Here is a 72,089-nt window from a genome sequence, read left to right on the forward strand (position 1 = left end):
GCTTACCATTTTTTTAATGAAACATGAGCAACTTATTCTTCAAGGGCGGCAAACACTGAATTTGTAGATGAAACACTGAAATATAAAGTTGTTTTCTAGAAACAATTTCTTCATTAGTTTCAGATCTCTTTAATGTGGAATTATTCAGATGACTTTTATTTCTGCAGAGATTGTGCATATTGACTAATATCGGTGGATTGTAATGACAGAAGTTTGAGTGGCCTTTTATGGTTGAAATGTTCTGAATTGGGCAGTTTGTCATTACTGGTTCATATGTTTTGTTTCATTGCTTACTGTAAAAATTTTCAAAACTATAAATTTAAAACACTCTAAAAAGTGGTGCTGTATTATACAAGGGATATAATTCAGTTATTATATATTATAATGAATACAATTTATTTTATTTTATTTTATTTATTTTACATTTGTTTACTGGGAAAGTCCGACTGCACACAGCTCCATTTTCAGCAGAGGCCCAGGGAGAAAAGCTCCACATTACAATACATTACATGAGAGTAAAAAGAAGTAGAACATACATCCATATGGCATATATATGCATCAGGACAACATGCTGGTGATTCACAAACATACATATAGCATATGTACACACAGCAGGACATCATGTTAGTGATTACCATTTCTTACAGTAGACAATCTGAGGTACATTTTTTTTTTCTTTTGCAGTTAAAAGTTTTGTAAGGTAAATATATATGGGTTTGGAAGCTTTCAGGGGAGAAACTGTTTATACATAGCTGTACCCTGACAAATTACCTTGGTAAGGATTAGCCTGGTGAGTGGCATGAGCATAGCTAGTTACTTAGATAGTGGGTATTCAGGAGTTTTTTGAATTGACTAAAGGAGGTGTTAGAAGTTATTTGGCTTGGTAATGTGTTCCAGGTTTTGGCAATGGTGCCGGGAAAGAGGGACTTACCAGCTTTTTTTTATGTTTGATGACAGTTATGAGGCTCTGGATACTAGATCATAAGGACCTAGAGGAGATGTGGGGAGGTGAATCAAAGAACTTTTGCGTGGTCCTAAAAATGTATGCAAGGGGCCTATGATTTGAAAACAGCCCAAAGGTAAACTTAACCTACCACTGGCCAGATGCATTTTCTTTGAATGAGGGTTTCAATGTTGTTTCAGTGAATGCGAGTTTCAAAGGCAGAGAAATTTTAATGTAAGTCTGTTTTCATTGTAAGGCTATTGCTTTGCTTAGCAAATGACTATCAGTGTTTGTGCTATAAAATTTGAAATACGTTTGTAAATTAAATTCAAATATCTGTAGTCATTGTAGAAGTAAAGCATAAAACAGTATGCACACTGAGAGTTTTGAACAGTGTTTATGGCAACTGAGGAGATATAGCCAAGTAATGGGACACTGGAATGGCTGTGTGTGTGTGTGTGGGGGGGGGGGGCTGAGTGGAGAGACTCTGGGTTTGCACCCTCTTGCAAAAAATCCTGCGGGTTCCCCCGAATAGGCTCAGATACAGGTGAAGCATTAAACAGAAATGGGATAGATAATGGAAGTCGTGTAACAAGGATGATGACGTACTTATGTAATGCCCATGTGTTTGAAGTTTCAGGGCACAATATGTGTGTGTGTGTGTGTGTGTGTGTGTGTGTGTGTGTGTGTGTGTGTGTGTGTGTGTGTGTGTGTGTGTGTGTGTGTGTGTGTGTGTGTGTGTGTTGTTTTCGACCTCCCATCAGCATTATACCATTTTATGTTTTCCTAGGACTGCTACCACAATTAGTTTGCACAACTTCACATACTGGCTACCTCAACACTGAGATGCTGGATGGTTTGGTCTTGGCCTTATTTCAAAAGTGCTCTGATAGCTGCTTTCAGTACTATGTAGTCAAGCTGAGGTGTCATAGGATCAGATGTTACCTTGAACCTCCACCAGAAAAATTGTAAATAATAAGGTAGAAAGATAGTATGTAAGACCAGTGGGGATACCTTAAAGATGTTATCCAGAAGCTAGAAATGTTTGTGTGAAACACATATGCAAATGAAAAAGAAGGAAGGATGGAAGCTGGTATCTTCATACAGGTTGCTTTGAAGGGGCTGGAAAGCAACAGACATAATTAAATTGAAGAGACTGGGCAGGAAAAGCAGAAGAAGATGTAAGAACCAAGCAAAAAAGGGACTTTTGCATCAGATGAGCTGCAGGTAATTTATCCTTGTGCAAAAGCAGCACATAAGACTGTCAGAATACTCAGATACATAGGTAGAAGCAATAGTGTCAGAAAAGCAATAAGTTATTTTCTCTCCTTATGGAGCCCAGGTTAAGATTCAATACAGATTGTAATAGTAAAAAATGAAAACTCCAAGTGACCACCACAGCTGTAAGCATGCGAAGTTTATTACAGAAAAATAAAACCTGGATAAGTGCTTTCACACAGTGCGTGCGTCATCAGATCTGATGAAGCATGTACTGTGTGAAAGCGCTTATCCAAGTTTTATTTTTCTGCAATAAACTTTGCATGTTTATAGCTGTGGTGGTCGCTTGGAGTTTTCATTTTTTGCTATTACAATTTACTCAACAAAGCGACTTTTGTCTGCTGTTGGTAATTTTCTTTGCATTCAGTACAGATTGCTGAGTGTTGCTTTGCAGAACTAATTTTGAAAAAAAGTATCCACTGCCCTGGCAATTTTTGCAGCTGTCCAATATACACAAGTATAATCTGTCTAAAGCTTCCAGGAAAGGACACAATGTTGCAAATGTGGTGGTAGAGTTACCGTTTACAATATTATTATTAAATCAGCATGAGACAATTTTAAGCCGTTAGCTACGTTCTCAGGCACCTTGTTGGCCAGAAAGTTACATACCATTCACATATCCTTTTTGTACTCCCATATCATGTCTTATCTTTATTATCTCCAGTGAAGTTCATAAACATAAAGGGTTGTTGTCACTAATTTGACCCTTTCCTCATCTTCCTGCATGACCACTGTTATAGACCTGGAGATGCCTGTAAACAGACTGATTTCTGCATTTTAAGTCCAGCAGTTTATCCATCACAAATACTCCAAACAGGGATTATCCTTTTACCACACTTTTTGGAACTCTACCCATTGGCATTTATGCACCCAGTTCTCCCATCTATAACTGATATAAAAACAGAGAACACATACTGACATAATCAGAGTTGCCCACTGACTTCATCTACATCTAGCATTTAAAAAGATAGTCAGGCATGATATAGGTGCTCAAGATCATGTCTGTGAGATACAAAGGGTCATCTTAAATAGGAAGGACAGAGCAGGCGGGAGGACCACAGACAACAGATTGTCCTGATGAACTACACACTGGATCCATGAAAGTAGCTTTTCAAAGCGAGAGTTGTGGATCAGAGTGATGGACTATCAGAATGCGTGACGGTAAAGGAAACCAGAGGTGCATTTAATAGGATATAACAGATTAAATGCACTTAAAGGACAGAGTAGGTAGGGATATTGTCTTTTTTTGCCAAGTAGCTCAATATAATTTTATACAATTAACCTAAAAACAGAAGAGGCATGCATAATTTTGTCCATTATGCATGATTTCCAAGAGGTAGACAGCTTAGAATATATATATATATATATATATATATATATATATATATATATATATATATATATATATATATATATATATACATATATATATATATATATATATATATATATATATATATATATATATATATAAGTTCACTAATGTTGAATATGAGGGATAATGTTAGAGAGCATTATTTGCTAAAAAAGATGTTGTAACCTTGGTTTACCCTTATGGCTGCATGCATTTTTTATTAGGGAAAATGTCCGCAAAAATGAAAGATATAAGAGAGCCATCACTACAAAAACAGGTACAAAATCTGCTGACTTCATGCTTACTGAACTAGTCTATTTACACTTGTCAGCAAATGCTTGATTTGTAAATAACAGCAATGGGCACAATTTGAATGCACCAGTGTGGAAAAACATGAATATTCAGCATGTATAGACCTTCTTTTCCATTTATGTGTCAGCTAAATCACATAAGGTATGCAAAAGAGTTTACTGAGCACATGTCTGCACCACATAAAACACATGCTCACTTGTAAATTGGAGGACTGAAGACATTTACTGTACCAATACGCACTTGGAATAATAGTGATCCAAAAGACTAGAGAGATTTGTACTAACTGGTGCAGTACGGTGATACTGGTTGCATGAGGCGAGGATTTTCCTTGCTCAGGTATAGTTGACTGTTGGCATTTTCATTATCAACCTTTTGTGGTCGATGTACTTGCTGGTGACTTTGTGGTATATTAATGTAATTAAGTAATCCCATATCTATACATATATTATATGTATATGTGTGTGTATACACACACACACAAACACACACACACACACACACACACACACACACACACACACACACACACACACACACACACACACACACACACATGCACACATACAGCATACAGTTATTTTACCTCACAAATGATGCTTTAGTACAAATATAATGCACAAGTCCTCCTTAAGTCCTTAAGAAAAGCAAAGAATTAAGCTGCTGTATTCCACCTGCCAATTCAGGAAGAATATGGCATTTTACTGCAGAAGGCTGTCTAGCCTGCTACTCTCTTCTCTATGAGAACTAAAAAAAATGCCTTTGCAACTTGCCATCATACATCTCTGCTGTCTACATTTTTGCAAAATGTTCACATTCTTCCATATTTGGTCTACTCCTCATAAGGCTTGTGTTTTTGGCAAATTATTGAGGACTGACGTTCACTAAGTAATTCACTAAATAATGACAGACATTTGAGTTTCAGACTTGATGCCATGCAAAGCCTGTTATTCTATCAACTGTCTGCATTAATGAGAACACTATTTAAAACTGTCCCTATTTTTAGGCCTTTGTCCCCCCCATTATTTTTGTCTTTGTCTAAAATTCTTGCTGTAAGAGGTTGAGAGATATGCCTACCACGTAGCAGATTAATATGGTAACTATTATTTCTACTTGGAGAGTGCTGAACTAAGACTCGTATTCAGAATGATCACATGTGACGTAAACAACTATGTGCCACTGTACAGCATTCACTACCCAGGTGTACTGCAAATCAAATATGGAGCGCTGAATGTCCTCCCCTAGGATGGAATGTACCTGTGTCTGGTACCACAGTGACAGTGCTGTGGAGACTTTGATGGCACAAGGTGCGTCATCCCTGGAGAATGCATATTTCATAAAAGATAGCTTACCTAATCTTAAATGGTACTGAACACTCCAACAAAGTGTAACCTGATGACTTGTAAGCGGTCAAATCACACCTCAATGATGTTGCTACTTCCTGATTGTGCTTTCCTAGTCTGAATAGGAGAAGTCTTGTCACCCAAAGCTGGTGTGTGACTCTGGAGTTAACATATATAAGTACATGGGGCTGAAGTTTACTACAATGGTGGTGCTAGCTGTAACAAACATTGGTTGTATGTTTTTGAGGTAATCTGTGTAGTTGTTTAGCTGGAAACAGTTAGTGACCATGCTGGAGAGCTGGGATTTGGTGGTTAGCAGGGGATCCATTGAGAATATATGTTTCTGCTAAATATAGCTTACCTAGTTGTTTAAAGCTTGCATCCATAAATAAAATATGTGGAGTCTGACAATACTCATCAGCTAGTATTCTTTGTCTAATGTATAAGTTTATATTTTATTAACAATCGAGGGCCCCTGTCTCATTTGGCCTTTTTTCAGAGATGCCCAAGGTAGTATTCATTGCTCTCAGTGGTAATTTACCCCAGAGCAATCATGTACTACTCACTGAACAACAACAAAGGGATACTATTCAACTGAATAGACAAACTGAGCCTACAGCTGTGCATATCATTTAAAGGATAGTACATAAGGAGAGAAACACTTCTTATTTCTGTGACACTGGAGCATTTTATCTTACACTGAAAGTGTTGCAAGTGTGTAGGAATTTATGATGTAGTCTGTCTGAACCAGGAAGTCCGTGAGGTTTAATACTTTTGGGCCCACTAGACTGGGAGGCAGTGGAAGTTGATTTTAGCATTATATTTTCTTTTTGACTAAGTATCACTGTCTAGCTAAATTCAGAGCTGTCTTCTGTGCTTGAAATGTTCATGCATTGCTAGAAGTATTCCTTCCAGAGAAGATTACATCTGTTTTTCAGTAATTCTAATCTTGATTTGGTGTATGCTTTTTTTCTGCTTTTTTTATTAGTTTTTGCAGGACTTTTTAAGAATGTGGTAAAGCGATAATGTTCTTAACACTGACAGTCATTATTTCATTTCTAGGTGTATAGGTTCATAGGTTGGTACTGGGCTATTGGCCCTAGGGCCTATACGAGCCTAGCCATAACAATTCCCTGGCTATTTCTTCCCACAGTATTTACTTCCCTGGACCCCTGTCTAGCAGGGCGACTGACGTGATCCCCGGGGTGAATTTCCTATCTCCCATGGATGATCCAATCATCAAGGTTCCTTTTTAAGAGGGCCAAAGAGGTGTTCTGCTTGACAAGTATGGGCAGCCTATTCCAGAGTCAGGGGAGTCTCTGGGTCAGGAACCTATCCCTCCAGCATGTTTTGTTCATTGTGATGACAAAGTTTAGATCCCTGGAGCGTGTGGCTCTGAGGGATTGGAATTTCTTTAAGTAGAGCATGTCCAACAGCTCTGGATTTGCCATGGCCTTGTATGTTAAGCAGAAATTGCCTCTGAGTAGATGATATGCAACAGAGTATAGGTGGAGTTTTTTTAGATGGTCAGCATAGGGCATCTGCTTTAGGTCTGTGATTCTTTTAGTGAGGTATTTCTGCGGCCTTTCCAGTTGTTGCAGATGTCTTGAGAGGTACATACCAAATGGGGCACTGTATTCTATAATGGGTCTAATGAGGGATGAGTACAGTAGGACAATGACCTCCTTTTTTCTGGATGAAAAGCCCTTAGTAATGAGGTGTGCCACACAGAAGGATTTCCGGACTGTTGTGGCAATGTGGTTATCGAAGGTGAGACCAATGTCCACCTGTGTCCCTAAGTCTCTTATCACACTTTCGGTGTTTAGTGTACTGCCACCTATGTGGTAATTCACGGGAACATGTTTTTTACCAAAGGGGATAACTATGCATTTCTTGGCATTGAGCTTGAGCCCATGGCTCTGGCACCAAGCATCTGTTTCTGTAAGGCCCTTTTGTGGACTATCCATATTATTTGGGGATTCAATAATGGCTCCCAGTTTGCAATCATCTGCAAACTTTGTTAGCTAGAGTCCCTTAGTGTTGGCCTGTACTTCAGAGAAGAAGATGCCAAACAAGAGCAGTCCCAGGAGTGAACCCTGAGGTACTCCACTTGTCACTTGTCTGGAGCTGGAGTTGGAGTCGGCTACTTTTACAGTGTGGGTTCTGTCAGTAAGCCAGTTGGCAACCCATCGAGTGATGTAGGGATTAATGCCCAGCTTAGTAAGTTTATCTATGATTCCAGAGTGGGGGATGTTGTCAAAGGCTTTGGCTAGGTCCATATAGGCTGCGTGGACCACCTTTCCCTTGTCCATGGCTCTGGAGACTGATTCAAAGAAGTCAATCAGGTTCAGGAGACAAGATCGGCCCTTCACGAACTCAAACTGCGTGGAGTCCAGTTTTGAAGGTTGCCAATGTCTTTGTTTATAATTTCCATGATAATACGTTCCATGGCCTTGCAGATCAGGCTCATCAGACTGATGGGGCGGTAGTTCCCGGGATCCAAGGTGGATCCCTCCTTGTGGAGTGGGATAACTGTAGCTGTGCGCCACTCAGTGGGCATGAAGCATGAGGTGAGGCTATGATTAAACATGACACTTAGCTGAGGTGCCAGTTCATTTTGTAGATCATGTAGTACACAGCCTAGGATGTCATCTGGTCCCATGGCTGCTGCATTCTTAGCTTTGGAGAGTGCATTTTTTACCTGTGTGGCTGTTATTACCGGAATTTGCTAATCTTTCGATATTGAGATGTGCCCTTTAGGGGGTGAGAGGGGGGTGAAGTTTGCACTGAATCGATCTGCCAGGATATTGGCAATATCCTTGGGATCAGTATATTTAATGCCATTCTGCTGTAGCTCAGAGCAGATCTGAGCATTGCCATTTAGATTCTTGACATAGCTGTGGAATGCCTTGTGGTTGTCTTTGGAATATTTGGCAATTTTATTTTTGTAACTAGATTTGGAGGATTTTTATGAGGGATCTCAGCTTCTTACTGAGGCTGGTAAGGGAGTTTTTTGCATTCTGGGATTTTCCTCTTTTCTGCAACAGTTTCTTCCTTTTGTTGTAAAGTTTGTTTATGGCAAGGGACCACCAGATTGGCTTCCTTTTTTTGGAGGAGAGCATCTTGGTTCTATTGGGGATGGCACGATTCATTTACGAGTGGATGTGCTCATACAGTGCCTTAGTGTAGGATTCAGCAGTCGAACTTTCAGTTCCCGTCTGCATGGTTGTCACGAAGTTTGTCACTTCTGAATAAATATAAACTGGTGTTTCTTTTTTCTGAACTCTTGTTTTAATTATGATGTGAGCCAAGAGCCAGAGAATGTTTTGGTTCATTCTTATAGTGAAATACTATCTTGCAGTTATAGAAGGATGTTTAGTGAGTGCTGATTGGCAGTGTTTCATTTTTTTTAACCTGATTGCTGATGACCAGTCTATGTTAGCCAGTTTATTAGCTGTTTGGTAATGGGTCTATGTAAGGATCAGAAGGTTGTTAATTTGGTAGTGGGATTGTGAATAGTTGTGAATAGAAAGTTAGTATTGTATTATGATCACTTGAGTAGTTGGCTAATTTGGGCATGGAATACCTTGGATGGGGTGTTGGTTAATAATCAATATATTGTGACTGGTTGCTAGTGACATGATTTAGGCATGTAGGAGAGCCTATGGATTGTGAGGCATTGACTCATGCACTGAGGTATCCTGGTGTAACTTATAGTGTCTTGGAATGTTGTAGTGGTTATTGTGTTCATGAAAGAGGATTTAGGATAAAAAATGCATTGACATTTTGGTAGTAAGTAAGAAGAGTTTAGGTGACTGATAAGTTTTAGACAAATGTTGATAGAGCAAGTGCAAATGATGTGCAGTTGTAGTGCAATTAGGATTGTGCAGTATAAGGTTATGGGAGGATATCCGTAGATGGAAAGGAATGGTATACCTTTTAAGTAGGAGGAATGTGCTGCTTGGGCATTTCAAGGATAAGAAGCTAGAATTTATATAGTGTGGGATGATAATGGATGGTCTGAATGAGGATTCTGTAATGGCTATTAATTATGTCTACTTGTAAAGTATTTATCCATGGTCAGGTAGGAGGATTTGTTATTTAGGCTTCTGCAAGCTATTTGCCATCCTTGTCTGTAAGGGAAGTGGATTGTAGGAGGGTCAGGGTTAGTCTAGAACTCACCTGATAAACAGGAGGAGTGTGTGAGGCAGAGTAAGTGAGAGGGATGGTAAAATATTGTGCCTAGGTATTTGGTTAGAGATATTAGGCTGGAGTTATGTTTTTGGGGCACATAAGAATATAGGGCAAGGATTTTGCCAATCAAGTTTGGATAGCAGTACTGTGAAGATTTTCTGTGGTATTTATATAGACAGTTGGTTGGAGGAACTACATGAAAAACTTATGAACATCGACGGATTTATTTATTACAGAGTGGCTGTGTTAGGTATAAAATGCAGATTGCTAGCAGTAGTAACTTGTATGACTGAATGATGAAGCTATGTAAAGCAGATTGGTATTCAATGCAGAAAAGTTTAAGTGTAGTAAGCTGTGATATAGTGGAAAATGTACCACTAAAAGTGGTATATAGTTGAGAGTACACCTCTCAGCTGTGGCACATTTTGTGGTACATGTTCCAATTAATTTTCCAATTTCCAGCCAAGAGAGTTTTTCATTTTTTTTTTTCATTTAGCATCATGAGCCCTGTTGAGAGATTTGATTGGAAGAGCAGTCTCAGGATGATCAGATGACAGAGAAAGTGGGCATGAGGGAAACTTAGAGGAATTTGTCAGTGGTTGTTGCTTCATTCTGAGAGAGAGAGAGAATATAGCTCCTTCCCTTTAGAATTAATATGGACTTCAGTGTTTGTAAAACATTAGTTGTTCATCTTGTTCTTATAAGTGCATCTTCTCCAGCTGGGAAGTCCCACCAACTCACCAAACAAGACAATGCAGCAACTACTATTGACAGAATCTTAGGTTAAAAACAAACCAAAAAAAATATAAACCTAAAATTGAAGTGTTGTAGAGTAGGTTAACCTTGAACAAGCTGTTAGCAGCATGCAGCTCAAAACAAAACAACAAATGGATGTGAAGTTCTGTAGTAGTGGAAACCTTTTGGTTCAAGAAAAATGCTTATTACATGTAAGGTAATGTGATGGCAGGCACTGTTGTGGAACCTGATCTCCAGTCTTGATCTTTTCCCAGGCCTGGCTCTGATCTGTATGGGTTATAGCACCTCATCTTTCTGTATATATGGCTTCAAGCACGAGTTTTCCTGTAAACAGTTCTAAGGCAAACATTTTTAATCCTACAGAAGTATAGGCTTGGTTTTGACCCTGTTTGTGGTCATTCAACATTGGCTGACAGAATGGAGAAAGTCGCCTGCATTCACCTACGTTAGGAGGTATGGAAGCGCAGACAGGTGGCCAGGACATACTGTCTTAAGGACTAGAGACAAACAAGGAAGACAGCATCAATTTGAACAGAATAGAGAAAAGAACAAGTTGTACCTAAATATAATAGTTATTTAAAATGCTACACCTTCCAGTGCACAGACAGCACAGCAGGAAATTCCAGATTAAACAGCGCTACTTCCGTGTGTTTGGTAACAAAGTTAAGTGGATACTGCTAGATGGATGTTTCAGTCATTTGATAATGACACTATAAACTCTACATGGATTTAGAGTATCTTCTGAAATCTCACTGTACCTGTAAATTAAATTTCATCACTCACATAACAGGTCTGTTTGATATCAAAGAGGATGAATATAGAAAACATGCTCTTTCATCCGCCTATGATTAATAACCTAACCTTAACTGGTGTAAGCAATTATTTGAATAGACAGAAACCCACACATTATGACACATTTGCCATACCAGGTTCATGCTTTTAATGACAACTATTCATAATATTTTAGAGAGTATAGGTCACATGAACTTCAGGAAACTACATGTGTACAAGTAGCTTGACTTGAATATTTTCCAGGTACATTGTGTTTCATTTGTTTGAACATTATCTATCACATATTGCTATTATAACAATTCTTTGAAATAACATTGCTTAAGTTTAGGGATCTTGTATGGTAAAGCAATAAACATTTTAAAGATATGTTGTAAAATCTGATGTGTAACCTCAGGGGTGGTATATAGACATAAGGGTATAATGCACAAAGCTCTCCATATTGCATTGCAAGGACTTTAAAGATAATTATTTCAGACCTGTTTTATTTTTCAGGTGGATTTTTATGATGAATGTTACTTGTGAGTAGTCATGTGTGACTGACTGAAATGTGATATAGTCAGATGTGATATAATTATGTATACCTTGTTAGGTTTGGAGTGTATTGCAGTGCATGCCAACACCAAACATAAAGATATATCATACCCAGTAACTGTAAACTATATCCACTTCATCATCTCTTGATGTTCTGTGTGGTCCATTTAATGTTCATACTGGCACTGATCATTGTAAGTAGTTTCTTTTTCAGTGGATTCTGCCTATGATTTTCTGGTACTGCTGAATTAGGGAGGTTGCCCTTCATTAATATTCACAACTGAATCTGTATGTAAGGCATTCAGTCTACTGGTTAAATGCAACCTTAGCGGTAAAGAACACCTCTGACTGCTGTCTGAACCACAGGAACAGAACACAAAAACCCAAAAAGCTGCCTTCCTCCTAAGAATGTGTAGCAAAAAACTACCTTTAAGTTAGTGCACAGGATATCTAAATATCTCCACTCTTGGCAAAGAAAAAAACGCCACAATCTGCTGCCCAAGTCGCAAGCGTTACAAAAGTGTTTGATATAACTGTGTCAACGGATATCTGAAAAATAGTGCCCCACAGCTGTGGTGTGTAATTTAAAATCATTTATTAATAAAACAACCAAATATATGTTAAGCGCTTTCACTCACGCAAATGTGAGCTTCCTCAGAACAATACGATCAGCTGATTCAAGGTTTTTTAAATAGTTAATTTGGCGCCAAACTCCTTAAAGTGGCAACGCATTAGTTACAAAATATCTAACAAAACTGTTCGTAATAATTGTGAACAAGTTATAATGGGAATGAATCACTACTAACCTAATCTATACATACATAGAAAATATATAATGAATATAACACATATACAATTTAATGTGTAAATGTCATTAAAAAAATCATTAAAAATAAGATAAAAACTCTATTTAAACTTCCTATATACACATAACCAACTAGTGAAAACTGTACAGAAATATAAAGGACTAATATAAAATCAACTATCTGATACAAAGAAGAGGTTTTATAGATATATGATCATTAAGACCTGGTGATGTCACTGCATCAGTAAATAATTGCCACCAGACTTCTTTGTATGCAAGTATGCATTTAAGATCACCACCCCTAGGATCCATGGCTATATTTTCTAAAATAGCAAATCTAAAATTGTGTTCTAAACCATATTTTCCACGTGTCTGTAAAGTGCATTATTTACATCCTTTGTCCTTATACTATAAAGATGTGCATATATCCGTTTCTTTAAATGTCTCTGTTTTTCCTATATAATATCCTGGACAGGCATTACATTTTGCCAAATATATAACATACTTCAAATTACAATTCCTCTGTTTGAACCTCAATCTTGTTCATAGGTTCATAGGTTCATACTAGGCTATCTGCCCTAGGGCATTTATAAGCCTAGCCAGAGTGTGTATGGCTTTCGCCACCCATATTAAATTAATTTTGCTATGCCCTTTTTCAAGGTTAGTATACTGTGCCTCTGTCTAACAGTGACACAGAAGTGATACCCGGGGTAAACCTACGATCTCCCATCCACTCATCAAGATTCCTCTTGAAGAGAGTCAATGAGGGACACTGCCTAACCTGGACTGGGATTTTATTCCAGAGTGAAGGGAGCCTCTGGGTTATGAATCTGTCCCTCCAGCATGTCCTATTTATTTCAGTGCTGAGGTTCAAGTCCCTCGAGCATGTAGCTCGATGGGATTTGGATTTTCTGAGGTGCAGCATGTCCATTAATTCCGAGTTGGACATGGCTTTATACGTCAGGCACAGATCGCCTCTGAGCAGGTGGTATGCCACTGAGTAGAGTTGGAGTTTCTTTAACCGGGCAGCATACGGCATCTGTTTGAGCCCCTTGATCCTCTTGGTGAGGTACTTTTGGGGTTTTTCCAGTTGCTGCAGGTGTCTGGTAAGGTACATCCCAAAAGGGGCATTGTACTCAATTATGGGCCTGATGAGGGATGAGTAAAGAGGCACGATGACCTCCCCTGATCTAGATGTGAATCTCTTCATGATTAGGTGGGCTATATAAAATGTTTTTCTAACCACTTTGGCCACGTGGTTGTCAAATGAGAGACTGCTATCAACTTGGGTCCCCAGGTCCCTAATTACTTCTTCTGCACTTAATGGATTACCACCTATGTGGTAATTTGTGGGCACTTTGTTTTTGCCAAAGGGGATGACTATACACTTTTTGGCATTTAGCTTGAGGCCATGGCTCTGGCACCAGTTGTCTGTTTCTATGAGGCCCTTTTGGAGGATGCTTGTGTCGGCTGGAGAGTCTATTATGGCACCCAGTTTGCAGTCATCTGTGAACTTGGTCAGCCACAGTCCTTCCATGTTGGTCTGTACCTCCGAGAAATATATACCGAACAAGAGAGGTCCCAGGACTGAGCCTTGTGGGACGCCACTTGTAACTGGTTTGGAGTCTGACATGGCTCCAGCTATTCTAACCATGTGGGTTCTGTCCTTGAGACAGTTTGCAACCCATCTAGTGACATAGGGGTTTATATTTAAGCTGGTGAGCTTATCTATAATGCCCGAGTGGGGTATTGTATCAAAGGCTTTGCGAGGTCCAGGTAGGCTGTGTGGACCACCTTCCTCTTGTCAATGGCCTTGGTGACTGTTTCAAAGAAATCGACCAGGTTCAAGAGGCAGGATCTGCCCTTAACAAAGCCGAACTGGGTAGGATCCAGTGTCTTCAGGTCCCCAATATCTTTATTTATAAGGTCCATGATGATCCTTTCCATAGCTTTGCAGACCAAGCTAGTGAGACTTATGGGGCGATAGTTTCCAGGATCCATTGAGGCACCACCTTTGTGGAGAGGGACCACTGTTGCTGTACGCCACTCTTTGGGTACATATCCTGTAGTAAGGCTGAGATTGAACAGTAGTTTTAGGTTTGGGTTTAGCTCTTCTTGGAGTTCATGTAGGACGCAGCCCGGGACACCGTCTGGTCCCATTGATGCTGTGTTTCTTGCTTTGGAGAGGGAAGCTCTTACCTGAGCATCTGAGATGTCAGGGGGGCAGCACTCTGCTGGGATAGATATTAGCCCTTTTGGTGGGGAGGGGGGGGGGGAGTTTGCGCTGAACCCGTCAGCTAGGATGTTGGCAATGTCTGTGGGTTCGGTGTATTTTTTGTCATTTTGGACTAATTCTGAGCATATCTGGGAATTCCCACCCAGGTTCCTAACATAACTAAAGAACGTCTTGTGATTATCCTTAGTGTCCTGTGCAATTTTTCTCTCGAAGCTGGCCTTAGACGATTTTATGAGTGCCCGTAGTTTTTTGCTAATACTGATCAGAGATGCCTTCCCTTTTTGGGATTTTGCTCTATCATGTAGTAGCTTCCTCCTTCTATTGTATAGTTTGTTTATGGCTGGGGTCCACCAGACAGGACATCTGCCTTTGGAGGATTGGGTCTTGGTTTTATTTGGGATTGCATGATCCATGCATTCCTGAAGGTGTTCATAGAATGCGTTTATAAAGGATTTTGCGGTCTGGGCAGATTATCCACAGGCCCGAGGGCTTTGAAGGATTCCACCTTGGTTTTGAGGAGTGTGAAATTTGCTTTAGAGAAGTTTTTCACTGTGGTTTTCTGGGCATGGGGTGGGGTCGGGATGTGAATATCCAGTGAGATTAGTTTATGGTCTGATCTTACCAGTGAGGGATACACTTCTGGTCTGGAGCATAGAGTCCCCATGTTGGTGATGATCAGATCCAGTATGTTTTCCCCTCTTGTGGGAGTGGTAACAAGTTGTTCCATAGCATTTGAGTTTATAAATTCTAGGAACCTTTGGGCTAGGGTGTTGGAGCTAGAGTAATGCTCCCAGTCTATGGTTGGGTAGTTGAAGTCGCCCAATATAATGGTGTTTGGAGAGACCTTCATATTTTCCAGTGCTCTCAGGAAGGCCGAGTGGGGTTCCTGGGTTTGGGAGGGTGGTCTGTAGCAGGCTATAAACTGGAAGGCAGTTTTACCCACTGTTAGTTGCACATGGATAGTCTCTGATGCTTCGTGCTGTGCCTCCAACCTGGAGGTGTGGGTATCTTTGACGAATATTGATACTCCCCCTTGTTTTGTGGTTCGGTCCAAGTTTTGGGGCCGAAAAGCATGGTATGAGGTATAACCTGGTAGTGCTGGGGTGCTCTCGGGAGCCTTGAACAAGGTTTCTGTTACTGTACAGATATTGATGTTCTCCATGCTAAGGAGAGTTTTGAGTGTGTGCATCTTGAGGTTTAGACTTCTGGCGATGAGTAGCATTACTCTTAGTTTCTTATCCCTTGTGATACCTATGGAGCTGGGTTTGTCTTTTGAGCCTTGCCTAAAAAAGGCAGTATGGGGGTATCAAGAGCCTTTGCCAATATCCGAAAGCCCAGGGGTGACAGGTGCAAGCCGTCCCTAGCGAAGCATCGTGGCTTGTCGAGCATGTCATCCCAGGCTGACAGGCATTGGATCCCCTTTGAATGACACCAATACTTAAGCCAATTGTTGAAATTGATCATCTTGTCTTCATATTGTGGCATCATTCTTGGTGAGGGTAAGATACTACTCAAGGTCAGAGTCATACCAGCCTGGGCTACATGCTCAGAGAGCTCCTCTATGTCTCTTTTCATGTAGTCCAGGGAGGTACGTCTCAGGTCATTCACACCAGCATGGACAATGATGGAGTCATATTTGTACTTGCCTTGGAGTGACCTGAGTGCGTGTGTTATGTGGCGGATCCTAGCGCCCGACAGGCAGCTCACCGTGACCTTCTCCTTGTTCAGCCTGGTGAGCGGGACGTCAGTGTGCCTGATGATAGAGTCACCTATTACAAGTGTATCAGGTGTGTTGTTTAGCCTTAAGGGCTGTGACTGTTTGGCACACTGGCTTTGTGAGCTATGTGTTGCACGTGTTTTGTATTGGAGTAGCGGTTGCTTGGGTGTCTGCTTTGGAGGTCTCTGCTGCTTAGGCAGATTTTTATTTAGAGCCTCCGAGCATGTTTTTGTGTGTTTATGTGTTTGGTTTGCTGTCATGGTAGGTCTATGTGAGACTGGAATTGTAGTGAGTGCGGTTTCCTTCTCCTCCTGACTGGTTACGCCAGTAGTGAGTTGAGGGAGCTTAGCCTCCAGTTTGGCTATATGTTTGCATCTCTCACATGTGTTGGAATTTGTTGGGAGGAGGAGAGGGTTGTCTGTGTACATGAGGCAATTGTAACATTGCCTCAAGATTCCCAGATTCACCAGCTGGACCGGAGAGGAGATTGACAACTGACCTTTGGACATGCTAGAATAGTTATGGGAATTCCTTTATAATTGAAAAAAAGGGCCAATGGGGAACAAGGTACTCAAGGGGAGTTTGTGAGGGTGTAGTGTTTTTAATTTGTTAGTGCTGACTTAGTGAGCAAGTGCCAGGTAACTTAAATGCAATATGTTACAGGTAACTTAAATGCAAAAACGACAAACAGTAACTTTCTTTCAAGTGAAACAAGGAAATAAGTACAGTAAGCAATGCAGATATCACTAGGGATCTACAGACGCACTGAAAAGCCGGGTTTTAGGTGGAATTAGCATTTCAGGGAAATAACAAGCAAACAAACAACAAGCATACAAACAAAGCTAGATTCAGCAGGCCTGGATCTAGTCTATGCTACAGCAAACAAGGTGTACAAATTTCAGTAAGAAACTGTTCAAATATGCAGGCACTATAAGCCTTTAACCAGAAATTCCCAGCTCAGAAGGGCAGAGTCCCGCCTCTCCTCCCACAAGAGTGCAGACCACAAACCTTCTTAATGTAAAATAACTGGCCTGAAGCCCAAGTGCTTAAACCGGAACTAATACACTTTTAGAATAACAGACACTGAGCCCTCAATCAGCAGTTCCCAACTTAGAAGGATGTAAGCTACCTGGCCTGCCACCACAGTGCAGGCCAGAAACTTTCCTAATGTAAAACAACTGGTCTGAAGCCCAAGTGCTTAATCCAAAAGACGTAGAATGATAGCTACACTTTAATCAAGTTACTACCAAGCAATAATAAATACAATTGAATACTTTAAAGAATGCCTGGATTAGTGCTCAAGTTATGCAAACAAAGCTAGATTTAGCAGGCCTGGATCTAGTCTATACTACAGCAAACAAGGTGTACCAATTTCAGTAAGAAGCAGTTCAAATATGCAGGCACTATAAGCCTTTAACCAGAAATTCCAAGCTCAGAAGTGCAGTGTCCAGCCTCTCCTCCCACAAGAGTGCAGGCCACGAACCCTCTTAATGTAAAATAACTGACCTGAAGCCCAAGTGCTTAAACCAGAATTAATACACTTTTAGAATAACATACACTGTGCCCTCAATCAGCAGTTCCCAACTTAGAAGGATGTAAGCTACCTGTTCTGCCACTACAGTGCAGACCACAAACCTTCTTAATGTAAAACAACTGGTCTGAAGCCCAAGTGCTTAAACTAAAAGGCTTAGAATGAGTTACACCAAGCAGTAATAAATACAACTGAGTACTTTTAAGATGATGCAAAAGCAAAATAATGTAGGAAGAAAGACAAATACAGTAAAAGCAGATAAAAGTAAAATATACTGTGTCCGATATATCTGCTGTGTTACTAATCTATCATAAATTTGAATTTTTGGGTTCATGGGGGGGAACATATGTACTCTTTTTCTTAAGGATACCTGTGCTAAATGTAGTTTGATCAATATTGTCCTTAAATAACAAAGCTAAATTCAATGTAATGATAAATTCACTAAGACAGACTACTAGTCTAAAGTTAGGTGTAGGGATGTATTTCATTCTTTTTGATAGTAAACTGAAATGTGATTTCTCCAACAGAGTATGTGTATAATTATAAATCTTAAATTGATTGAAACGTGTTACTCCATCTTTCACAATGTCTTGGTCAACTTTAGCCTTTCCTATACTGCAATTCCTAGTGTCTATAACCATTTCCTCCCTTTTTCCTCTTCCTGATGGTAAAAGTTCCTTTTCCTCCATTTTCCTCCCCTTTTCCAATCCATCTGTTTCCCATTTTTCCACCCTTGGTGAAAATTCGAATGGTCCTTATTATCGTTGTGAGTGTACTGCTCTCCATAATCATTATTTATGTCATAGACACAATTACCTTTACGGAATTGGTTCATGTGGGACTGATGAAGGTTATCATCTGGTCTATCTGGATAGTGTACCCCTCCCAATAGATAGGCCTGACCCCTCTTGTACTGTTCAATGTCTCTTTTCATTTTGTTGCTTTTCCTTTCGTATGCTTTTATAGTTTTCAAATCAGCAGATTCAAACTGTTTCATATATAATTTTTCCCACTGTACAAACATTAAATCTTTCAAAATAATGTTATTCAACTGCTGTACCTCATTAATGCATTTGCATAGTTTTTCATTGTTGCATTTGATCAACATTTTCATAAATTGCATGCCAAAAGAATCAAATAATTTGTTAAATTCATTCATATTAGTGCTAGACAATTCAATCCCCATAGGAGTTTTAAAAAAAATGTAAACCCATGGGTACTATGTTAGTGTCAATACATTTAGATAAATAAGCATTATCCAATTTAATGGAATTAATGCTGTTTAATTTTTTCCCCAACAAGTAAATTAGATCCTTTAAAGTTCCCTTTAACTTGTAGGGATCAAAATGCTCATTAGTATTGTCAACAGAAGTGTAGTCAAAGTCACAATGGTTGTCAAAAAAGTTTTTTAAATGAATTTCCTTATTGCCCTGCATCGTTTTTGCCTTCCCCACACATTCATTATTGGTAGAATATACAGTACCTTAATCATCTCCACCCTTGGAATTGATGTTGTGATAGGTGCGCATGTGTTGTGTTCTTTTTGGCTTTGTTCCAATCCTTCTGGCCTCTTCCGTCAGATTGGCAAAGAAAAATCAAATGTAAAATCTGTAGGTGCAAGCTTGCTGTTGCTGGGTTCTGTTTGATTATGTAGAATAGGTAAGTCTTTTTCTGCAAAACTAGTTGGTTCATTCCTTTGTCCATTACGAATTTCAGGAGAAGAGGCGACCAGTATCGAACTATCTCTGAATGTCTTTCCACCATCCACATGCTCCATACCGACTGTACGGCCCAAGTCTATAACCTTAAAATGAGAACTATGACCACTGCTGGTATTCTTAGTGGTCATAACATTACTGACGCCATTACGATCAGTAGTATCTCCTGTAATAGTTCCATAAGATGACAGCAAAGATAACAGCTTACTCACATCGCCCCTAAGTAAAGAAACCTCCGATTGAAGTTTCTTAAATGCTTCCTTTTGAATGGGCGAGGACGCTTGAGAGTTATTGAGTTCGGACTCCGTGAACAACAACAACTGAATCTGTATGTAAGGCATTCAGTCTACTGGTTAAATGCAACCTTAGTGGTAAAGAACACCTCCGACCATTGTCCGAACCACAGCAACAGAACACAAAAACCCAAAAAGCTGCCTTCCTCCTAAGAATGCGTAGCAAAAAACTACCTTTAAGTTAGTGCACAGGATATCCAAATATCTTCACTCTTGGCAAAGAAAAAACGCCACAATCTGCTGGCCAAGTCGCAAGCGTTACAAAAGTGTTCGATATAACTGTGCCAAAGGATATCCAAAAAATAGTGCCCCACAGTTGTGTATAATTTAAAATCATTTATTAATAAAACAATCAAATATATGTTAAGCGCTTTCACTCACGCAAATGTGAGCTTCCTCAGAACAATATGAACAGCTGATTCAAGATGTTTAAATAGTTAATTTGGCGCCATACTCCTTAAAGTGGCAACACATTAGTTACAAAATATCTAACAAAACTGTTCGTAATAATTGTGAACAAGTTGTAATTGGAATGAATCACTACTAACCTAATCTATACATACATAGAAAATATATAATGAATACAACACATATACAATTTAATGTGTAAATATCATAAAAAAATCATTAAAAAATAAGATAAAAAATCTATTTAAACTTCCTACATACACATAACCAACTAGTGAAAACTGTACAGAAATATAAAGGACTAATATAAAATCAACTATCTGATACAAAGAAGAGGTTTTATAGATATATGATCATTAAGACCTGGTGATGTCACTGCATCAGTAAATAATTGCCACCAGACTTCTTTGTATGCAAGTATGCATTTAAGATCACCACCCCTAGGATCCATGGTTACATTTTCTAAAATAGCAAATCTAAAATTGCGCTCTAAACCATATTTTCCACGTGTCTGTAAAGTGCATTATTTACATCCTTTGTCCTTATACTATAAAGATGTGCATATATCCTTTTTTTTAAATGTCTCTCTGTTTTTCCTATATAATATCCTGGACAGGCATCACATTTTGCCAAATATATAACATACTTCAAATTACAATTCCCCTGTTTGAACCTCAATCTTGTCTTATTAATGTTATTCAAAGTAATACCTTCATCTTCGTTAATGGCAAAACATTGATTGCAAGAGCCACATTTGGAAGTGTGTTTAGTGCTTTGGTCTACCCCTACAAGTTTGGAACCATTTTCTGAAAAACTTTTTAAATTTTTCCCCATCTTATAAACAGAAACTGGTCTTGGGCCAAAAATGTCTATTAAATCCTAGTCCCCCAACAAGACACTCCAATAATATTTTTAATTTTATTGGAGTATGGTCCGTATTCTAAGACACAAGCTCTACTATAAGCTTTTGAGGTCTCCCTACAGTTTGAGACATTAGCCACATCTGCATGTCTTCTATTAAATCCTAATAATGGTACGTATTTCTTTCTCCATTCACTTTTGACATATTAATTTACCTCCCTCATCATATTATAGTCATAACCTCTTTCCTGAAATAATTCTGTAATATGTCTGAGTTCATTTTCCATGTCTGTGTATGATGAAGTCATCCTTACAGTCCTAATGCATCGTTCCTTGTAAATATCATACATCATTTTTTTAGGATGCTTGCTAGTGAACTCTAAGTAAGAATTACTAAAAGTCTCTTTTCTATGTATTCTAGACTTAAAGCCTTCCTCGGTATTAGAAACAAATGTGTCCAAATAGGCAACACCTTCATTACTGCTAATAGAGGTAAATTTTAAGAATTCACTGCTAATGTTCAAAAATTCTATGAATTTATTAAATGTATCTTGATCTCCATCCCACAAAATGTATATATCGTCTAAAAAGCGTGAATAGTATTTGATATTATTTCTGAAATATATGCTGTTAAATATGGTGTTCTCCTCCCAATCCAGCATTACCAAATTTGCAAATATGGGGGCACATGCCGCCCCCATAGCAACACCTTTAGTTTGTCTGAATAGTTCGCCCTCAAAATAAATGTAATTATGGTCTAGAACTATAGACATTAGTTCAAGTACCAAACATATTTTGTCCCATTCGAGATGACTGTGTTTCCTTAAACTATTTGTGAAAGCTTCCATTCCTTCATCTTTTGGTATGCAGGAAAATAAGTCTACTACATCAAAAGACACAAATAAATAATCCTTTTTCCAAATGTCCACTGGATAATTTTTTAAAAATTCCCAGGAATCTTTATCCATGTGCATTGCTTCACCATACAAATGTTTAAGCATGGTATCAACCAGTACACCTAATGGGAATGTTTTGGACTTACTTCCTGCTATTATAGGTCTAAAAGGTGGGGTCTTAATATTTTTATGAATTTTTGGTATGCCCACCATTGTAGCCATTTTAGGAAATTCAACTTTAAGAAAATTATACGTATCCTCTGTTATTCGTCTGTCCAATAAAAATTCTTCTATAGGCAAGTCAATTCACCTATAGGCTATATTTATTTCATTTAGGGAGACTATCTCATAATTCCATGATGCATGGAGAATATCGTGCATCCTAAAATTATATTCCATACTATCAAATATAACCACACCCCCTCCCTTATTGGGTTTCATAACCCTTAAATTATTATTGGTCCTTAGCTCTTTTAATATATTTTGTTCATCTCGAGAAAGTTTACTTCTTATCTTGTTCTTAATAATCTGATTTTGTGTCCGATATATCTGCTGTGTTACCAATCTATCATAAATTTTAATTTTAGGGTTTATGGGGGGAACATATGTACTCTTTTTCTTAAGGATACCTGTCCTAAATGTAGATTGATCAATATTGTCCTTAAATAACAAAGCTAAATTCAATTTCCTGATGTAAAGCTTAAATTCACTAAGACAGTCTACTAGTCTAAAGTTAGGTGTAGGGATGTATGTCATTCCTTTTGATAGTAAACTGAAATGTGATTTCTCCAACGGAGTATATGTATAATTATAAATCTTAAATTGATTGAAACAATGTGTTACTCCATCTATCACAATGTCTTGGTCAACTTTAGCCTTTCTCATACTGCAATTCCTAGTGTCTATAACCATTTCCTCCCTTTTTCCTCTTCTTGATGGTAAAAGTTACTTTTCCTCCATTTTCCTCCCCTTTTCCAATCCATCTGTTTCCCATTTTTCCACCCTTGGTGAAAATTCGAATGATCCTTATTATCGTTGTGAGTGTAATGCTCTCCATAATCATTATTTATGTCATAGACATGATTACCTTTACAGAACTGGTTCATGTGGGACTGATGAAGGTTATCATCTGGTCTATCTGGATAGTGTACACCTCCCCATAGATAGGCCTGACCCCTCTTGTACTATTCAATGTCTCTTTTCATTTTTTTGATTTCCTTTAATATGCTTTTTTAGTTTTCAAATCAGCAGATTCAAACTGTTTCATATATATTTTTCCCACTGTACAAACATTAAATCTTTCAAAATAATGTCATTCAACTGCTCTACCTCATTAATGCATTTGCATAGTTTTTCATCGTTGCATTTGATACACATTTTCATAAATTGCATGCCAAAAGAATCAAATAATTTGTTAAATTCATTCATATTAGTGCTAGACAATTCAATCCCCATAGGAGTTTTAAAAAACGTAAACCCATGGGTACTATGTTAGTTTCAATACATTTAGATAAATAAGCATTATCCAATTAAATGGAATTAATGGTGTTTAATTTTTTTCCTCAAAAAGTAAATTAGATCCTTTAAAGTTCCCTTTAACTTGTGGGGATCAAAATGCTCATTAGTATTGTCAACAGAAGTGTAGTCAAAGTCACAATGGTTGTCAAAAAAGTTTTTTAAACTAATTTCCTTATTGCCGTGCATCATTTTTGCCTTCCCCACACATTCATTATTGGTAGAATATACTGTACCTTTATCATCTCCACTCTTGGAATTGGAGTTGTGATAGATGCGCATGTATTGTGTTCTTTTTGGCTTTGTTCCAATCCTTCTGGCCTATTCCGTTAGATTGCCAAAAGAAAAATCAAATGTAAAATCTGTAGGTGCAAGCTTGCTGTTGCTGGGTTCTGTTTGATTATGTAGAATAGGTAAGTCTTTTTCTCCAAAACTAGTTGGTTCATTCCTTTGTCCATTAGGAATTTCAGGAGAAGAGGTGACCAGTATCGAACTATCTCTCAATGTCTTTCCACCATCCACATGCTCCATACCGACTGTACGGCCCAAGTCCATAGCCTTAAAATGAGAACTATGACCACGGCTGGTATTTTTAGCAGTCATAACATTACTGACGCCATTACGATCAGTAGTATCGCCTGTAATAGTTCCATAAGATGACAGCAAAGACAACAGCTTACTCACATCGCCCCTAAGTAAAGAAACCTCTGATTGAAGTTTCTTAAATGCTTCCTTTTGAATGGGCGAGGACGCTTGAGAGTTATTGAGTTCAGACTCCGTGAACAACAACAACTGAATCTGTATGTAAGGCTTTCAGTCTACTGGTTAAATGCAACTTTAGCGGTAAAGAACACCTCCGACCACTGTCCGAACCACAGCAACAGAACCCAAAAACCCAAAAAGCTGCCTTCCACCTAAGAATGCGTAGCAAAAAACTACCTTTAAGTTAGTGCACAGGATATCCAAATATCTCCACTCTTGGCAAAGAAAAAATGCAACAATCTGCTGGCCAAGTCGCAAGCGTTACAAAAGTGTTCGATATAACTGTGCCAAAGGATAACCGAAAAATAGTGCCCCACAGTTGTGGTGTGTAATTTAAAATCATTTATTAATAAAACAACCAAATATATGTTAAGCACTTTCACTCATGCAAATGTGAGCTTCCTCAGAACAATACGAACAGCTGATTCAAGATGTTTAAAATAGTTAATTTGGCGCCAAACTCCTTAAAGTGGCAACACATTAGTTACAAAATATCTAACGAAACTGTTCGTAATAATTGTGAATAAGTTGTAATGGGAATGAATCACTACTAACCTAATCTATACATACATAGAAAATATATAACGAATATAACACATATACAATTTAATGTGTAAATGTCATTAAATAATCATTAAAAAATAAGATAAAAAATCTATTTAAACTTCCTAAATACACATAACCAACTAGTGAAAACTGTACGGAAATATAAAGGACTAATACAAAATCAACTATCTGATACAAAGAAGAGGTTTTATAGATATATGATCATTAAGACCTGGTGATGTCACTGCATCAGTAAATAATTGCCACCAGACTTCTTTGTATGCAAGTATGCCTTCAAGATCACCACCCCTAGGATCCATGGCTACATTTTCTAAAATAGCAAATCTAAAATTGTGCTCTAAACCATATTTTTCCACGTGTCTGTAAAGTGCATTATTTACATCCTTTGTCCTTATACTATAAAGATGTGCATATATCCGTTTCTTTAAATGTCTCTCTGTTTTTCGTATATAATATCCTGGACAGGCATCACATTTTGCCAAATATATAACATACTTCGAATTATAATTCCCTTGTTTGAACCTCAATCTTGTCTTATTAATGTTATTCAAAGTAATACCTTCATTTTCGTTAATGGCAAAACATTGATTGCAAGAGCCACATTTGGAAGTGTGTTTAGTGCTTTGGTCTACCCCTACAAGTTTGGAACCATTTTCTAAAAAACTTTTAAAATTTTTCCCCCTCTTATAAACAAAAACTGGTCTTGGGCCTAAAATGTCTATTAAATCCTGGTCCCCCAACAAGACACTCAAATAATCTGTTAGCATATCGTTACTTTTATTGGAGTATGGTCCGTATTCTAAGACACAAGCTCTACTATAAGTTTTTGAGGTCTCTCTATAGTTTGAGACATTAGCCACATCTGCAGTGTTTTCTATTAAATCCTAATAATGGTACATATTTCTTTCCCCATTCACTTTTGACATATTAATTTACCTCCCTCATCATATTATAACCTCTTTCCTGAAATAATTCTGTAATATGTCTGAGTTCATTTTCCATGTCTGTGTATGTTGAAGTAATCCTTACGGTCCTAATGCATTGTCCCTTGTAAATATTATACATCATTTTTTTAGGATGGTTGCTAGTGAACTCTAAGTAAGAATTACTAAAAGTCTCTTTTCTATGTATTCTAGACTTAAAGCCTTCCTCATTATTAGAAACAAATGTGTCTCAATAGGCAACACCTTCATTACTGGTAATAGAGGTAAATTTTAAGAATTCACTGCTAATGTTCAAAAAGTCTATGAATTTATTAAGTGTATCTTGATCTCCATCCCACAAAATGTATATATCGTCTAAAAACGTGAATAGTATTTGATATTATTTCTGTAATATATGCTGCTAAATATGGTGTTCTCCTCCCAATCCAGCATTACCAAATTTGCAAATATGGGGGCGCATGCCGCCCCCATAGCAACACCTTTAGTTTGTCTGAATAGTTCGCCCTCAAAATAAATGTAATTATGGTCTAGAACTATAGACATTAGTTCAAGTACCAAACATATTTTGTCCCATTCGAGATGACTGTGTTTCCTTAAACTATTTGTGAAAGCTTCCATTCCTTCATCTTTTGGTATGCAGGAAAATAAGTCTACTATATCAAAAGACACAAATAAATAATCCTTTTTCCAAATGTCCACTGGATATTTTTTTAAAAATTCCCAGGAATCTTTAACCATGTGTATTGCTTTACCATACAAATGTTTAAGCATGGTATCAACCAGTACACCTAACTGGAAAATTTTGGACTTACTGCCTGCTATTATAGCTCTAAAAGGTGGGTTCTTAATATTTTTATGAATTTTTGGTATGCCCACCATTGTAGCCATTTTAGTAAATTCAACGTTAAGAAAATTATACGTATACGTAGTACCCATGGGTTTACGTTTTTTAAATCTCTTTTGGGGATTGAATTGTCTAGCACTAATATTAATGAATTTAACAAATTATTTGATTCTTTTGGCATGCAATTTATGAAAATGTTGATCAAATGCAATGAAGAAAAACTATGCAAATGCATTAATGAGGTAGAGCAGTTGAATGACATTATTTTGAAAGATTTAATGTTTGCACAGTGGGAAAAATTATATATGAAACCATTTGAATCTGCTGATTTGAAAACTAAAAAAGCATACGAAAGGAAAAGCAAAAAAATGAAAAGAGACATTGAACAGTACAAGAGGGGTCAGGCCTATCTATGGGGAGGGGTACACTATCCAGATAGACCAGATGATAACCTTCATCAGTCCCATACAAACCAATTCCGTAAAGGTAATCATGTCTATGACATAAATAATGATTATGGAGAGCATTACACTCACAACGATAAAAAGGATCATTCGAATTTTCACCAAGGGTGGAAAAATGGGAAACAGATGGATTGGAAAAGGGGAGGAAAATGGAGGAAAAAGAACTTTTACCATCAAGAAGAGGAAAAAGGGAGGAAATGGTTATAGACACTAGGAATTGCAGTATGGGAAAGGCTAAAGTTGACCAAGACATTGTGATAGATGGAGTAACACATTGTTTCAGTCAATTTAAGATTTATAATTATACACATACTCCTTTGGAGAAATCACATTTCAGTTTACTATCAAAAGGAATGAAATACATCCCTACACCTAACTTTAGACTAGTAGACTGTCTTAGTGAATTTAAGCTTTACATCAGGAAATTGAATTTAGCTTTGTTATTTAAGGACAATATTGATCAATCTACATTTAGGACAGGTATCCTTAAGAAAAAGAGTACATATGTTTTCCCCATGTACCCTAACATTCAAATTTATGATAGATTGGTAACACAGCAGATATATCGGACACAAAATCAGATTATTAAGAACAAGATAAGAAGTAACCTTTCTCGAGATGAACAAAATATATTAAAAGAGCTAAGGACCAATAATAATTTAAGGGTTATGAAACCCGATAAGGGAGGGGGAGTGGTTATATTTGATAGTATGGAATATACTTCTAGGATGCATGATATTCTGCATGCATCAGGGAATTATGAGATAGTCTCCCTAAATGAAATAAATATAGCCTATAGGTGAATTGACTTGCATATAGAAGAATTTTTATTGGACAGATGAATAACAGAGGATACGTATAATTTCCTTAAAGTTGAATTTCCTAAAATGGGTACAATGGTGGGCATACCAAAAACTCATAAAAATATTAAGACCCCACCTTTTAGACCTATATTAGCAGGTAGTAAGTCCAAAACATTCCCATTAGGTGTACTGGTTGATACCATGCTTAAACATTTGTATGGTGAAGCAATACACATGGTTAAAGATTCCTGGGAATTTTTAAAAAATTATCCAGTGGACATTTGGAAAAAGGATTATTTATTTGCGTCTACTGATGTAGTAGACTTATTTTCCTGCATACCAAAAGATGAAGGAATGGAAGCTTTCACAAATAGGAAACACAGTCATCTCGAATGGAACAAAATATGTTTGGTACTTGAACTAATGTCTATAGTTCTAGACCATAATTACATTTATTTTGAGGGCGAACTATTCAGACAAACTAAAGGTGTTGCTATGGGTGTGGCATGCACCCCCATATTTGTAAATTTGGTAATGCTGGATTGGGAGGAGAACACCATATTTAACAGCATATATTACAGAAATAATATCAAATAATATTAACGTTTTTTAGACGATATATACATTTTGTGGGATGGAGATCAAGATACATTTAATAAATTCATAGAATTTTTGAACATTAGCAGTGAATTCTTAAAATTTACCTCTATTAGCAGTAATGAAGGTGTTGCCTATTTGGACACATTTGTTTCTAATACTGAGGAAGGCTTTAAGTCTAGAATACATAGAAAAGAGACTTTTAGTAATTCTTACTTAGAGTTCACTAGCAACCATCCTAAAAAAAATGATGTATAATAATTACAAGGGACAATGCATCAGGACTGTAAGGATAACTTCAACATACACAGATATGGAAAATGAACTCAGACATATTACAGAATTATTTCAGGAAAGAGGTTATGACTATAATATGATGAGGGAGGTAAATGAATATGTCAAAAGTGAATGGGGAAAGAAATACGTACCATTATTAGGATTTAATAGAAAACATGCAGATGTGGCTAATGTCTCAAACTGTAGGGAGACCTCAAAAGCTTATAGTAGAGCTTGTGTCTTAGAATACGGACCATACTCCAATAAAATTAAAAATATACTAACAGATTATTGGAGTGTCTTGTTGGGGGACCAGGATTTAATAGACATTTTAGGCCCAAGACCAATTTTTGTTCATAAGATGGGGGAAAATTTAAAAAGTTTTTTTAGAAAATGGTTCCAAACTTGTAGGGGTAGACCAAAGCACTAAACACACTTCCAAATGTGGCTCTGGCAATCAGTGTTTTGCCATTAATGAAAATGAAGGTATTACTTTGAATAACATTAATAAGACAATATTGAGGTTCAAACAGGGGAATTGTTATTCGAAGTATGTTATATATTTGGCAAAATGTGATGCCTGTCCAGGATATTATATAGGAAAAACAGAGAGACATTAAAAAAAAGGGATATATGCACATCTTTATAGTATAAGGACAAAGGATGTAAATAATGCACTTTACAGACACGTGGAAAAATATGGTTTAGAGCATAATTTTAGATTTGCTATTTTAGAAAATGTAGCCATGGATCCTAGGGGTGGTGATCTTAAATGCATACTTGCATACAAAGAAGTCTGGTGGCAATTCTTTACTGATAGTTGATTTTATATTAGTCCTTTATATTTCTGTACAGTTTTCACTAGTTGGTTATGTGTATTTAGGAAGTTTAAATAGATTTTTTTATCTTATTTTTAATGATTTTTTAATGACATTTACACATTAAATTGTATATGTGTTATATTCATTATATATTTTCTATGTATGTATAGATTAGGTTAGTAGTGATTCATTCCCATTAAAACTTGTTCACAGTTATTACGAACAGTTTCGTTAGATATTTTGTAACTAATGTGTTGCCACTTTAAGGAGTTTGGCACCAAATTAACTATTTAAACATCTTGAATCAGCTGTTCATATTGTTCTGAGGAAGCTCACATTTGCGTGAGTGAAAGTGATTAACATATATTTGGTTGTTTTATTAATAAATGATTTTAAATTATACACCACAACTGTGGGGCACTATTTTTCGGATATCCTTTGGCACAGTTATATCGAACACTTTTGTAACGCTTGCGACTTGGGCAGCAGATTGTGGCATTTTTTCTTTGCCAAGAGTGGAGATATTTGGATATCCTGTGCACTAACTTAAAGGTAGTTTTTTGCTATACATTCTTAGGAGGAAGGCAGCTTTTTGGGTTTTTGGGTTCTGTTGCTGTGGTTCAGACAGAGGTCGGAGGTGTTCTTTACCACTAAGGCTTCATTAATATTCAGATACCTCTGAGTTGGTTATCACACACAGGAGGGTGCAGGAGTCACAACTCCATGTTTTTGGCATACAGTACAGTTGTCTCGAACAGATAACACTTGAGTCATATTCATTTCTATGTTTCAGTGAATACTATTTTGCATAATTTAGTGTGTCAAAATAACTTTCACTGAAACTTGTTTTGATTATATGGCCAAGTTCCTTCTAATTGTTCAGTACTTTTTCTAACTTATTATACCTCAGAATGCCCTGCAGAAATTACCATATTAATTCAATTTTGTTTTCTAGCCAATGCATCTTTATCTCATAGTGTATTCTCTGCCCAATGAGATTTTTTCAGAAAATCAAAAATTCTGTGGTCCTTTCTCTTCATTTACAGTGGGAGTTCTGATATGTATTTTGTCTTTGAGTCTGTCTGCCAGATGGGAGAAATTAACTTTTTCAATAAGTCACTTTGATTGCTGTTTATGGATTGCTTCTAAACAGCACTAAGGTGCTTTTAAATGTGAAAACTGAAATATTTGCTAATATAGATGCTTTTGTTTACACAGATTTGTAGCTACGGTCCACATTTTTGACTGATGTGTGAAACTGGTTATTTGTGTTTTAAAGTACACTTGAAAAAAGATTGATTCAAAGTTTCTATGACTAGATTATTGCAGCTAGAAACAGGAACCTGGTGACTTCATTTTTATTAAGGTAGTAAATGCCTTATATGCAGATATCATCATCATCATCATCATTAGCCCCCTTTTCCCCATTTTTCCTACATGGGGTCGGGGTATTGTGTTAATTGTCGCCAACTGCCTTGATTCAGTGCCGCTCTCCTGCCTTCTTCAACACTCATGCCTGACTGTCGCAGATCTTGTTTCACACAATCCATCCACCTCTTTGCTGGATGCCCTCGCTTCCTCTTACCTTCTTCCAGTCTGTCCCAAATCTCCCTCACCAGATTGCCTTCTGCTTTTCTACAAATGTCCAAACCACCATAATCTTTTTTGATCTTTTTTGCAATTGGAGCTACTTTGGCTTCTGCTTTTATATCCTCATTTCTTTGTCTGTCCCACAGTGTGCATTCTAACACCCTTCTCTGGCACTTTATTTCCATTACCTCTAGGTGATTTACCTTACAGACACAAGGTGCAGAATTTGATTCTCACTTGGGGTAATTGGCTAGGCTTTAAATGGTTCACAAAGACAGTTAGCCTAGTACTAATCTATGTATATATATATATATATATATATATATATATATATATATATATATATATAGAACCACTACTAAATCCCCAAAACCCAAACTATCGATGCCCAAAATCCCGAGACCAAATACCAAAACACTAAAATACCGAAACATCAAAACCACGAAATTCAAACTACCGAAAACTACACTCAGCATACACCACACACATACACATACCTTCCCCAAAACACAAACACAAAAACCTAAACTACAGACAGGCAGGGGGACAAGCCCCCCTGCAACCTCCATGTGGGGGCTGCACCCCCCACACCTCCTACTTAAATATTCTAACTCCAAGGTCGCACTACATACACAAACACACAAAACACCACCACACAGCTACATTCTCCTCGCACACACACATCACAGTCACAACACACACTTACACACTAAACCCCTGACCAATACATTTAAACATAGATACTTATCTGACCTTCCACCATACCGCAACACCAGAAGTGCGAATGGCAAACTCCTGATGATCGGGTTTTTTGAAATTCATGCTTCTGGTCTTTCGGTTATTAGGGGTTTTGGCTATATAGTCTTGAAAGTTTGAAATTCAGTATTTCAAACTTTTGAGATTATGTAGTGATCCAATATATATATATATATATATATATATATATATATATATATATATATACACACACACTCTCACAAGGACTGTGACTTGACATAGGTAAGAAAATATCTCTCCCAGTTATTCCTTGAAACAAATGACACTGCCTTCAAATTTGCTGCATACTTAACAGGAATGCCCTACTTCCACTAAATCATATGCAGCGTAAGGATGTGCAGCTGAATGTACATTGTCTTTTTATACCTGCTGTCTTCTTTCCACATCCCTTTACCCTAATTGGTCTGTTTTCCACAACTTCCCTATTGAACTACTTTTCACACTGTCAAGCGTCTGTTATAAAGGTGTTGACTAGATGGAGCATGCCAAGTGGAGGGAGGAGAGGGCATGTGAGAGGAAGAAATCATTTTAGAAAGTGATATCTGGGAGGGTGGGAATGGTGATGGATGGAATATCAGGGCCATGCATAGGCTTTTGTTTGAGTATGAAAAACATTGTTTTTATAATTCTTGCTCGTTTTACTCAGTATGATAGGTGAAGACAGACTTAATTGCATTATTGCTTACCGAGTATTATGTGCTAGTGTCAATGGGTCTCTTCACTCTTGTTGTCTCTCATCTTTTATGAATGTATTTCCTGCTGAATGTCCAATAGTTGCAGTTTTTCTTATGGTAATTAATAGGCATTTTATTCATCTTTCCAATGTATCGTTTCATAACAGAGCTGGCAGTTAAATGAAATCTTACAGTGAATGCAATTTTGGGAATATAATCTTGAGTTTAATTTTTGATCAGTAATAAATTAATAATATAAGAGAAGCTGCGGTGGTGCAGCAGTAGCGTTGTCGCCTCACAGCAAGAGGTTCTCCCGTTCAATTCTCGTCTGGAACGCCTTCTGTGTGGAGTCTGCATGTCCTCCCCATGGTCGAGTGGCGTTCGAAAGAAATGCATGAATGGGTGTGCCTTCATTGAAGGTTGGGTGTCGGGCTAGCACCTCGGCACCATAAAATCAACTGCCAATCATTAGCGGATTGGAGTTCTGCTGTGGCGACCCCTAACCGGGAAAAGCCGAAAGAAACAACAATAAATTAATAATATAAACAAAAAAATGTGTGTGTCCTTTTAGTAAGTAAACTTGCAATTGCTTTCCCTTATCTTTAAATTCAGCAGGATTATTGGAGGTCACAAAATTAGTTACCAACCCCTTTCTCTCAGTTTCTCTGCTCAGTATTTATTATACTGAAATGCTCCCATGGAACCTGACAGATAAATCATAATCTTGTGTAGAACAGGATCAAATATCAGCAACCCTTTGAAAAAGTGAATTTCTCTTATTTCATAATGAATTTGAGGTATTTAATAAGAACCTTCCTGCTGTATCATTTTACCATTAATGCAAGTAAGGTATGGCATAGAAACTGAAGTCTTTTAGCTCAACTTGAATATAATCTTAGTATTATTTCCTCTGCTAAAAACAAATATTTTCTCATCAAGTTATCTCCAACAAAACATGTAAGCTGTAACTGAATTTACATTGTCTTTTCACACCTGCTGTTTTCTTTCCACAGCTCTTTGCCCCCAACTGGTCTGTTTCCTACAACCTCCTCACTGATCTACTTTTCAGGCTAAGGGTCTGTTATAAAAATGTTGATTGGAGGAAGCATGCTATGTGGAGGGGTATTTTCTCACTTATGTCAAGTCACAATCCCCTTCCACAGAGGCACAGCTTATATATATATATTATAATAACCTAGGAAATAGTCCCACTGAAGATGACATGACTACAGCAAGTTCCACTAAAGATGATATGGACCACAGCAAGTCTCACTGAAGATGTGCAAACATTGTACCTCAGTTAATTGAAATCAATGCCTTTTACTATGGATAAATGCTTGGCACCAGACTTTCACCACTAACAAATACCTGATATCTTTATGTCTTCCAAATGAAAACACAACTGTGTTACACTTCTAAAAGTTTGGTGAGTTTAGACTAATCAACGTACAGAACTCTTACTTGGATATTTAAATCTGGAAACCTTCCCAACCTTTATGACTTAACTAATTATGAGAATCTCTACCTCTAATTCCAGCCCACACAACTCCATATCTCCAACTTTATAAACTCTTCAAACCAAGTGTGTTAATCATAGCTTCTTAATCTTTCAACCAAAGCTACTGGAATCTACCTCTGACACTGAAATATTTTAGCCACATTCAGATCTAATCTTAAATGTCATTTTCAGAGAAACCAAATGTAAATGCTTTACAACATAATGCCTCATATCACTTATATCACTTACTTCCTTTTTCTGTAATCACTTCTCATTCACGCTGCCTTCCTTCTAACAAGTGGTTGGCAACTTGGTCAGAGTATGACATTCTGAAATTATTATAAGTACAGTTTTGTAAATATTGTGAATAATGTTGTATACATCATTATCTAAGAGTGCACATCTGTGTTTAATGTTTATTTCTACAAATTTTTCCTGTATATCACTTAATTCTCTGATTTCTTTGTACCCCAATGTGCTAAGTCTGAAATATGTCCTAATGAATCAGTGTCACACTAAACAAATTTAATAAACAAACATACATGTAAGTTAATTAATACATAAATGCTTTATGTAGACCTGTTCTTCTCATTTTGTAGTTGATTTTCTGTAGTGATATTTTGTCAGCAGGTTTAAAACTGTAACTATTTCATCTGTATATAAGTATGGACTGCACTACATTTTAATGGAAGCTATCTCACTGAGGTGACAACTCACAGAATGTTTTTCAGCACACAGTTTGGACATTAAATTAAACCGTGAGTAGGAGGTTGGGACATGTGAGAGGCAGAGGACAAACTGGCATCTCAGTATAACTTTATCTGTGTCGTAGCACCTTGGAAAAGCTTTATATATATATATATATATATATATATATTAGATGGTTTCTTCTGTTATACATTTGTCATAAATCTGTAGGAATCACTACTTTACCACTGGTATAGATAGCTACTGGCTTGCATTCTGTTAGGTGAAGCTGCAAGGATGATCTATTCATGCCTGCTCTGACAAATGCAATATATTTCCTACGTGTGTGGATACTAGACTAAGCCAGGATGTCTTGCTGTATGAGACTGCATCCATATGCAGATTTATATATCTAACCTGCATGGGCATTTGACAGCTACACTTACTGAAGAAAATCTACCTGATTCTGTTGCACCAATAATCATATATAAATCATTTTCCTCTTGCATATGTGAAATTCAGATTTGCATTGAGATAAGAGGACACGTGCTACTGAAAACCATTAGTAAGTGTAATCACTTATTTGCTCAAAAGTGAAAATTTTATTATGTACTTATCTTTAATAATGTGTGAAGTCTTCCTGAATACACATACACAGTTCCAAAAACACAAGTCTTTCATCAACTGTATCAGAACCTAGGCCCTACTATTCAACCCCATACCCCAAAGACATCAGCATATATTTAAATTCTAGGTACGTGATCTTTCTAGATCATTCTAGGTAAAGCAAACTGCTCAGTGAATGGATTTACAGTTATCTCTTAATGTACATAATGATGTAATAGTTATGATAGTAAGGGCATACTGCTGCATTATATGGGATAATGTACATGAAACTTTCTTGGAACAACAACTGTAGTTTTTCTCAGTACAAACTCCATCAGCATGGCTGTGCAGCTGACTGGAGCTTGCATTATTCCAGTCTTGAGCTCAATGACCCTGTGCTCAAAGGAGCAGTTCCTTTCCTGACATTACATACCAATGTTTGTTGGTTTTATCACTTTTTCATCTCACTGTAACATTCATTTCAGTCATGAGTCAGTATAATGGGAAGCTGACATCTGGTTAGACACTAGTGCAATAACTCCCTGCTTTTTTACAGCTGCATCAGTATTTACTTGCTTAACTTAGCTGTATGTTGCAGTATGTTATTTTGCCATATAAGTATCCAATATACCTTTCACATTTTTATTCTAATTGTATAGTTTTTCTTCCTGACTCAAGACACTTACCTGTTCTTTTCAAGGATATGTTTCCAGTCACCCTAGTGGACATGCTACTTAGGAATTTACTTATGTGATAACTCACTTATTATGGTGAAGCATATTACAGATTTTATATGTGCTGTTACCATACTGTCCAGTTTGTACGTTATTCTTCAGTAGAGCCTGTGCACAATTAGACGTATCACCTTGGAAAAAAACATACTTTATAAGTGTCTCCCTTCTCTCTTCCCACCCAACGTCCCTGCATGTAGCCACTGCTGAAGACAGTAGCAAAATAAATTTGAGAATGTGCCGTAATGGTTATTTTATTCTAGGACCAGTAGAATTTTGCTTAGGCACCACTATTTCAACAATAAGCAGAAATGGAAAATAATGCTGTATATAAAGCTAAGTATTAGGTATAATTTCATAAAACTGATCTACGACTATAGTTCAGGGCTTTCCCACTCCCCAGTAATAGCTACTACAATCTACCCAACTGTATCTGAACAGATACTCTCATCTCCATCTGTCTGGATGTCAGCTGCTGAATTACAGTTTATTCGCATAGTAGTTACAACAAAACTGACAAGCTTGAGGTATTCTCTGATCACTGTCAACCTGAATTCATAAATAGGTAGTGTTTACTGGGGCAGGACCATACACACAAGAGACCAGGCTAGCAATCTATAATAAAGTATTTAGCACGTATGTGCTCAATTATCACCCCTTGAGCATAGTGATTCACTTGTGCTGAATCTGCATATAAGCAACCATAAACACCTATTAAATAATGGAACATTCCACCAAAGCACTGTAGGTAATTAACTGATTACACTCTAGAATGGATAGATAGGTGACAGTTATGCAGAAGACATAGTTAGGCATGATTAAAATTGTGAATGGTTTATGGTCTGCAGACATCCCTGCCTGTGACCTGATAAATTTGCATGTTTATTTTGTTTGTTGACCGGGTAGGTGAACTGGTCCAAAGATCCTTTTAAGTCATGACATTGGTCCTCAAAGGGAGGTTTACAGAGATAACATACTATAAAATATGTATAAGTATTTAATACAACTAAGATTAAGATCAGCTGATTATATCACAGCAACAGCAAAGTCAAAGGAAAGCATCACAAAGCAATAGTAACACAATTAACAAAGTACCAGGCAATTGTAGGCAGAGACAGCAGGTAATAACACATCTAGAATGTTGACAAATCCAGGATAGATACACACAGTAAACCTAAACTATTCAAGATAATTTACATTGACATGTACAACCAGAAGGTATGTTTTGCTAAATTATATACTATATTCAATAATATACAATGTCAAGTTTCATTTCTGGGTATGTTACAGGTGGCAGTTTTGCTTTTATATGTATAGGTCTGGGTATCACTCAGCTTAATTTATAACTACAGCTCTGGGTATAGCACAACTGATTTATTAATCTATTAATACCTTCTCTTGGACATCACAACACAGTATCACTTCAAATTCTGCCTCTGCAGAAACATAACACGTTGCTGAAATGCATTCTGACATTTTTATTCCATCTGTAACTTCTGAGCTACAAGAATCTTCACAAACAGTTCTGGTATTTCCCAGCCTTGAAGATATCCCTACCTTACCAGAGGATAAAACGGTGAGTAAAAAGGTCACACAGAAAAACCCATTAGTAATAACCAAAAGAAAAATCTAACAAGGTTAGACTTTCCACTGTGCGATTCCTTAAACATCTTGGATGAGAGGCAATGTGGGATATATGCAAATGACACTTTAAGGGGGTCTATATTATATGAACAAAAGTTCATATAAGCAAACGCTCAATGAGCGAAAATCTTGGACATCGAAAACAAAATTGTGGGGGGCTGCACCCCCCCCCCCCGCTAAATATATATATTCCAACTATGAGATTGTACTTCCACGAGGAAAGGGCAAAAACTCTAATCTTCACTGTATTGTGATCCCACAACATGCACCACCATGTCCGGGAGTTTCGCTCATTAGAGTGTTCGCTTATATGAACTTTTGTTCATATAATATAGACCCCTTTAAAGACATCAGGTGTTTCAGCTATATGGCAATTCTGAATGTCTTTGACTTTTTTCTTTTTACGTCTATTAATGGGATAAATTCAGGCCAATAAAACCAACCTCCACTAGCTATGGGCATGCATGTTTCAGCCTTCTTACGGCATCATCAGCACAGCATATGTGGAATGATTGGCTAGCCTTTAGAAACACAGGGTTGTCATACCCAGCTGATATCCATAATCATTAGGGTGTCTGCAAAATATCCCAACTAACAAACTAAAACAATGAGCAAAAAGGTCACACAGAAAAAAAAGTCAGTAAAAACCAATAAAAGTCCCAAAGACAAACTGAAAACTGAAATAAAATGGAAAGGATGTCACAGAAGCTGGAACCACAAAAATCTGAACTTTATTAAGCACTTTCATCTCCTGATACATGAGACTTCAAACCAAAAGAAAAATCTAGCAAGGCTAGACTTTCCACTGTATGATTCCTTAAAACCAGTCAGTAAAAACCAAAAGAAAAATTTTGCATGGCTAGAAAAAAGTCATGGACATTCCAAATTTCTATATAGCTGAAACACCTGATGTCCTTGAAGAGTTATTTGCATATATCACATGTTGCCTCTAATACAAGAGGTTTAAGGAATCACAGAGTGGAAAGTCTAGCCTTGCTAGATTTTTCTTTTGTTTTGTACCTTACCAGAGGATGTAAATTTTCATGTATGACGACAATGTCCAACAAGTCAGGGCAGGAACCAAAAACACCAACAGAGGAGGAGACAAGCATGGCATTTCTTGGTGCCTCAAGTGACTACATGCGACATGAACAAGAATAACAAGAAATCTAAGTTTTTAACATTTCTTCTTTTGCTTTATCAGAAGTCCAAAGTAAGGTGTTAAATAAAGGTTCAGCATTTATACCAACAGTGAATGCTGAGATCAGTGACTATTTAACTTTAACTCTTAAAATTATGTCTAAAAGCACTAGGTTTCAAGCTCCATTTAAGAAACCTAGTTCATTTGTTCCAGTGAATTTTTCACTTTTTGAAGCCTTTATTAAGAGAAATGAATCTGATTTATAGGAAAAATATTTATTTGAATGCATTTTTATATAAGAAAGGTTTTTGTAATGTAACCACTTCTTCTTTCGGCTTTTTCCCGGTTAGGGGTCACCACAGTGGATCATCTGTCCACTCATGACTGGCAGTGGAGTTTTACGGTGTTGAGTTGCCAGCCCGGCACCCAACCTTCCACAGAAGACACACACACTCACACCTAAGGCCAATTTAGAGTGTCCAATTCACCTACTGCATGTCTTTGGGATGTGGGAGGAAACCGGAGCACCCGGAGGAAACCCACATGACCACAGGGAGGACATGCAGACTCCGCACAAAAGATACCTCAGCCGAGGATCGAACTGGAGAACCTCTTGCTGTGAGGCAGCAATGCTAACCGCTGCACCACCGTGGCCACCCTTTTGTAATTTAACCACTACTGAGAATGAAACTTTACGAGAGCTTAAGTCAAATAATTTAATTGAAATTAAATCTGCTGATAAAGCTGTCCATAACTGCGATACCTCCAACTTTAAGTATTTAGAGAAAATGAGAAGTTTACTTATGGATTACTCTACTTACAAATATAATGCTAAAGATAAAATAAATGAGATCATTTCTAAAGTCAAAGTTAATATTTATATGATTTGTTCACTACTAAGCAGATAATTCAATATTTAATTGAGTATTTTATGTTTCCTGTCCAAAAATGTCCATTATTTATGTGTTACCTGACATTCATAAATCTTTATTTGATCCACCTTTATATACTGCAGTGTCTGGGACAGGTTGGATAACTGAACCTATTTTGCTATATGTGGAGAAACAACTACATCCACTATTTAATGAGGCTTCTACACTACTTAGAGATACCAAACACTTTTTACTAGTCTTGTATAACTGGAATAAGACAAATACTGATCACAATGTCCTATTTGTCATCACTGATATTAAATCACTTCTTACTGCCATACCTAATACTTATGCTGTAGAGAATGTTCATAATTTTCTTTTACAACATAGTCAGTATTCTAATGTACATATTAAATTGGTATCTTTGTTGTTAGAAGCTATTTTAGAGAATAATGTTATGTTGATTGAGAATGACTTTTTTCTTCAAACAGTTGGAGTTGCTATGGTCGAATGGGAAAGTAATTTTCTACATAAAGGACATGGATATGTTAAGTTGATTCATTGCTATTGTAAATTCATGGATGATGTAGTTTTTATGTGGAAAGGTGATGAAGTGGAGTTTATTGAATATTTGCATACTACAGATATTTTTTTAGACTTTTAATATATTTATTCTGAATCTAATAATAATTTTTAGATATGGCTATAGTTCAGAATCAATTTTGTACTCTTGACATTGTAGTTTACATTAAGAATTGTAAGAACATTACTCTTTTGTATAGAATTAGTATGATGCCCCAACACTGGCCCAGTAATCAAGGAGCCTTAATCCTCACCACTGGCAAAAGTGGGGGATGTACACACTGGAAGGATGACAAGCACACACACACAGTAGAGTGCAATTTCCCTTAAGAGCACACAGAGATCACAGTCAGTTTGGGAATGGATTCTCCCTCTTCCCTCAGTTCCCCATTAAGGCTCCCCACTAGCACAGCTAGACAGTTGAGATCTCAGTTGAGTAGCCAAGCTAAGACCTCCAGCACCCTCTCTATCTAACCAGTGCTTCATGTCCCTGTCTAAATATTTATTTATTTATTTATTTTATTTTACATTTGTTGACCGGGCTAGTCTGGCTGGATACATGTCCATTTTCAGCAGAGGCCCGAGGAGAAAAGCTCCACTATATACTAGAAGGTAACATAAAAATAGTACAACGGGATGAAAAATTATAAGCATGATACGAAAATTAGTCCAATGTAGCATAGTAAAGGTACTAAAGCAATTTGACAATAACTATAATTAGCAAAACTTAAACAAAACTATAATTAGCAAACTTAACAAAGCTATAGCTATAACATAGAGAGATGATTTATGTTTGCAAATTCTTTGCTGTAGTAGGAATAGTACAGCCATAAAAGAAAGTAGTACATTACATAAGAGTCTATAGGTATTGACAGTATTCACAATTGTTATAATTGTTTTGTGCCAGGGCAATAGATTAAGAGGCTGATGCACACACACACACACACACACACACCTGGGAAAGTCTGGCACAGGTTTACTAGCTATGCCCCCTTCTGTCCAGACCATAAGGTAGATTTCACTGCCACCATCCAGCTCCTTATCAGCGACTTGAAGGCCCTTTGCAAAGAGTGTCTAATCTTACTGTGTAATGTTGTTATTAATCCAGGTGGTAGTTTGACCAAGAGACAAGGCTATTAGGAGTTGCCCACAGTGTCACCAAATAGATATGCAAGTACTCTAAGAGCTTAAATATCTCTCACAAATATCAGCCACAATGATAGGTTTAAATATATTTAATAATAAATAGAAGAACAAGACAATACTCAGTAAGTAATCAGTTACATCAGAGTTCAAAATCACAGGAAATATTTAAAACAACATTGCAGGACAGTTTCAAATAAAAAAGAAAACATCTAAGCTATACTTTACTATATTCCTATCTGAATCTAAAATAGTTACTATGCCCTAAAAACTTACTTACAGAACAGCAAGTAGGCAGAAGTGGTGAGTGGATGTTTCCCAGTCAAAGACAAAACATAAAATACCCTCTCTCTCTCTCTGTCTCTCAGAGAGTTCTTAAATTAATATCTCAAATATTGCTGCTGGGATACTTGCAGGATGACATTACTTTTGTTGTCTGGCTATCCCAGGTGAAACCCCCATTGCTACAAACTGCCAGTATTTTAGCATCTCCCTATGAACAATACATATCTCTCAGATCTTTGCAACTGCTGGAAGAAATAAAACAATAAAACACTTATAAAACAATGAGGAAGACACCCTAGTTCTAGACATCCAGTCTCCTTGCTGCATTGAAACTAACTTTTATAGCACAATCATAAAACAATTTAATTTCAACAATTTTCTTGAAGTTTTGCAAGTTAACCCTGTATGTTCTAGTTCCCACTGTTAAAACATATACATTTACACAATTACAATAGTTTATATACATTTCTGTTCTAATCTAGCAGGGTGCACTGTGGTCACACCTCTAAGCTCAGTACTGTACAAACCATTTTCATACACACTTATGTGCAAGCAGTTTGATATATGCATAACATACAGTTCTAATATAGTGGTAACATAAGCAATTGCATCATGCTGCCATTCACAAATGACATATAACTATTTACAAAATTGCAGATAGCTGGGCTGGCAGTATCTCCTTCTGTCACACTTCTATATAAATCATATTAATATTTTCAAGTGACATAGAATTATTTACAAAATTCCAGATAGCTGGGCTGGCAGTATCTCCTTCTGTTACATTTATTAATATTCACAAATTACATGTAATTATTTAAAAATTCCAGCTAGCTGGGCTGGCAGTATTTCCATTTTTCACACTTCTTCTGCCCCAAAAGTCAAGCTAGTTTTTCAAGTGACCCTTGAGAAACATTGTTTGAGAGGGTGAGCATATTTGGGAATACCTTACTCCATTCCCTGTCTTGAGATTCCAGCCGCTTTGGCATTGCTGACCCCAGTACAGTGCTGCACCTTCCCATCACATGCCTGCAACCCTAGGCTCCACCATAGTAATTTAGGATTTGACTGGCTGGCTCGGTGTAGCCATAAATCCCCCTTAGACTCATCCTGCTTTGTACTGCAAATATTTAGCACAAGGGCCTCCCTATCATGGTAAAGTTTCATTATGTTAACATGGTACAGTTTGTTCTCCTGCCTCCTGTCTAGCAGTTCTACCATGTAGTTAACATCACTGACCTTCCTTACCACCTTGAAGGGTCCCTCCCAAGCTGCCTGCAGCTTGTTGTGTCTGACAGGAATGAGAACCATTACCTGCTTCCCTACAGCATACTCTCTAGCTCAAGCATTCCTGTCATTCCAGATATTTTTCTGCTGTTGGGCTTCTGCCAGGTTCTCCTGGGCCAAGCCCATGAGCTCCCTGAGCCTTGTCCTGAGGTTTAGGCTATATGCTACAGCAGACTCCCTGTGGGATTTACATTCACCCTCCCACTCATCTCGAATCATATGTAGAGGTCCCCCCTCACCCTATGCCCATACAGCAACTCAAAGGGTGAAAAACATGTGGATTCCTGGGGCACCTCCCTGTAAGTAAACAACAGATGGGGCAAATATTTGTCCCACTCCCTCTTAAACTGGCCTGCAGATGCCTGCCGCATGGTCCTGAGTGTAGAGTTTAACCTCTCAACCAGACCATTAGTCTGGGGATGGTAGGGGGTGGTCTTCAGGTGCTTCATGCCACAGTACTTCCACAGACAAGCCAGCAGGTCTGACATGAAATTGACACCTCTGTCAGTATTTCTTTTGGGAAACCTACCCTGCTGAAAATCTCTAACAAGGAATTTGGCACATTTTCTGTCTCAGTGGAGGATATTGCCACTGCCTCAGGGTATCTAGTAGCATAATCTACTACCACTAGGATATACGGCTTCAAAAAATCTATAGCTACCCTCAGAAATGGCTTCTCAATCACAGACAAAGGCATTAAAGAGCTTTCACCTTGTCTCCTGCCTTGCCTACCTTTTGGCACTGCTTCCAGGTCCTGAAGTACTCTGTTACATCTCTGGAAATCCCAGGCCAATAAAAGTTCTGCATAATACATCTCTTTGTATGCTTTATGCCCATATGACCTACAAAGGGAATATCATGGGCTATGGCTAGAAGTGCCAGATGGTTGGCTCTAGGCACTACCAACTGTTGTATTCTCTCACCCTCTGGCTCTCCCTCAGGGGTCCACTCTCTATATACAGTAACTCCCTTTTCCTTGAGAATCAGGTGCCTCACTGGCTAACTCCCTCAGGCCTTGTAATGTAGGGTCTGAGAGCTGAGCCTGTCTTAACTCTGTCTTTGTAACCCTTCCCAGCTCCCCTGCCACAGGAAGTCTGGTATTCTCTGACAGTAGTGCCTCACTGTCAGCCTGGGTAATACTACTCACCTCTGCCCTTGAAGTCACTATGTCCAAGGGAACATCAGTACCCACAAGCAGCTGTGGCTCACCTTCAGTCTCAATGCTGCAGGGTAGCTCCCCTCCTGAGGTAATCACCTTACTATTCCTGGCTGCAAGTGTGGTGTCTGTCTGGGTCTCTCCCAGGCTACCAGACCCACATGCTTGTCTCCAAGCCTGACTGCGTGTAACTGCATAAACACAAGGTACTGCATTATCAAAATTATTTCCTATCAGGACATCTACAGGGATATCCTCAAACACACCTACTTACTTGGTTCCTTTTCCACCCTCCCAGTCAAGATGAACCCTAGCCAAAGATATTTAGAATGAGATCCCTCCTAAAGGTCTGACTGGAGTTGACTGCCTAAGTAACTAGTGCTCCTCTTTAACCATTGCAGGCTTCATGGTGGTTAGGTCAGAGGCTGTGTGTCTCTTAGCAATGGCTTCTTTCCCATCCACTAAGATAGGATATAACCTCTTGTGGTAGTTTGGTACCCTTGTTGTCTGCAAACAACTTACATCTGGCATTCTGGCATTCTCCCTTACTGGCTCTTCCACCTTTTGTTATCCACCTTGCCTCCATGGACACCTATATGCTACATGGCCCCAATGGTTGCATTTGAAACATTTAACCCTTGGTCCTGGATGTGTACCTGGACTAGTGGCGTCCCCTGCTACTGGTGGACTCTGTTGGGGTGGTCTAGGCTGCCAACCATGGGCTCCCTTAGACCCATGAGCAGCACTGGATATCCCTTTCCTGTGCAGTGATGTCCTGCTTGCTAGGTATAGGTCTCCCTTTACCCTCAACTCATCTGCTGTATTACATTCTCTGTCTGCTAACCAGAGTCTCATGCCTCATGGCTTGTTCCCTCACCAAAAGGTCTGCCAGCCCTTCAAAAGTGGTGACCTGATATCCACTCACCCACCTATGAAAATAAGTGCTTAGTTCAGCAATATATTCACACACACTTTCATCTGCCTTGCGTCTATGCTCACGAAACCTCTTCCTATAAGCTTCAGGTATTTTTGACTGTATTATAATTTAAGCAATCGGTATCAGACAATTTAGAAATAGCAGTTACAGCTTTACCACGGAGTAAGGGGGTCATGAACTGTACCCAGAGCCCTTGATCAACATTATACTGTTTACATACCCTTTCAAACATACGAATGGAACTATCAAAATTATCAACTAATTTACAGACCTTTGTGGCTCCTGGGGTTCAGTTATCCTCTTCCCCATTACCTCCATGACCCTGGCAAAGAGTCAGCATCTCCTTTTCATATTGCCTCTGCCTCTCATTGTCCTCAGCTTCCAGACATCAGTCTCTCTGCTGCTTCTGTTTCCAAATGTTTGGTCTCCAGTTCAAGTCTCTTTAACTCCAAATGGATTTTTAAGTCCTCTGTGAAAAGGTTGAACTGTCCATTTTCTTTGAGAGTTGTACATCTCCAAGGTCAGCCTGGTTGTCCTGCTGATTGCTGGTCTATGATGCAGCTGTGTCTAAGGCTGTAATCATTTCTGCTTTAGTCAGGTTAGCATACATCAGTCCTTTAGCCTGGCACATCTCAGCCAACTGGCTCCTTGTCAGCTTGTCATACTCCTCTGCTGACATGCTTGCCTACTCTCCCTGACTAACTAAGCTAACAAAAAATAATAATAATAAAACAATTGTGATATAAAACTCTGAATGTTCACTGTGTGTCTGATTGAGTGTACAAGCACCTTCCTTAGTCACCACTGTTTACAGGCTACAGGAATTCAATATCCACACCATTGAATCCTAATATGTGGATATCCCAACACTGCCCACCAATTGATATGTGATGTGGGTACTCTACCACTGCCCACCAATTAATATGTGATGCCCCAACATTGGTCCAGTAATCAAGGAGCCTCAATCCTCACCACTGGCAACAGTGGGGGGCATACACACTGGGAGGATGACAAGTACGTACACAGTAATGTGCAATTTCCCTTAAGAGCACATAGAGATCACAGTCAGTCTGGGGCTGGTTTCTCCATCTTTCTCCAGATCTCCAATAAGCCTCCCCACTGGCACAGCTAGAGAGTTGAGATCTCAGCTGAGTGGCCAAGCTAAGACCTCCAGCACCCTCTCTGTCCAACCAGTGCTTTGTGGTACTGCCCAAGTAGATGACACACACACTTTGAGATTTCATTTATATAAACACACACCTGAGAAAGGCTGGCACAGGTTTACTAGCTATGCCCTCTTTTGCCCAGACTATAAGGTAGTTCTCACTGCCACCAAACAGCTCCTTATCAGCTCATTTAAGGCCCTTAGCATAGGGTGTCCAGTCTTACTGTGTAATGTTACTATTAATCCAGATGGTAGCTTGACCAAGAGACAAGGCGCTATTAGGAGTAGCCCACAGTGTCACCAAATAGATATGTAAGTACTCTAAGAGCTTAAATATGTCTCACAAATAGCCACAATGATCGGTTTAAATATATTTAATAATAAATAATAAAAGAACAAGACAATACTCAGTAAGTAATCAGTTACATTAGAGTTCAAAATCACAGGAAATGTTTAAAACAACATTGCAGGCCAGTCTCAAATAAATAAAGAAAACATCTAAGCTATACTTTACTATATTCTTATGAATCTAAAAGAGTTACTATGCCCTAAAAACTTACTTACAGAACAATGAGCAGGCAGGAGTGGTGAGTAGATGTTTCCCGGTCAAAGACAAAATACAAAATGCCCACTCTCTCTCTCAGAGAGTTCTTAAGTTAATATCTCAGATACTGCTGCTGGGATACTTGCAGGATGACATCACTTTTGTCATCTGAGTATCCCAGGTGAAAACCTCCATTGCTAGAAACTGCCAGCATTTTAGCATCTCCCTGTGAATAATACATATCTCTCAGATCTTTGCAACTGCTGGAAAACATAAAACAATAAAACACTTACAAAAGAATGCAGAAGGCACCCTAGTTCTAGACATCCTGTCTCCTTGCTACATTGCCACTAACCTTTATAGCACAATCATAAAACAATTTAATTTCAACAATTTTCTTGAAGTTTTGCAAGTTAACCCTGTATGTTCTAGTTCCCACTGTTAAATCATATACATTTCTGTTCTAATACAGCAGGGTGCACTGTGCTTACACCTCTAAGCCTAGCACTGTACAAACCCTTTTCACATACACTTCTGTGCCAGCAGTTTGATATAAACATAACATACAGTTCTAATATAGTCGTAACACAAGCAAGTGCATCATGCTGATATTCACAAATGACATACAACTATTTACAAAATTCCAGATAGCTGGGCTGGCAGTATCTCCTTCTGTCACACTTCTGTATAAATCATATTAATATTCTCAAGTGACATATAATTATTTACAAAATTCCAGATAGCCGAGCTGGCAGTATCTTCTTCTATTACATTTCTATATAAATCATATTAATAGTCACAAATGACATATAATTGTTTACAAAATTCCAGCTAGCTGGGCTGGAAGTATTTCCCTTTGTCCCAACTAGTATGTGTCCTAAATTCATATATAAAAACCTTATTAAAGGTCAGATGATACATACATATGATGCATAGCTGCATGAAGCACTTTGTACTCTGAAAATGGATTTTTATGTAGAGGTTGAAAGAAACTGATGTTGATATGGTTTTAAGAGATGTTATAAATAGTAGACATGCTGAAAGTGCAGCATAGTTTAGTGATAATTGCACTTCTTCTACCTCTGTAAATGGTCCAACCAATGACATTAAAACCACTATTCTAAATCTGTCTTTTACATATGCTAAAAACATCAGTATTGTTTGTGATATTATTAGGAAAAATTTGCTTTTTCATAGGTTCATAGGTTCATAGGTAGGTACTAGGCTATCGGCCCAAGGGCCTATATAAGCCTAGCCAACAAGGTTCCCTGGCTTACGCCACCCAAGAAAGTTATTTTCCTGTGCCACTGTCGAGCAGAAACACAGAAGTGATCCCCGGTGTGTATTTCCTATTTCCCATCCACTCATCAAGATTTTTCTTGAAGAGTGCTAATGAAGAACTTTGCTTGACATAGATGTGTAGCCTGTTACAGAGTATGGGAAGTCTCTGGGACAGGAATCTATCCCTCCAGCATGTCCTGTTTATTGTGGTGACAAGGTTTAGGTCCCTAGAGCATGTAGCTCGGAGGGATTGGGATTTCTTTAGGTGTAGCATGTCCAACAGCTCTGGGTTTGACATAGCTGTATAAGTTAGGCAGAGATCACCTCTGAGTAGGTGATATGCTACAGAGTAAAACTGGAGTTTTTTGAGGCGGCCAGTGTAGGGCATTTGTTTGAGGCCAGTAATCCTCTTTGTGAGGTACTTCTGTGGCCTTTCCAGATGCTGCAGATGTCTTGTGAGGTACATTCCAAAAGGGGCGTTGTACTCTATAATGGGTCTAATGAGTGTCGAGTAGAGGGGGAACAATGACCTCTTTTTTCCTGGATGAGAACCCTTTTATGATGAGGTGTGCCACATAGAAGGACTTCCTGACTACTGTGGTGCTGTGACTATCAAAGGAGAGACTACTGTCCACCTGGGTCCCAAGGTTTCTTATCACACATTCGGTGTTAAGTAGATTGCTGCCTATGTGGTAGTTCATAGGTACAGAGTTTTTACCAAAGGGGATGACACTGCACTTTTTGGCATTGAGCTTGAGGCCATGGCTCTGACACCAGGCATCTGTCTCAGCGAGGCTCTTCTGTAGGATGTGACTTCATTTGGGGACTTGACTATGGCTTCTAGTTTGCAGTCATCTGTGAACTTCATTAGCCAGAGGCCTTCTGTGTTAGCCTGTACTTCAGAGAAGTAGATATCAAACAGGAGAGGTCCCAGGACGGAACCCTATGGTACTCACTTGTCACTGCTTTGAGGTCAGACTTCGAGTCTGCAACTTTTACAGTGTGGGTTCTGTCAGTAAGCCAGTTGGCAACCCATCTTGTGATGTAGGGATTTATACCTAGTTTAGTGAGTTTAGCTATAATTCCAGAATGGGGGATGGTGTCGAAATCATTGACGAGGTCTAGATAGGCTGTGTGAACCACCTTACCCTCATCTACGGCTTTGGTGACTGCCTTAAAGAAGTTGATCAGGTTCAGAAGGCATGATCTACCTTTCACAAACCCAAACTGGGTGGGATCCAGAGTTTGGAGGTTACCAATGTCTTTGTTTATGAATTCCATGATGATATGTTCCATGGCCTTGCAGACCAGGCTCGTCAGACTAATAGGTCGATAGTTCCCGGGATCAGTGGTGGCTCCCCCTTTGTGGAGTGGTATAACTGTTGCAGTGCACCATTCAGTGGGCACAAAGCCTGATGCGAGCCTATTATTGAACATGGTGCTTAAGTTGGGAGCCAGTTTGTTCTGAAGTTTGTGTAAAATGCAGCCTGGGATGTTGTCCGGTCCCATGGATGCTGTGTTTTTGGCTTTAGAGACTGCAGCTTTTACCTGCATAGTTGTGATTACAGGGACTCTGTATTCTTCGTTTATAGATGTGGGCCCTTTAGGGGGTGAGGGGGTAAAGTTAGCACTGAACCTATCTGCCAGGATGTTGGCAATATCAGTTGATTCTGTAATTTTCATGCCTTTGTGCTGTAACTCAGAGCAGATCTGGGTGTTGCCATCGAGATTCTTGACATAGCTATAGAACGCTTTGTGGTTGTCCTTAGAATTAGTGGCGATTTTGTTTTCATAGCTAGCTTTGGTGGATCTTATAAGGGATCTCAGCTTCTTACTGAGGCTGACCAGGGAGCTCCTCCACTCATGGGATTTTACTCTCTTTTGCAACAGTTTCTTCCTTCTGTTGTACAGTTTGTTTATGGCAGGGGACCACCAGATTGGCTTCCTTTTTTGGAGGATAGCATCTTGGTTCTGTTTGGGATAGAATGATCCATGCACTCGTGTAAGTGCTTATAGAGTGCATTTGTGTAGGATTCAGCAGTTGTAACTGTATTGTCCATCTGCATGGTTGTCGTGAAGTTCACCACTTCTGTCTTAAGAAGCATGAAGTTGGCTTTGGAGAAATTTTTTACCGTGGTTTCCTTCATTGGGGTGATGGTGGAGGCAGGATGTGGATATCAAGGATGATTAGCTTATGGTCGGATCGGACCAATGAGGAGATGACTTCAGGTGTGGAACACCGGTCACTCATGTTGGTAATGACTAGGTCTAGGATATTGTTGCCCTTGGTGGGGGTGTGGATAAGTTGATCCAGGGCACTGGAGTTTATGAATTCCAGAAAGCGTTGAGCTAAGGAGTTGGTACACGAGTAGTTTTCCCAGTTATTGGTGGGGTAGTTGAAGTCACCCATTATTAGGGTGTTTGTTTGAACCTTAATATTTTTCAGTACATCAAGAAAAGATGTGTGGGAATCCTGGGCCATGTTGGGGGATCTGTAGCAAGCTACAGTTTAGATTGCAGTTTTGCCCAGAGTTAGTTGCACTTGGATAACCTCGGATGCATTATGCTGAGCAACTAGCCTGGAGGTGTGGATATCCTTAATGAATATGAACACACCTCCGCCTTTGGTGTTTCGGTCCAGGTTATATGGCCGAAAAGTGTTGTATGAGTTATAGCCTGGTAGTGCAGGGGTGCTCTCTGGATCCTTGAATCAGGTCTCAGTCACTGCACAGATATCAATGTTCTCCATTTTAAGGATTGCCTCGAGTGAGTGCATTTTGAGATTTAGACTTCTAGCGTTGAGTAGCATTACCCTCAGTTTTTGCTAGCCTGTTCCTGTTACGGTGGTGAATTTGTTATTTGAACCTTGCCTAAAAAGGCACTATAGGGGCAGCAAGAGCCTTAGCCAGTATCCGGAATCCCAGGGGCAACAGGTGCAGGCCATCTGTGGCAAAGCATCGTGGTCTGTCGACCATGTCATCCCAAGCAGACAGATACTGGATCCCCTTAGAATGACACCAGAAGCTTAGCCAATTGTTGAAGTCAATCATTTTGTCCTTGTACTGCGGTATCATTCAGGGCGATGGCAGAATGCTACTCAGGGCTAGGGTCATACCTGCCTGGGCTACAAGATCGGAGAGCTCTTCCATGTCTCTTTTCATGTAGTCCAGGGAGGTACATCTCTGGTCATTCACACCAACATGGACAATGACAGAGTCATATTTGTACTTGTTGTGGAATGACCTGACCATGGGTTATGTGGCGGATCCTGGCACCCGACAGGCAGCTGACAGTAACCTTCTCCTTGTTTAGCCTGGTGAGTGGGACATCAGTGTGCCTGACTATAGAGTCACCTATGACTAGTGTGTTGGGTACGTTGTTTTGCCTTATTGGCTGTGGTTGAGTGGCACACTGAGTCTGTGGGCTATGTGTCATTTGGGTTGTGTTGGGGATGGAGGTTGTTTGTGTTTCTGCTTTGGAGGTCTCTGTAGTTTAGACAGATTATTATTGAGAGCCTCCGTGAATGTTTTTGTGTAATTATGTATGGATTTTGGTGGTGTAGATTTAATGAGACTGTGATGAGTGTGGTGTGGTGCAAGTGCTTACCTTCTCCTCTTGACTGTCAAGTTCAGTCTTGATTGGAGAGAGCTTTACCTCCAGATTGGCTAGATAAGTGCATCTCTCACAGGTTGTAGTGTTGGGTAGTAGGAGGAGAGGGTTGTCTGTGTACATGGGGCAATTTCTACATTGCCTCAAGATGCCCAGATTCATCAGATAGACAGGAGAGAACACTGGGAGCTGACCCTTGGACATGCCTGAATAAAAAAAAACTATTTTCCTCTAGATAAATGAGGAAAGTGAGTACAATAGCTGTTTTTCTCTAAGCAAGTGAGAAAAGTAAGTACAAAAACTGTTTTCCTCTAGGTAATGAGGAAGATTGAGTGCTATAGTAATTAGTAGCTTATTTAGTGTTTACAAGTTCTGAACAAGTGCTGAGCATGAATAAGCAAATTTAAGTGCTAAAACTAAGAATCTGTATCTGCATTAGACGAGTTACAGGACAGAAACAAGTGCAAATGCAGGCTTTCATATCAGAAAGTTGAGAGAGATGGAAGAGATTGCCCAAACGGCCAATAACTAAAATTTCTGGGCCAGAACCACTCCTTATGTGGTAGACAGATTACCTAGTGCTTACCACTCCCACTGATAAGCTAGAAGGCTTCCTTCCAACACAGAAAGGCTTGGGGGGCTCAGAAGCTTACATACAGTCCTGGATACAGCAAATCTGTATCTGGAACACTAGTTACAGGAAAGGTAGGAAAGGAAACAGGCTTACAGTTTTTTTTTTCTACAGAAAAATAGCAAAAACATTAGTAAAAACAATTCACATGCAGTGCAAGCTAGCACACTTGAGTATGTAGCAATATTAGACCAAACACAGTTTAAAAAAATGCAATTAAATTAAAAATGACTAAAAGCAAGTGCAGAAAGAGTTTATTAGGTAGAATGTGGTAAAGAGATGGGACTGGGGGAGTGTCCCAGATCAAATCTACAGTGGGGCGGGCAAGTGCAAAAGCCACCAAATTTAAACTACAAGCCAAAAATAGGGAGGGTGAGTGGAACAAAACAGTTTCAAAAGAGATCTAAGCAACAATTAACAAACTCTATAACCCAAAAATATATACTCAGCTCTGTATATTTGAAGATAGTCTGGAAGGCAGTCTCTCAGAACACAGGTTCCAGCAATTAAATGCAGGCTGTTACTAACAGATCAATTTTTATGCAAGTGATCCTTGAGTTAGATAACACACAAGCTGTTAACTAATAGTGGTAAAGTCCATATAGTAGGCGATAGCCTGTCCTTTACTTTTAAGAATAGGCTCAGTTTGGAACAAAAGTCAGATATTGGCATAATGGCATATTCACTTGTTGTTCAGCTACTTGGACAGAGTTCTGTCCTCACAGCACATGGTGCACACCTCGGATTTTACTGCATAATGGTTAAGGTATTCAGTTTGCAGACAAAATGTGCAGGGTTTAACTCCCACATGGGGTACAAACACACCAAAGATATTAAGGTGTGAGTTTGGCATAATGATTAAGGTGTTTCCCTTACAGACAGCAGGTGCAGGGTTTGATTCTCACCTGGGGTAATTGGCTAGGCTTAAAATGGTCCAGGAGGCAGTTAGCCATGTACTATCCTATGTAGTTAGGTCAAATAGAAAAGGGACTTTTCTCTGTAATGAGTGTAGTTATTGCAAGCACCTTTTACTTTTGAATGTTTTTGTGGGTCTGTATTACAAGATCGAATGTTTAGGTGATCAAACGCCTAAACATCAAACTTGTAATATCGAAACCTAAAATCATTGAACGGCGCAGGGAAAGATGTCCATTGGCCATGAAAATAAAAAGAATAACTTTAAACCCAAACTAAGTGGGGAGCTGTGCCTCCCACACCCCCCAACTAAATATACCAACTCTAAGATCACTCTACAGTAGACAAAATGACAAAAGCATTAAATCGGCCGTTCACCATTTTTTCTTTCGATATTACAAGTTAGATGTTTAGGTGTTCAATCACCTAAACATTCGATCTTGTAATATAGACCCTGTTTTTGTACATCACAGTACTAGCAAAAGGCATAACATTTCTGATTTTGCAGATTGTAATACTAAACACTTGGTATATGTCGCTGTGTGCATGCAATGCCAAAGTTTTTATGTAGGGAAAACAAATAAATCATTTAAAGAATTAATATATAACATCTTTATGAATGTTAACAATGCTTTATTTAAATATGCCAGTTCTGTAGGTAAGGAAAATTTCTTTAAATTTTTTATGCTTGAGGTTTTGACAGAGAGGTTAACAGATAGAGACATTAAGAATATAATAGAAAGTTGTGAATATGACTGGATTACCAGGCTTAATACAACCACCCCATCTGGTTTAAATGAAAGCTATAGCTTTAAATTTAAATTAATTGCAAAGAAGTTAGTTCATTAATTAGTTTCACATGGTGTTGCCTTAGAGTTTATATACCTTGTATTTTTACTTGTTTGTGTACAACTTGAAAAAAATGTTAACGTGTACTTGAAAGCATTTGTTTGAATAAAGATTTGTCCTTGCATGGTTCCAGTTCCAGTTTCTTTTGGGCTTTGCTGTTTGCTTACCATATCTGGAATTATTCATGTTGCTGTTTTTTTGTGGATTTAATCTGTTTCCCTAATAGAGATCGCACGCAGAGTAAGTGTCCTGGATTGGATTATACCATCACATCCAATCAACACTCCTGCTTCCATTTATAGTAGTAGAATTGCTGTCTTACTCTAACCCTAAAGCTTCCTCTCTCACTCCCAAAACTGAAAGAGCACATGCAAAGTCCTTTTTTTTTTAATTTTTTAATTTGTAGAAATTCCTTAATAATAATTTATTCAACCAGATTAAATGCACTCACTGTTTTGGTCTGTACTGTACATTGAATTTGCACATTTCTGATTGCTGTGATTAAAAATGTGTTTTTAAATAACAAGTTACCTGATCCCACATATAGTTTGTTTTTATACGTTCCTCCTGGGATTGCTATACTGATGAACAGCATCTTGACCTCACAGAGTGGACAAGAACTTTGTGTAATGCTGTTAACTGTCAGGAGTTGCAATGATAGCAAACTTTATTTTTTATTATTGTTTTTCTTTAATAAAAAGGTATTTTGCTTCAGGAACATGCTTTGCACATTCACTGTGCAGATCTACAATAATAAAAGTAAAATGGTTATCAACACCACTTCTACAGAAGTTGAGAAAATGGAAATTCAATTCAAAAATATGGTTGTGTACTGTACTGAGTTAACAGATTCATATGGGTGACCATTTAACATAGCAACATTATTACAACTCCACAATTTCTTCCACTCACTGGCATCATCAAGCAAACTGCTGCACAGGTGCTGAGTGTTAAGATTGTAGTTGTATTATTTCTCATGATGGAACAAACATTTTTTTTTATATTCAGTTAAATAAACTAAAAGTAACGTTATTATATGACTGCATACTGTAAATGCAGTTGTACAAAGTTTGAGCAAAAACCTACTATGCCTGTGAAAGGGCATTTGCATATGATCTTTACTTTCCATGATCACTCTTGCAGTCTTAACCCTGAAACTCCTTTAAACTCCCTAAAATTAATTCCCTGATTGCTTCCTAACACTAGAATACCCTTCCTGTACCTCAAACCTAAATTACCCTCCCAATCATGGCCTAAACCTAACAGCTAAGCTCCCATGACCCCCCACTAGCATCCCATGGCTGCTCCATCTACCTTGAAAGAACCACACCAGGCAGCTCCACTCTTTACAAAGAGCTGCTGTAGACCAAGCACATATTTGAGTTTGAGTGTGAGCAGTAGCCTCTGTGAGCTGCAACACAGTTATGATCTTGGCTGAAAGACTATGGTCTGCAAGTAGCTGGGACTCAGTTGGTTGTAATCAACTCCAGCTAATGTATTTTGGCCTCAGAGAAAGAGGTACAAGGTTTGTTTCCTGGCCCTAACCTACAAGTGTTAAATGCCTGAGAAAAATTCCATTCAGAATGTAGTAGAAAAAAAGAGTAAAAGACAGAAAACAGTTTAAGTATATAATCAATACAGAAATATGTCATCCATGTGTGGGGATGGATGATAATATTTGACGATATGATGGAAGTAATTTTTGAAGATTGAAAAGAGCATGGACTGTAGCATGAATTCCTGTGGGGCTCTTTCTACAAGGATATCTTGTATGGAAAGTAGGTTTACATTTTAGATATTGAAAGTCCTGTTGGTGAGCTAACTTCTTAGTCAAATAAGGACATTAAACTCAAGGTTGTGATGTTTTTGCAGTAGTAGGGGATGGTTATCACATATGAATGCCCCTTTTAAGTCTATGAGAATGCCTCATGTAAGGCATTCCCCTTCCACTAACTGTGTATAAAACTGTTAGTGTTTTATCACCTTTCTGAATTCTTACTGGGAATAAACAAGAAGTCCATATTTGTTTATGCTCTCTGTTATTTTATTGTGAATGAATTTTACAAATATTTCTGTGAGATGACAAACACATGGAAATGGGATGGAAATCCTGCAGGTGCTAGGGATGAGAATTTGTGTACTAAACTAACAACGGCTTGATTAAATTGATCTGGTACTTTGCTTGTCCTTGGGGAGAAGTTAATGATGTGAGACAAGTACTTGGCTTTTTTGCATTCTGGTGTACAGACAAAGACATGATAGAGAGGATAAGCATTAAGATTTTTTTGTTTATTTATTAATTTTTTTGAAGACCTCTCTTACCTTCTTGAAGGATATATTTTGAAAGCAGAATATGGGAATGCCATTGTCCTGATTTTGGGATAGAAAGAACGAAATTATCATCATTTACTGAGTTCAAATCACAGAAAGACTGAGAATTTGCTTGGAGAATACCAGGTAGGTTGATAGTTGTAAAGAATTACTTAAAGTTGTATAAGAAGGACATGTTCCATACATTCTTGAGTCTTGTTGTGGGTGGAATTACCAAAGTCGCCAAGATCTCAAGAAACTTGCCAGAAGTGCTTGAGTTTAGATGACATTATTTGTAATTAAGTCACGAAATACGTAGATTTTGTATCTTAAATTGCAATTTATATTGATGCTGTAAAGCTAAACATGTTAGATGTCAGAGGGAAGGTGGGAACATTTGCGTTCTGCCAGGCATCACACCTTGTTTCATACATCCAAGGGCAACATTTGCCTTGCAATTAATTAATTAATTTATTACTCCATTTATTTATTTTTGATATTAGTTCGTCCATAACATTTAATGGGGAAGAGTTGAATACGTTTATTGCATTTGTTGGAATTGTTTACTGGTATAGCTTGGAACATAGTATGCTTTATCGCTCCATTAGTATTTGGATTCCATAGATTCTGGAAAGGCTCTTAGCTGCTTAGCTTTAGCTGCATTTTTTGATGCTTTAAATTAAATAATGATGGCTATAGGATTGTGGTCACTTATGGAGTTTGGGAGGTGTGATGATTAATAATTTACATGGAAAGTTAGAATTGTTTTGCAGTGTTTGTGTTGTACTTAGGTGAGGTGGGGGTAGATACAGGATGAGACAGGCCATTTTCTGAGAAATCCTTTTAAGGTTCAGAAAGTCTATATTGAAGTATGCTGTTATTTTTAAAGTGCACCTGTGAGCAAAGTTAAGTGGGCACACATACACACATATGTACATCACTGTTAGAAGTAGTTTAATTAGTTTATTTATTTGAAGTTGTGGTAGTAGCTAGTTAGGAGAGTCTTTCAGTTTTCCTTAAGCCTTTGACCTACTAAGATTTCCAGTTTGTGCTTCTTTTTGATTATAACCGTTATACTTCCTCATACTTTTAACTAACACCTACTGTTTCATTGTAAGTGGAAGTCAAATTGAAGATAAATTGATGGCCAGAGCTTTTACTTTAACCAGGTTTCTGAGATTCCTAAAATATCAGGGCCATTTTATTGAATTCAAGTCTCAAAGGAGTCATACTTATTATTTAGATGTGGGGAGTTTTTCCGGTCATTTTGTGGTTTAAAATAGTCTTGGTCTAGTATAGTTTAACACTTTACTAGCATGATTGTTACTGATGGTACTTGAGTCTTTCTGAAGTACACTGGGTATAACCCTCTAAAGTGATTGCGCAGGCCAGTGTTAATGATGTTGATTGTAATTATTTTCTGAGATTTAATCATGTTCTACTTATTATCTTTTTTTATTTCTTTTATTATTCTATATCTGAGTTTTATTGTTATTATACAAGCCATACTTATTTGTGGAGCTTTTCTCCCCGGGCCTCCACTGAAAAAGGGTTCTGGTTCAGTTGGACTAACCTGGTCAACAAATGTCAAATAAAATAAATCAATAAAATAGAGTAGTGATGCTTATGTTCATGGAAGATTGTTATTGAATGGTATGTTAAGTATTTTATAGCTAGCTTGTGATCATGTATTTGTTTTTATTGAGTTTCTCTACTGGTTTGAAGGGTATTGATACTAATTTAATCATAACTATAAGTTGTTTTTGGATAGGCAGGGTGCTTTGTTCAGAATATTTTTCCATCTGATTTGAAGCTGTATTTGAGGCCCTATCTTGAGATAAGTATCATCTCCTTCAAGGCTTTTATTGATGTATAGCTGATGTAAAGAAATCCTAATGCACAAGTTATTGAGTACATTTGAGAGTAAGTAGCAGACATTAGTAGCAGGAATGGGATTAACAGGACTTAAGCAGCACTTACGCCATACTAAAATCATTTAATTTGATCATTCTGAATTTGTTCAGCTTTATTATTTGAGGTATGTGTCAACCTGAATGGTTGGTATGAGATTCTGCTGCAGCACTCTAAACTGTACAGATATTTGCCTCATTTTTTTGGTCTGTTCCTGGTAGCATTTGTGATTTCCTGGTAAATCACTGAGGATCAAAGTCACTAAACAATGACAGACACTTGGATTTCAGACTCAGAAAATTCATGCCAATGCAAAACCTGTTATTCTAGAAACTTTCGAAACTTATAGGAGCAATAATTAAAATCTGCCCCAGATTTTGGACTTTTGTGCTCCCCCAATTTTATCCATCTTTGTTCAGGTTTTTAACACTAAGAGGTCGACAGGGATTTGCTGCCACCAAGATCTGCAAGAGACTGTGTACAAGGAATACATACATAATAGATACAGTAGTAGCTTTAGTGGTAGATGCACTGCTGTGGTATGTTAATTAATGTAAGCCTCTGATACTTGATAGTGTGTAGGGCTATGGAGCTCTGTTGGCCTGACATATATAAATGAAAAATGAAAATCCACATGTAAGATTAGGGTCTAGTTTCTACCAACTCTGGGCCAAGGAGAAGTTATACAATGAGTGAGTATAAAAGGGAACAACGGGCAGTAGGCTATGCTGTTATTTGGGATACACAAGAGTGCATAATGTACGCAGCCATCTAAATCCAGGAGGAGGATTTAGGATTAGTTAGGAAGTAAGGAAGGTATAGTTTGTGTGTGAAGTGTGAATAGACACAGTTGCTGCCAGAGTCCATGAGATAGTGAGTAGATTGGAAGGGCGATGAAGAAAACAGTGAGAGAAGAAGGTAGACTGTTAACTAACTGCAAACAGCAGCTTACCCTGTGCAAAAGTGTGTGAGTACATGTATTATTTGTAATTTACTCATGAAATATGCAGATTTTCCAACCTTCATTTGCAATTTATATTAATGTTGTAAGGCTGAATATGTTACATGATCTATAGGATGAGAGTCACGTAATTCCCAAGAAGTTCCAAAAACATTGTGCAGATTTGCCTCTTCCATTGTTGGTAGAGTTACATAAAAGACTAGAAAGCAGTCTCTCCTGGTCTTACAACGAATGCAGTCTCTCCTGGTCTTACAACGAATGCAGTCTCTCCTAGTCTTACAACGAATGCATGCTTTTCTTTTTCTTTGTCTTCCCTAGTAAAATCATATCTCCGTGTTTGAAAGATTGCAGTAGAATATAGTGTAAAATACTGAATTACGAGCTCATTAAGGAGGAGCAGTGGGAACAGCTGAAGCCACAAGAAAGGGACACATAATGTTTTCTCTGGTGGACCTTGCTCAAGTTAACCTGATTTTCCTGATACTTTTATTATGGTTTAACAAATGTGCTTAATTTTGTAATTTTTTTTGTATCACTTATTTTTACTAATTTTTGTATTAAATTGATTCCTGTAAATATTGTAACTACCTTGTTGTTATTGTGCATTGGAACTTTCATCCCAGGCCTCCACTGAAAATGGGCTCTGTTCAGCCCAGTGGATTTCCAGGTAAACAAATGTCAATAAATAAATAAATAAATAAAATACATTTTCAGTGAAGTAAACTCCATACAGAAGATTTGTAGCAAATAATAATGAAAAAATATTGGCTGATCTATGCAAAGAAAAATTTTACATTCTAAAAAGTATGCAGATACTGGAAATTCCTTTAACTATTACACTGCAGCTGTATCAGTTATAATTTTTTTATAAAAAAGACATGGAATGTGTTTGTACAGTTATTTTATGGTCATGTTGATCTCACTATTGTTATAGCTTGCATCCCCGTTTATTCTGTTTTTCTAGCACTCATTTTGTTCCAGCTGTTGTAGCCAATCATAACTCTCATACTAAGGAAATGCAAAAAATCATTTAGGGGGTCAAGGGTGAAATGTACAAGTATCATCTTATTTCTCATTTTTTCTACTTAATTTCACCCTACAAATGCACATGTGCACAAAATGCACACACTTATTTATGCCTCATCTGGAGTGGCATTGTTTTTAGTTTGTATGTTCCTACATAACCACAGGTGGAAGTCAAGCAATACTGTCACTGTACCTGTACTGGAAGTCAGCCATGTGGATGTGATCACAAATAAAAGCACCTTTTCTTCAAGAGAGAAACAGCCTCTGAGATGCTGAAGATTCCACACCTGCTGATTCTTTTTATGGTCTACCTATCAATGAAATAAAAATTGTTACTGGCAGCACCATGGCTGTTTTCTTGACCAGTTTTTGCTTTTGGGAGTGATTTGTATAGAGTTACACTTAGCACTGCTGAAATGCATGCTAAGTAAGCTATGTTATCCATTATATGAGTGTTTTCAAATTACATAATTATTTAAACTGTAGATGTTCTGTATTATTTTTAAAGACTGTAAAATTATTGTTCTTAAAATGTTTTTTTGTAATACTATGGAGCTTTTCTACCCAATATTCCATTGCAAATGGGCACCTGCCCAGTTGGACTTTCATGGTAATCAAATGTCAATAAATAAATAAATAAATAAATGAGTTTATCCACTCTGCATTCAGTGTGGTCATCTCTCCTAAGTGCAGTAAATGTATCACTCATCTCCCCAGATGAAATCCAAACTGCTGTGTTAGCTGCATGAAAACGTGATGCAGACTTCAGCTGCAGTGAACTTGATCTGTAATATTAGGCTGCAAACAATGGATTAACGTATTTACCCTAATTATACTCAGCTACAGTGTTTATACATGCTGATTCTGTTTTATTTTTGTAGGACGGGGAACTTGACAGGGTGGAGTGGATTTCCTTTTAAGATGGTTTGATACGACGACATGGGGCCGCCTGACATCTGCTTACACTACTTAACAGGAATAAACTGCTGCCATTTGTGGGGTGGGGGAGGGGTGCAGCTATAGATTCTGAGAAAATATTTTCCATCTGCTCTTCTATTTAAAGGAAAAAAACACATCCTCTGAGAGCAGAAAATGAAACTGTTACAGATTTGCAGTGCTATATGCTCTAGCAGTATTATGGAAAATACATACACATGCCTGTCTTTGACTATTAGCATAATGGAAGCTTTTTTCTGCATTACGTGCATTTGTGTATCTTTCCATGTGTTTAAATAAGGGGATTGTTGTAAATGTATTTCTTTACACCCTGCTGTTTATATCTTTTGAATGTAACTGTTCCATAACAAAAGTCCCCCTCCCATGATGATTATTACCACTAAGTTTTATACTTTTTCATCAGATGTGTACAGGAGCTTATGCAAATGTTTGCGTTAATGCTAATTGTGCTCATGTGACAGCCTGGAAAAGGGAATGCAGATTTCAGACAGACACAACTCTTTTGTATTTGGCCACTTTATTTATTGTTAATCATTGACAAGCTGGACAGACTGATCAAATTGATCAAATTCAGTAGAAATCCCTGTACAACTCTTTGGACTGACAGCTGGTTCACCAATAGACACCACTCTACAAGAACTGATGGCACACTGTCCTCCAAGAGACCTGTCACCAATGGTGCTCTCAGGGCTCTGGTTTGGGACCACATTTATTTGGCATCTACTTCTCTGATGTAAAATCTGACATTAAAGGCCTCTGGCTGACCAAGTTCATGGATGATTACAAGTTGAACTGGGGTCTCTGGAGAATTAGTGTTCTCATTTTGTGTTCTAATGTAGTAATGTGAAGATCTAATAAGAGATAAACTGGCAAAAGAAAGGAAACAGTTATTATGCAGCAATTTAAATGTAAGGATGGAGAGCAGTAGAGTGGAAGGAGACAAAAGAGGTAATCATTTTTGCATTTTCAGGGATACAGTAACAGGTAACTATTTTTGCATTTTCAGGGATGTACAATGGTGTTTGCTCCTGGGTCTAAATGAATTGTGCATACCTCTCAACTGTACAGATTTTTGCAGAATGTCCAGATTTTTGCAACATATTTTGGTCCATTTTTCATAAAATTGTGTTTTTCTGGCAAATTAATGGCAATTCATTAAAGAATGAAGTTAGAAAACAATGGCAGACATTTGAATTTCAGACTTCCCACCTGTAGATCAGAGAGCACGTGGTGCTGTATCTTTAAGAAGTATGTCAAAGACTGAGCTTGCACGTATAAATGTTAAGCACGTACCATTCCTAGTGCCATTTTGAGAGTGCAGCCAGAGAGTAAGCATGTATGACTACAGTAGTTAGTTTGTATATAAGTTACTTAAGTTAAAGTCAGTAAACTTCTATAGTGATGTGTTTGTATAAAATAAAGCTGCTTGAACAGAATCCATGAAGATTTTTCTATTGTGTCCAAAGTAGGAGAGTGACATGGTGTCAGAACCAGGATTGAGGAGAATAAGATTCAGAGCCATGAGGTGCAGAGATGGCTGTGAAGGTAAACGAAAAGAAATGAGCATGAAAAAAGAGCCAGAAAAGAAGCAAAGGTAATGAAAATACACATAAACTACTTATTTCATAAAAAGGACAAAACAGGGCATTACAAGAGCACAAAATGAATTATTAAACAAGTGTGGGGCATAAAAGGCTTACTAACTAAAGGAAATGTTTAAAGTAAAGATGTTTGAAAAACAATTAACAGAAAAGTAAAACAAGCATGTTTAAGGCAAAACGGGTATGTTTAGATTAAAATGAGCACAAGAAAGGTACAATGTGCATGAAAAGAGATTAAATGAGCAAAAAGAATATAATAAGGGCAAAAAGAAGGGGCGCATTAAGTGTAAATTAAGCAAGGTGATTGCGTGCTTTTTGGCAAAGTGTGGTGTTTTGGCATAACTACGGCTTCATATTGTATCAAGGGCATAACTAAAATTATTTGAAGTATCTTAAAGTGTGTAGAAGTGCTTACAGTGTATGCAAAGTGCAACTATTTCATGAAGTGCAGTCAAAGTATATCCATTTCGAAAAGATTCTTGTGCTGGCTGTGCCTATTTGCAAAGTGCCACCATTACAGAGTGTTGCTTGCACTATAGAGAATTGCCTAGAAAGGTACCGCCATTTTGGGGAAATTTCAGTGTGTTGTGTACTGTTTATTCGCAAAGTGCCATTACTTTGAAATGTTATTGACATTGAGCTTCTCTTGCCCAGTTCAGTCGCATTGTGCAGCTATTTTGAAGTGTTTCTTAAAATGAGGATAAATTACTTTAGCAATACAATAAGTTCGAAAGCATTACAGTGCCCTAGAAACTTATTTTGCAAAGTCCAGTTACACAGAGGCTTGCATCGTGCAGTTATTTGACATGTTTTTTATACTGATAAGAGGTGATTTCATGCAGTACAGTAATTTCAAGAATATTACAGTCCCAGAGAGAGACTTATTTCGTAAAGTTCAGTTATACAGAGGCTTGTTGTGCTGTTGAGCAAAGTTACAAGTACTGGCATAAATTTCTGGCATATGTGTATGTGTTTCTGCTTATGTGCAAAACCCTTCACTGGTATGTGTTAATATGACAGATGGATTTTGAAAGCCCTTACCTCTTTTATTTGATCAGAATATTGCAGACAACTAGAGAATATTTGAGCAAGTGTATGATATTTTTATACAAGCAGCTTATTCAGATAAAGATGCACACATCAAGGCATTCATTTTGCTAAACCTAGCTGGGTTAGAGGCCATAGAAAGAGAGCATTCATTTGTGTATGCACCAGCAGTGTATGAAGGAGAAGGTGAAAACTGTTGTATTGTTGTAGAGGCTGAGTCAAGAGAAGACCCCCGAGTGTTTAAAGGGCAAGTTCAGGGAAGTGTGTAACCTCAAGTCAAATATTATGCTGGAGAGGCATTTGTTTTACATGAGAGATCAGAAACCAGCGGAAACTTTTGCAGCTTATATAACTGATCTGTGAAATAAGGCTAAAACGTGTCACTTTGGTAACTTAAAAGATGAGTTAATAAAGGACAGGCTTGTGTGTGGTATTAATAGTGCTGCTGTGAGAAAGATCCTGCTTTGTGATAGTGATTTAACATTGAGTAAAGCCATAGAGATTTGCCAAATCCATAAAGTGACAGAAAACACACAAGTATGCTTACAAGTGACAAGATCATGCTTTCAGCAGGCTCTAGAGCGAATGTAGACAGCATGCAGCACATGGCTAACAGAAATAGGACTAGTAAGCACATAGCAGCCACAATCCCTGCTGGCACATCAAGAAAACCACATGGGTTTCCAGTAAATTCTAAGACCAGTTCAGCTAAAGGAACATATTTCTCAGTGCAGTACAAGCATGAATCAGCAAAACCCAAGTCCAGCTTTATTGTTTACTGTCACAACTGTGGTGCAAATCATGAATCTAAAAGAGAGAATTGCTTAGCATTTGGTCAGCAATGTCACAAGTGTAACAAATGGAACCATTTCCAAAAAGTTTGCAAATCAGGTAAACCTTACGCAGTTGTAAAGAAAAGACGCACAAAAAAGCAAGTTGATCAAGCAGAGATGCAGCAGTCAGCCTTTCTATGTGGATGGTGCATCAGTAATTGGTGAAAGAGTTGATGCGATGAATTTGCTGGTAAAGAGCAAAGTGTTCTGTACTGTCTGGATCAATGGTAAATCCACAGAGCTTAAATTAGACACAGGTTCAAAGTGTAATGTTATATCAGCAGACACATTTGTAGAGTGAGAACTAATGAGCAACTCAGCGTGGCCAGTAGTGTGGAACTTGTTGCTTATGGAGGTGAAGAGATTCAAGCCAAAGGCTCAGTGATGCTTTCATGTTATTTGGCCAATAACTGTTACAACTTGTTATTCTGTGTAGTCAGAAGACCAGTACAGTCTTTACCGGGTCTCAAAGATAGTTTGAAAATGAATCTGCTTTCTTTTACCAAAGAAGTTCATCACATAAGTGCATCTCCTAGTTCTAATTTTTCTGAAGTCATTTCCTCAGAATATGCTGATGTTTTCGAGGACAGGTTGGGCAAACTTCCAGTAGTGTATTCCATGAAGTTAGACCCAGAAGTCACACCAGTAGTCAGACCAGCAAGAAGAATCCGATAGCTATGCAGGATAAAGTTAAAGCTCAGTTGGACAAAATGGTACAGCAGGTGTAATTTGTCCAGTCACAGAGCCAACTGAATGGGTATCATCTATGGTAGCAGCTCACAGTAAGGGCTTAGATGAAATCAGAATATGTATTGACCCAAGAGATTTGAACAAAGCATTGAAGAGACCATATCATCCAATGCTGACTGTTAAAGAGGTTGCAGTCCTAATACCGAATACCACTGTTTTTTTTCAGTCTTGGATGCAAAGAGTTCATTTTGGCAAGTGATGCTTGATCACAAATCTTCATTATTAACCACTTTTTGGCAGATGCAGATTACTAATTATGCCATTTGGAATAAATTCTGCAAGTGAAGTCTTTCAGCATGCAATGGAGCAATTTTTTTGGGGGGGTATCCTTGTGCTATAATAGTAGTTGATTTATTGGTTGGAGGCAATGGTGAAGCAGAGCATGACAGAAACCTAAAGAAAGTTCTAGACAAAGCATGTGAAGTGAACTTGAAGTCCTTTGAAGTGTAAATTCGGACTCCCAGAAGTTACATATGTAGGTCATTTGTTTATCAGTACTGGCTTGAGACCAGACCCGACCAAGCAAGCAGCTATTCTTGAGATGTCAGCACCAGACAATGTCTAAGCTCTACAGTGTTTCTTAGGCATAGTGAACTATTTAGGCAAGTTTATACCAGACTTCAGTGAGTTGACAGCACCTTTAAGAGAGCTAACGCATAAAAATGTTGCATGGTCATGGTCAGAACAGCACCAGAAAGCATTTGAAGAGCTCAAGCAGAAAATTGCCACCTCATCTGCATTAAGATACTATGATGTGAACAAACCAGTTACTCTTTCCTGTGATGCTTTAAAATTTGGTCTAGGTGCAGTTATACTTCAAGAGAGACGACCAGTAGCCTATGCATCTAGAACACTTACCCAAACTGAGATGCAGTATGCTCAAATTGAGAAAAAACTTTTGGCAAAAGTATTTGCATGTTCCAAATTCCATGATTTTATTTTTGGTCGAGCTATTCAGATTGAAACAGAACGCCAACCTCTAGTTACTATTCTAAAAAAAAACCTATGCATTCAGCTCCAGCAAGATTACAAAGAATGATGCTCAGATTGCAAAAGTATAACTTCAAAATGGTCTATACAAAAAGCAAGCTACTCTACCTGGCTGATACCTTGTTCAGATCACCCAGAAATACAATGGAACAGTTTGACAGAGAGAATTTTGACTTTGATGTAATGGCAGTGCATAATTTTTCTAGCACTAGAATTGATGAGTTGCGAGATCACACTAAGACTGATCCAATTTTGCAAAAGCTCAATCACTACCTTATTGTTGGATGGCCGTCAAAGCAATCTAGTGTACCATCAGAACTGCAAACGTATTTTCCCTATAGCGATGAAATGTTGATGGATGGTGGCATTATTTTCAAAGGTCCTAAAATTGTTGTTCTGCTTCCTTACAACATGAGTACATCCAGATTTTGCATCTTGGTCACCCAGGTTCTGCTTCCACTAAGAGACGAGTGAGAGAATTAGTATTTTGGCCTTCATTACTAAAAGACATTGATAAAGTACTTTCTTCTTGTTCAGTATGCAAATGTACTAGATTGCACTTGCAAACAGAACCGCTTCAGCTGCATCCAGTTCCTGAACTACCTTAGTCGACAGTAGCCACTGATATCGTTGAGTGGAACAATCAGTACTACTTGGTACTGGTAGACTCTTATTTGAATTGGTTTGAGATTGATCTACAACCTAATTCAATGTCTACTAGTGTAATTACTAAGCTGAAACATAATTCCTCAGTCCATGGTAGTCCGCACAAAGTTATTTCTGACAATGGTACTCAATTTACTAGCCAGTTGTTTCAGAAATTTGCATGAGAATGGGACTTTGTACACATTACCAGCAGTCTTGAGTATCCTGAGTCGAGTGGCCTAGCTGAGTGAGCTGTGTGGAGTGTGAAACAACTACCTGAAAGGTCAAGGCGTGACAATTCAGATGTTTTCTTAAATCTAATTAACCTTAGGAATGTACCACGTGATGATGTTCTCGGATCTCAAGCTCAACAACTTCTTTCCAGGCAAACAAGAACTATGCTACCTATTACTACCAATCTACTAAAACCTAAAGCTAAGAATAATAAGACCATCAAGGCTCAATTATTTAAGAAGCGTTCTATCCAGAAGTCATCGTGTGACAAGTAAAGCAAAATGTTTTCTCCATTAAGGGAAGGAGAAATGGTCAGACTTCAAACAGAAAAAGGTTTTGACCATACAAGAAAAGTTATTGGCAAATGTCCTGAACTGAGATCCTATCTTATAGACTCGGAAGGTACGCAGTACAGGCAAAACCATAAACATCTGTTACCTGCACTAGAATCATCATCACAACATTACTATAGTGACTTAGACTCTACATCTCCGAGTGAACCAGATATTGTTTCCATCCCAGAGGATGTTCCTACCTCTGACTCCATTGCTGAAGATGTTCCAAGTAAATCAGAAATAGAACACTTTTCAGAGACAGTTGCAATAGTTAAGCCCAATTATGAATTTTATGTCACACGTTATGGACGAGTATCTAAGCCCAGTGTGAAATATGTAACAACATGGACCTAACTGTCAATATATGTATTATATCTTGTATAAATGCATGACTAATAATTGTCTGTGATATTTGCATGCCAAAAAAGTTTCATTAACAGTACATGTTTTGTCTTTCAAGAGGGAGGATGTAGATTAGAGAGCATGTGCTATGTGCTGTGGCTTTAAGAAGCACGTCAAAGACTGAGCGTGTACATATAAATGTTAAGCACGAGCCATTCCTAGTGCCATTTTGAGAGTGCAGTCAGAGAGTAAGCATGTATGATTATAGCAGTAAGTTTGTATATAAGTTACTTAAGTTTAAGTCAGTAAACTTCTATAGTGATGCATTTGTATAAAATAAAGCTGCTTGAACAGAACCCACGAGGACTCTTCTATTGTGTCGAAAGTAGGAGAGCAACACCACCCTTCAGAAAATTCATGTTAATGCAAAACCTGTCATTCTATTAAATTCTAAGTTTGTAAGAGCAATATTTAAAAATTGTCCCTAATTGTGGGCCTTTGTTCCACTTTTATTTATGGCTTTGTCCAGATTTCTTGCTCCAAGAGGTTGAGAGGTATGTCTCCAGGTGCTGTTTATTGTTGTTTGAAAAATGTCTGTGTTCTGAGATAAATTTAATGTGATGATCTGGAGAGCATATTCAAGATGATAACTGAGGATGTTAAAGGCTAGGGAGTTACAAGATTTAGGGGGGACGTGGTTAAGCTGTAGACGTGCACATTTTCAAATACTTGTCTACCTTCGTACTTATTCCCTCTGAGTGTATTTTAGAGGAGAGGTTTGGCCATACCTCTCAATTGTCCAGATTTTTGCCTCATATTTTTGATCTGCTTCTCATAAAATTTGTGGTTTTCTGGCAAACGACTGGTATGATCTGAGGACTCAAGTCACTAAATAATGGCATACATTTGAGCTTCAGACTTCAAATTCTTTAGAAAATGTATGCTAACACAAACCCTGTTACTCTGGCAACTTTTTAAGTTTATAACAGCATATTTAAAATATGTCCATATTTTTGGGCCTTTGTCTTCCCATTTTGTTGGGCTTTTTCCAGATTTCTTGCAATAATGGGTTGAGAGGTATGAGTTTGAGTCTAAGGTAAGGCTTAGGTGCTTGTTCTGCTCTATCCGGCAATTTTTTGTTGAGGTTTGAAATGGTTAGAGGGTGGCTATAAATAATGTGTGATGTGAGTTATGTAACAAGGAAGGATTTGGTGAAGAAGCAGATGGGTCTCTGTCATATTTTATAAGGCCTGCATGCTGTGACCTGACTTATTAAGTCTAATCATTTGTATTCTAACAGATATAACACTATGGAACCTTTAGTCTCTATTAATCCTCCTATGAGCTTCCTAACTTTCTTAATTTAGTTGGTTCCCTATCCTGTTAATCTAGCAGTGTCTTTCTAATTTTGTTAAACCTGATGGGGATCCTTGCATTAGTGTTTCTCCTGGAAGTTTCCAGAATCTTAATCCTGTTCTGGTTTCCTGCTATGGATACCCAGAGTCCATGAGTTCTGCAAAAACTGTGAGTTTTAACCATGATATTAGGGCCTATTAATTAATTCTGTTTCAAGTTCAAAGTTCAGGTTTGTTGTATTACTCTAAAAATAAGCAACTGTGCAAGTTAAATACATACATGTATGCATACATACATACATATATAAATAAATAAATAAACTCAATGAGGCAAATATATACTAAAATCTAAGATTAAGCAGGTGGGTCTTAAGGGATCTCCTAAGTCTACCCAACATAAGGACTTCCTGAAGATGCCTGGCTAACATGTTCCAAAGGTGTGGAGTCTGATTAACAAAAGGAAGAATCCCTAAGATTTTAAGCTGCACCCTAAGAACCACCAGCTTCCCAAGGGAGGAAGAATGAAGGGAACATGCAGGACAGCACAGATTCAACAACTCTTTTCAATAAAGGGGACCCAAGTTGTGCATTGCTAAATAAGTAGGGTAAATACTTTGCTGACTGCATGTGACTGAACATGCAGTCTGGTTAAGATCTGGCAAATCAGTGTAATAAGCTGGTAATATGACATACCTTTTTAGTAAATGGCAGAAGAATACAGCAGAAGTTGCACTTGGTCACGTTCATAGTGTAGGAGCCTTGTATAGACTGAGCACAATGAAACCAGGGCCTGGGCAACCACATGCAAATCAACAAGGTGCCAGGTGCTTCATTCAGGAGACATTCTTATGATGAAAGCACACAGTGTTTATAGCAGCTGATAGTCAAGACTCTGAGTGCCAGTGTGTGGTTAAGAGTAACACTAGTGCTGCAAATCCAGTTTTAGTGACGGATGTCATTGAAAAATCATTTACAGTACTGACTAGTCTACTAGAAATGCAACACCACTACTGTACTACACAATCGGGATAAGTAAAAGCTGCATAAAAAGGCAGTACAAAACTTGACAAATAAGACTATAGCTGGCATTTAAAATGTGATCTACCAAACAAGAAGTAAAATAGTAATAAGGAACATTGTAATGCACAGTAGATGGAAAAATAGAGTAAAAATGTTAGTTGATTGTACATTCAACGAACTATAGTAGGAATGAGCTCAAATTACATTTGGGCTCACATACCTCTCAACCTCTTAGAGCAAGAAATCTGGACAAAGTCACAAATAATGGGGGGGGGGCAAACAGGGCTGGCCTTAGCTGAAATGGCACCCTAGGTGAAGTAGCACTCCAGCTCCCCTTAAGCCCCACCCACACCATACTCATGAAACCCCGCCTATAAGCCCCACCCACAGGTAGGTCATTCCCCAAGAAAGCCACTCCAGTCATTTCCTTCAATTATTTAAATGCATAGGAAGAAAAGATACCTTGTAATATAGTTAAACTGCAAGTGAAGGATAGTGGAACTTTCCTGTAATAAACCTGCTTTATCTGTTGCTCCTTCACACATATTTTACTATAAAAGTCGTCTCCTAGAAAATAGAAGCCCATGTTCCTTGTTTCAAAGGGCTGCTTAAGTTAATCTAAACAGTTTAATTTACTTTGGGTAGGCAAGCAAGCCTTACAGCTCAGTGAAAGTAGAATAGCAACCTCTCTCCTCCCTGTGGACAGTAGCTTAAGTTATAATAACACAGACACAGATAGCCATTTGCTAAACAATACAGTCTCACAATGAAAACAGACCAAGGGAGCCCGCAGGATTTTTTGCAGGGGGGGGGGTGCAAACTCAGCCACGCCCACAACCCGCCCCCTCAACCCACATAGCCCCACCCACACAGCCATTCCAGTGTCCCATTACTTGGATATTTCTCCCCATTTGTCATAGACACTGTTCAATGTGCATACTGTTTTATGCTTTACTTCTACAATGATTACATATATTTGGATTTAATTTACAAGTTTTATTTCAAAAGTTATAGCACAAATACTGATAGACATTTATTAAACCTAAACAAAGCAATAGTCTTACAATGAAAACTGACTCTCTACCTTTGAAACCCACATTCAATGAAACAGCATTGAAACACACATTCAAAGAAAACGCATCTGGCCAGTGGCAGGGTAAGTTTACCTTTGGGCTGTTTTCAAATCATAGGCTCCTTGCACTCATTTTTAGAACCATGCAAAAGTTCTTTGATTCACCTTCCTGACCGTATTAATTATACAATATAATAATTGAATTATATCTCTTGTATAATACAGCAGTACTTGTTAGAATGTGTTTTAAATTTATAGTTCTGAACATTTTTCCTTTAAGCAATGAAACAAATCATATGAACCAATAATGACCACCTGCCCAATTCAGAACATTTCAACCATAAAGGGCCACTCAGTCTTCTGTCATACAATCCACCAATATCAATCAATATGCAGAATCTCTGCAGAAGTAAAGGTCATCTGAAACCAATGAAGAGGTTGTTGCTAGAAGACAACTTTATATATTTCAGTGTTTTCATTTACAAATTCAGTGCCTGTTGCCCTTGAAGAATAAAATTGCCTATGTTACATTAAAAGAAAT

This window comes from Protopterus annectens, chromosome 8.part0 (assembly GCF_019279795.1).
Source record: "Protopterus annectens isolate FY-2018-M chromosome 8.part0, PAN1.0, whole genome shotgun sequence".
In the NCBI taxonomy this organism is placed as follows: domain Eukaryota; kingdom Metazoa; phylum Chordata; order Ceratodontiformes; family Protopteridae; genus Protopterus; species Protopterus annectens.